General features: G+C 38.6%; 1 long non-coding RNA gene across 2 annotated transcripts; it reads right to left on the bottom strand.

Moving 5' to 3' along the window:
- Positions 1–12,583: 12,583 nt before the first annotated feature.
- LOC131400722 (uncharacterized) lies at positions 12,584–61,645 on the bottom strand. Of its 2 annotated transcripts, XR_009217427.1 has the most exons (4): positions 22,159–22,244; positions 20,537–20,633; positions 20,220–20,333; positions 12,584–14,799 (listed from the first exon to the last, which is right to left on the bottom strand). It is a non-coding gene; the product is annotated as an uncharacterized LOC131400722 (long non-coding RNA). The 2 variants fall into 2 exon arrangements; XR_009217426.1 differs by lacking the exons at positions 20,537–20,633; positions 22,159–22,244 and adding an exon at positions 61,382–61,645.
- Positions 61,646–71,937: the final 10,292 nt, after the last annotated feature.

Genomic DNA, 71,937 nt, shown 5'->3' with positions numbered 1-71,937 from the left:
TGCCACCACAGCATGGCCTGACAAGTGGTGCGTTGGTGCGCGCCCGGGATCTGAACCCGGGATCCGAACCCGGGCTGCCAGCAGCAGAGCTCGCGCTTAACTGCTACGCCAGGGGGCTGGCCCCTGGAGACTTTTTTGGTTGTCACACTGAGGGTAGGGATTGCTACTGGCATTGAGTGGATCGAGGACAGGGCTGCTGCTCAACATTCTACAATGCACAGGACAGCTCTCGAAACAAAGAATTATCTAGCCCAAATGTCAGTAGTGCCAAGGTTGAGAAACCCTGTTCTAGGCAAACCAAAGGCAAGAAACTTTCTGTCCTTGAAACCTGGCAGCTGGAGCATGGGCTCCTATCTCCTCAGCCTGGCCAGTATATAATATACATATGTGCGTACTTGTGTGTATACGTGTGTGTGTTTATGTGTACACTAAGTAACTACATTGGGACAATTTAACTTATTTCCCCTTCTTTCCACCCCAAACCAACACTCACAGTCATTCTGAAGCTGAAATGGGGTGGCGGGGAAGAAACTTTTGTTTAATAGTAAACTTATGATGATGATGATGATGATGTTATTGTGATTAAGTTATTAGGCTAGTTGTTGCCACAAGAGGGCCTTTATGAGTGACCAGATTTAACATGGTAGACTGATAAATGTGGGAGTATCACTGGTAACAATAGGTGAAATGCACGTTGCTCTGGAGAGGAGCTATGTAGAGCAACATTAGTTACCACCCACGCAGGCAGGAAACATCAGTATAATCTTGCCTAGAGGAGTGGGAGATTTCATCCTTCCTTCCCTGTGGAAATAATTCATAGTGGATCTGGTTTGCTAATAATTACCAAAGTTAAAGAGAAATGGAGCAAAAATAGGGTTATGTTAATGGCATTTCCAACAGGTATTGGATTTGCCTTTCACATTTTAAAGTATAAACTATAGTCAAGCACCTTCCAACATGATTTTTCTTTTGAAGGGGAGGAACATAGTAGACTATAGTTGTCTGAAATTACCATTGTACTGTATAAAGAGAAAACTAAGATGAAGAAGGTAAGAAGAGAGAGAGTAAAAGAAATGGCTGCTGTCTTTGAAAAATATATAGGTTTAGGGGCAAGATGAGTTCAGTGTTGGACACCCTGCATCTGTGATGACCATGGTTATCTAGGCAGTGAAATCCAAGAGGCAGTTCAGAACGTAGAGGTGAAACTCAGGAAAGTGAGAGCTGGTTGCAAATAAAGAAACACAAATGATCTGGTGTGGTTGGACATTAAAGCCACAAGTATGAATGGTGATATCCTTCAAGGATTTTGTTTTTCTTTGCCATCATTCCATATTTACCAAAGAATCTTCTGACTTTAACTGGGTTTCCCTACTAAGAAGGGAATGCTTGACTAGTCAACCTAAATATATTCCTGCCTCTTTGGCAGTTTTATTTCTTATTGTAAACATTGTGAATGAATAAATTGGAGAGAAGAGAAGTAAAAGTGGAAGGAAAATCAAGAAGGTGAGGTATCGTGGCTGTGGAGGAAGGAGGGAAGGGCTCTCTTGAGTGGTTTGGACTCACACTAAAGTGGGATTGAAGAATTAAAGCCACAAAAGACAAGTTGACAAACCATTCTCTACCACCACCACATCAAACACAGTTTTCCAAGAAATATGCTTTGGGGGCTATTAAAATTCATATTTTAACTTTTGAATCTTAGTAAGTACAGATGTTTGTGATATTATTTTATTACATGGTCTCCTTATGAAAAAAAAGACCCAAATATATACAGGCTCTAAATGTAGAGTTATTGGTATAAATATTTAAAAGATATAATCAGAATGTAGCAAAGGTTTGGATTTTTCTTCTCTCCTTCTCCCTCTCTTGCTCTCTCTCTCATTCTTTCTCTCTCATACACACACTACAGCACCAGCAAAATAAAGCTTTACATCCAAAGAAATACATTGTGAATTATAAAACATAAAAAAAATTGTTAATGTAAATGCTAAGATATGTTACTCTTGCCCCTCTGCTCTGGGGGCTCTCTACTAATTTGCTCAAGGGTCCTCTTTAGTTGCACCTACCTTGATGTCACTTTGGAAGCAGAGGCAGCCATATTAGTAGTAAGCCTAATGCACGAGGTTATCTGAGGAGTGCTCTTTCGTCCCCAAATCTCTATCTTATCACCTGTATCAGTCAGGGTTCTCCAATGAAACAGAACCAATAAGAGATCTATCTGTCTCTCTATGTATCTATTGAGAGGTTTATTTTAAGGAATTGGTTCACACAGTTGTGAGGACTACCAAGTCTGAAATTTGAAGGGCAGGCTGGCAGGCTGGAAACTCAGCAGAAGTTGACATTGCAGTCTTGAGTCTGAAATCTGTAGTGCAGGCTGTCAGGCAAACATTTCCTGAGCTCCTGCTATGTGCTGGATATGGAGCCAGTCCCAGAAGCCAGGAGATTGGTGGGATATGTTCCCTGCTGCCTCACCAATACTCTAGGTGGTGAGACACACACCTTCTGATAATTTCATTTATTGCAGTTAATTTATAAAGTTACTATGAGAGTATAAAGAAAATGTATTTAGCCATGGCCTTTACTCTGGAGGAGATGGCCTTTGAATTGACTTTTTTTTTTTTACCACTTTAACTATTTTTAAGTGCACAATGTAGTGGCATTAAGTACATTTACAATGTTATGCAATCATCACTGTGAATTGACTTTGAAGGGCTAAGTAGGGGTTATTCTAGTGTAGCAGACACTGTTAGATGCTATAGAACAGCTATTCTCTCCCTGCCTCCATTTTTTTTTTTTTTTGCACAAATGGTAGCATACTTCACATAGTGTTTTCACTCTTGTTTTTCTTCACTTAAAATATCTTGGAGGATTTCCATATCGATATATAAAGTGTTCTTTTTTGTTTTTATTTAACAGCTGTACACTGTTCCATTGCACAGATTAATATAATTTATGTAACTGGTCTCTTACTGATAAACTAAATTTAGATTCCTTCTAATACTTTCTTATCAAAAACAATACTACAATGAGTAATATTGTACTCACATCATTTCTCACATGTGTGAGCATATTTGTGGAATAACACCTAGAATCGAAGTAACTGGGTCAGGAGGAATTTGCTTTCATCTTTGATAGACATTTCCAAATTACCCTCAATAGGTGGTTGTACCAATTAACACTTCCCTCTAGAATGTTTGGGAGAGCCTGTTTCCCCACACCTGCATCAACACCGAGTATCGCTCTTTTGGTTATTGATTTTGTAGGAACTATTTACATAGTAAGGAAATTAACTCTTTTTTTTTAAAGTATGAGTGTGTTAGTCTGCTTGGGCTGCCATAACAGAATAACGTAGGCTGGGTGGCTTAAACAACAGAAATTTATTTTCTCACAGTTCTGGAGGCTGGAAGTCCAAGATCAAGTTGCCGTCAGGGTTGGTTTCTGATGAGGACTCTCTTCCTGCCTTGTAGACAGCTGCTTTCTTGCTGCGTCCTCACTTGGCCTCTTCTCTGTGCACATGCCGAGAGGGAGCTCTTTGGTGTCTCTTCCTGTAAGACACTAGTCCTATCAGATTAGGGCCCCACCCTTATGACCTCATTTAACCTTAATTACCTCCCTAAAGACCCCAACCCCAAATATGACTATATTTGGGGATAGGGCTTTGACATATGAATTGGGCAGGGGGGACACAATTCAGTCCGTAACTGAGTTAGAAATATTTTCTCAGTTTGTCATTTTCTTTTGTTGTTGCTTGTGGTGAGTTTTGCTTTGAGTAATTTTTATGCACCTTAATTTTACAGTCTTTTCTTTTATGGTTTCTGAAGCATTTTCTCTTAAGTCCTAAATGAATTCTTCCAAGTTTTTTCAAATTTTTAAAGGTTTTCACTTTTTACTTTACACCTTTCATATATTTGAAATTTACCCTGGTGTAAGAAATAAGGTACAGCTCCAATCCCCCCTCTATTTTTTTCAAACAGTTACTCAATTGTCTTAGGACTATTTATCCAATAAACCATCCCCCCACTCCCATTACACACAGACAGATTTGAGATGTCATCTCATTATTAAGACACTAAATTCCCATGTGTACTTGTATCTATTTTTGGACTTTTTACTCTGAGCCATTGTTGTATCCATGACACATCAATACCACATTAGTTTAAGTTTTAGGATCATCTGGCAAATCAGTCCCCTCTCATTACTCTTTTTTTTCAGAATTTTTCTTGATACTTTTGCTTGTTTGTATTTCTGAATGAAATTTGGAGTTGGCTGGTCAAGTTTTTTTTAAAAAAATCTGGATAGTAATTTATTGGGATTATGTTAAGTTTGTATATTAATTTAGAAAGACTAGAACTCTTTAGAAAAATGAGTCATCCTATACATGAATATGCAGTGCCCTCCCAAATGTTCAAGTTTTCTTTGGTGTCCCTCAATACTGTTTCAAAGTATTTCTTAAAATCTTGAATATTTCTTGAGTTTATTCCTTGGTACGTAAACTTCGTTGTTGCAATGTAAAAGAAATCTTTTCTTTCCTTATATCTTCAAACCATTGTTGGTATATTTATGAAAACTATTGACTACATTCACCTTATGTTCTGCAATGTTTTGAATTCTATTATCTTTAGTCATATTTTTTGTTTGTTTATCTTGGATTTTCCAGGGATTCTTTCATATAATGTCAATCAGTAATAATGTTACTTCTTCATTTCCAACTCTAATGCCTATAATTTTTTTTCCTGCTAATTGCATGAGCTAGAACTTTCCAGTAAAATATTAAATAATAGAAGTAGTAGTGGACATTCCTAATTTTTGTGGGAATGTGTCTAGTGTTATTTATCCATTAAGCATTGTGTTAACTTTTAGATTGGCATGGACATAGTTTTTTTTATCATGTTCATGAAGTATCTATCTATCTCTGTTTTATTATGAGTTTTAACAAAATCAACTGTGAGTGGACTTCCACAGAAGATGATAAAGAGGTTGAGTTTCCCATCTAGGTCAATGTGAACTGAGCCAGCACAGGCAGAAAGAGGAGTCCAGAGACAGAGGTGACCATGGGTACATAAGGCCCTGAGAAGTACCATGTAGCTTCGGGAAACTTGATCTTCCATGGACCTGGAGATTCAAGTGCATCAGATCTTGAGCTCCAGGGGTTAGGGAGGTCAGGCCTAGCTAACAAAGGCTTACATTTTGCTTAAGGGTGAATTTATTAAATAAATATTATACAAAATGTGGTGAGTTGATTATGAAGCATTCTTTGGTCATAGAGTTATATATGTGTGTCTGTGTATCTGTACAGTTGCTTTAGTTTTATAGTTTATTTTATTTTTATTTTTTTATTGTGGTAACATTGCTTTATAACATTATGTAAATTTCAGTTGTACATCATTGTATTCCAATTTCTGTACAGACCAATGCTTCTCACACTTCAGTTTGCACACAAATCCCTCAGGGATTCTGTTAAAATGCAGATGCTGATCGGTAAGTCTGGATGGGGCATGGGAGTCTGCATTTCTAGTTCTCACAAGCACCCAGGTAGTGCCAGTACTGCTAGTCCAAGGACCACACTTTGGATGGTCAGGCTTTAGAGTGCCCAATGTGTTGTCCAGAGAAAAAAATTACAGAGGTAGGGAGTAAGCATTTAGAAACTTTTGTACAGTTTAAAAGAGTGATTTTATATCTGATGAACCTGATACTAAAGAAATTTGGCTTGCATTTTGTATGTTTGCTTTTTATTTCATTTCATTAGTAATTTTTTTTCTTGTTTTACAAAAATATCAGTCTGTAATTGATTAGAAATTAAAAAATAACTAGTCCTTCTTTACACATAGTTGAAGAAGCACTACTTTAAAGTACCTCATAGTGAGAGAAAGTTGCTTATTTCTTTTCTCTCATGTGGAAGCAAGAGCATTTGTCTAAAGTTTTCAGTTACCCAAAATTAATTCAGCTTTATAATATATTTAGCGACTAGAAGAGATGAGTATGACTATTCTACTATCTACAATAATAATAATATAATTAGCCCCTAACTTTATTTAAATAATAATTTAAATAATAATTATCAATGACAATAATACACTTGATTTATTTTTTAAAATTCCTTTATAATTGCTCAAAGTGGCCTCATACTTTATTTCATTGCTTTTTGCAGTACTGTAGTACCTAGCACTGAGCCACCTGAGGTGAGAAAGGATTATGCTGCACCGATGTGGTTTGAGGATCACCTACTGGGCTCCCTTCCCCAAATATATTTATCCTCAGGTGAGTCTGCCATGGTGCTGGAAATTAACACTGAGAAGTGACTGCTAAAATGAAAATGCGCTGGCATTCATTGTGAAACGTTAAATATGTGTTTTATTGTGTCAGGTTAAATGGAAATGATTGATTGTATATTATATTAGTGGTTAAACATTTAAAAGAAATTCCATTTCTCAGAACTTTCTTTGATTTTTGTTGTTGTTGTGTGTTCATATGCTGTGTTCTCTATGAGCACTTGATACATATCAGAATTGTGTGATGGAAAAAGGGTTAAAATTAAAAACGTTCTATGTGTTAATTTAAAGATTTCCTGAAAATTATGTGTGTGTGGATCTATTATTTTATTTTAACAGGGAACAGCTCAGTCTGGCCCCCAAAGTACCACAGGAAAACACTCTGAAAGCCATCACTTTAAACCATCAACTCCAATAGATTACATTTGTTTAGTAAAAGTTATGTCACTGAAAACAAACTTCAGAAGCATGCTTAGGACATTTGTTAAAGATGACAAGTGAGTAATTGTTGGGTGGTGTTTATTAGAGAGAACGTACGGTCCTTGTAAAATCATTCTTTTGTCTACTTTTCCTTTTTTTCTTTCTTCTTCTTCTTCTTTTTTTTTTTTTTTTGCAGGGGAAGATTCGCCCTATGCTACCATCTGTGCCAATATTCCTCCTTTCTCCCCGCCCCCCGACCAAAGCCCCAGTACATAGTTGTGTATAGTTGTAGGTTCTTCTATGTGAGCCACCACCACAGCATGCCTACTGACAGACGAATGGTGTGGTTCCACACCCGGGAACGGAACCCAGGCGGCTGAAGTGGAATGTGCTGAACTTTAACCACTAGGCCATCAGGGCTGTCTCCTTTCTTTCTTTACTGTTCTCTCTTCTCCCTCGCTCCCTCACTTCCTTCTGTCCCTCCATCCTTCTCTCCCCACCAGTCCCCGTTCCTTTGCTTTTAACAAATTATTGAGTACCTACTATGTCCAAGATATTACGCTAGACACAAAAAGAGAGAGAAAAGATGTGCTTTGGCACTCATAATGAGGCCCCCAGACCATTAGGATTTAGGATTCTTGAACAAAGAAATTCGATGAAGTTTATCCTCCAAAGGCAAGAGGAGACGAGTGGCCAGAAGAGCAGAATGTGCTGGCTGGAAAGCAGACAAGATCTGAGTAAAGGAAGCTGAAGGACACACACTTCCACTCAGGATTTAACAGTGGCAGGAATGCTTGGTGTGTAGCAGGTTAGCACTGGGTTAGTATTATTTAAAGGACTACAAGCCTGGCCTCTAATTTAAAAGTGGTGTGGGAGTGGGGCACAGCAGGTGGTGAACCAAAGGAATTTAGCGTGAGCTGAAAAATAAGCTGAAGTACTAACTCCATTATGGGTTGGGAGGCAAGAACCTTCCCTTTTTTGAGTTGATGATAAGCTTCTTCAGTCTGGTTTGCTTTCCAAAATTCCACTTCTTCCTTTTCTAGAAAACGAGGTGAAATACTTTATGCCAGCCACCAAAAGCATTAACTGTATTTAATGTGAATTGGTGAGCTTATTATGCTATAAGAATGTCTCTTGGCTGTTTCTTATGCTCTCTCCCTCAAAATAGTTTGTATTTTTGGAATCCTACATAGCCCACATTTTGTTTTTCAGAGAAAACATTCAATGGCTGTGGTTGGATGAGTTCTCTTCTCTACTCTACGCAACCAAGGCCAGCTAGGTCTCTAGGCCATCTTGATGCCAATTGCTGAGAGTCTTTTCTGTGTTTAGTAATTTGGTACTGGTTATTTCCACCTTCTCTGAGAACAGAGCCTCAGAATAGAGACCAGATTGAAAAAAATCTAAAAAGTCTCTTTTGCTCTGAGAATCCTGAAAGCAGATACTACATCTTATCCATCTTCTCTCCTTGGTACCGCGTACAATGTCTGGCACACACCTACTGTATAGATGGATGGATGGAGGTAAACAGGAAGAAAAATAAAGCCCACAGCACACCACCAAGTGACTGCAAAATTATTCCTGCAGTGAAGACACAGTTTTTTTTTCTCCTTTGCTTTCCGTTGAATACCTTTCTAAACTTGTCTAAATGGATGGGTGGGAGGATAGACTGATGGATGGTGGGCTAACGGATGACAGGATGGGACAATAGGTGGGTGGATGGGTGGCGGATGAATTAAATGTTGTACATCAGTCCCTACTGACCATTGAGACTATTCAGTGTCATTAAACTATCAATATCTGATGACTTAGGGCAACTCTATCACCTATTTCTGAGTTTCATCTGGTTGAAGTTTGAAATCACTGACCCTTTTATTCATTTGATTCTGCCACTTCATGTATAATCTGCTGAAAGTTTTGACAATAACAGTGACGTTTCTACTTACTTTATGTGGGTTCAATGTTGGCTTTTGAAAAGTAATACATATATAGTTTATAAACCTTATATTTTTTGGCTTTAAATGTTTTCTCACCTCCTTGGACAATGTTACAAAACATTTTATGTTAGAAAAGTTTACAAAAGGATAACATGAGTTTAAAAAATCATAGTTCAGGACAGTGATTTAACTGGACCAGAAAAATGGAAACCTAGATTCTCTAAATTAAAAAAAAAAAACTTATTTGGGGTAATCACTTTAATATTGGACTTTACCATCTATGATAGGTGGGAATTTTTTACAAGGGGAACCTCAATTGGTGAGATCTGTCAATTGCATGAATCTATGACCCTGTGACCCAGCAGCTATTAACTCGACATTACTAACCTGCCTCCACACAAACATTTCATAATCTTCAGTGTGAGAATTTATGTTTAAATTTTTAAACAACTTTGACGGGAATAATCATAACCTAAATCTTTTGGAGTAGGAAAATCCCTAACAAAAAGACTTAAGAAATTGCCACTGGGGGGCGATGGAAGTTCAGAAACTGCCCCGCTAGTCCCTGAGGCAACAGAGCACTTCAGCTGGTTTATTTATTCAAAGCTGGAATTTGGACGTGCGAACCACCAAGCTCAGGGAAATTCCTGGATGAGGAACACAGTCCTGGGAAAAACCTACCAAAGATGGAATTAGCACCTTGGCAGACCGCCTTTAACACAAAGAGCTTTCCTTACTTGTGTGTCTTAAGAATTGACTTCAGTTCCCATCAGTCTGAAACAGAGCAAGCCAAGTTAAACTGCAAAGAAAGGAGACAACAAAGAAGGGTGCTTTTTTATCATTACCTGCAAACACATGTAAGTGCACAGTTTCAACAGCATTAAGTCATCTCCCAGCCACTTGGATCAGAATTTTGGCTGGTGTGGGTGGGCCTCAGTTAGGAACTTTCCTCGGGGGAGGAGGGAGGTTGTAGAGTTTATCTTAGGAAACTCTGAGTCATAGCTAACACTTCAGGTGACAGTTAAAGAATCTAGTGAGGCAGAGTTTACACAGGTTTAGAAAGGTATCTTGGAAAACAAAGGAGAGAAAAAAATGTGTCTTCACTGAAGGGGTAATTTTGTGGCCACTTGCTGGTATACCGTGGGCTTTATTTCTCCTTGCTGATTACCTCTGTGGTGATTGGGACCACTGGAGTATTGGGGTCCAACTCTAGCACCAGACTTTGGCCAGCCCACTCCGTCAAGCACTATCAATGTTGGGGGTCCAGTTACGAATCCTACTTGGTCTTCTTTTCTTTCCCCAGATTGATACCATCAAAGTGTCATCAGCAGGAGGATTTTGTTCTGCCTCCACTCCAAGAAGAGCCAAAGCACAGGGAGATGTGGAACTTAAGAAAGGAAGTCCAGAATGCACTTTTGTGCATAAGAGAAGGCATAAACATATCCAAGAAATTATGTTGCATCCCATGTCACATAGGCTTTCCATTTCTAAAGCCTTCCAATCTGGCAGAGGGATAGCTTGGGAGTTCTGAGATTGCAGCTAGGATGAGGACACATGGATCCCAATGCTCAGTGCCCTGTGCCCTCTGGAAGTTGCTGATGCATGTTTCTAAGGACACTCAGAAAATCTGGAAGTATGTTATACCAGTGAGGACATTTCGGGTTTCCAGTGAGAAGCCCAACTTGAATTAGTTAAGCAGAAAAAGGAATTTATTGGTTCACATCACTAGCAAGTCCGGGTGGGTAAGGCCGCAGGAAGGGCTGGATCTGGGAGCTCTGCCTCCCTCTCTCAGCCCAGTGTCCCTCTGTGTGATGACTTCTCTCCCAACTTCTTGAACATTCTGACGAATTAGCTCCTATCGAGTCACATACTTTCCCTTGGATCAATTACTGCGTCTAGGGGCAGCATGGGGCAATATGATTTGCGGGGGCCTGGAGTCTTGTAATTGACAGCCCACCTAGGACCACATGAAATAGGAGAGAGGATGGTCCTCAGAGGAACTGATGCTGGACAGACTAAAGCAGCATGAATCTACATGCAAATAATTTGTCTGTATGGACAGGAAGATCAAGAAGCCAAGTAATAGTAAGAGACCCGTTAGCCAATAGTAAAATTAATCCTAATTGCAGTTTTGCTTACTTAAATTCTACCATAGGCGTAATGAAAATGCTCTGGATTCTTGTGTAAATCATTTGGGGAATGTCTCTACTAATTCAAAGAGGATCTAAGAACTGTTTTCTATTGACAAATGCCTCTATAAAAAGGAACCCCAGTTGTATTCAATACAATAAGGAAAGCCCATGAATTCATTGTTGGATGCTGAAAAGAAAAGGGAACGTACTGTCTAATAATGAAAAGGACCAACAATCGCATTTGAGACTAGCAGTTCCAAAGTGATCCCTGGAAACCCCTTAAGGTCTACATGATTATTTGCAAGGCTCCATTAATGTGAGTGATCTGCTTTCTTTGTAAATCCTAATCATACAAAACACATGCCCCGTAAAGCTCTAGGCCCATGCTCTCTCGCTGCTGGCTATGAATGTGTAAGTCACTTCTCCTCTCAGAGCCTCTACTGCCTCATCAGTGAAGTGGCAAGAATACCAACCTATGGAGTTATCTTGTGATAAAATGAATAATCACATATGGGTCAAACCCAGGAGTCAGCACGCATTTTCTGTAAAGGGCCAGGGAGTAAACATTTTGGGCTTTGTGAACCATAGTCTCTGTTGCAACTACTCAACTCTGCCATGGCAGCAAGAAAGCAGCCACGTGCGATATGTGGATGAATGAATGTGGCTGGGCTCCAGTAAAAATGTGTTTAGGAAATAAAGGTGACCTTCAAATTTGGCCCATAGGCCATAGTTTGTTGACCTCTGGTCTAACTAATTGTTAGTTCCTCCCTGTTCAATAAGTGTTAGCTCCTCCCTGCTCATCTTGTTCACCCTCTTGCCCTTTGTCAGAGAACATCCTTTCATGGACTGAATTGTGTGCCCTCAAATTCATATGTTGAAGCTCTAACCTCAGATGTGACTGTATTTGGAGATGGAGCCTTTAAGGAGGTAAAGGTTAAATGAGGTCATAAGGGTGGGGCCCTAATCCCATAGTACTGGTGTTCTTGTAAGAAGAGGAAGAGACACCAGAGCTCTCTCTCTCTCTCCACCATGTATGGACAGGGCAAGGTGGCCACTGCAAGCCAGGAGGAAAGCTCTTACCGGAAACCAACCCTGATGGCACCTTGATCTGGGACTTCCAGCCTCCAGGACTGTGAGAAAATAAATGTCTGTTGTTTAAACCCCCCAGTCTGTGGTGTCTTGTTATAGCAGCCCAGTAGACTAAAACAATGACTCATTAATTAACTGTGTGAATGCTGTTGCCACCTTAAATTTCTTCCCTTCCTTCCTTCCTTCCTCCCTCCCTCCCTCCCTCTCCTCCTTTCTCCTTTCCTTTAAAAAAATTTTACATCTCTCAACTGGAGGTTAAAACATCTGCCCCGCTTATCCAACAAAATTTTTGTGAGGCTTAAACTAAATAGAAAACGTGAGGCACAATATAGTACAAGCGATCACTGAAGTATTTTTATTTAATCTCTATCACCTATATTTGCAAATGTCAACTACCATGTTGGACAGCAAATCTTGACCCAACTGTTGAGGCCCTTTTTCCCCTCTGAGTGAGGTTACTTGGTCAATGGAGTGGTGTTTGTTTTTATTTCCTTGCGTGCTTTCATTTTTTGAGAGGTAGAGGAGCTACAAGGAGGCAAGGAGGAGAAAACGTGTGTGAAAAGGATTCTAGTTCTAGCCCAAAGTGTTTTGCCTGCCTCCTTTGATGATCAATGGTATCATCTCCTTCTTTCAGTAAATACAAAGTTTCTACTCTAAGTCTGGTGCTGTGCTGGGTGCAGTAGATACAGAAGTGGTGAGGACAGACGAGGTCTCTGCCTTCAAGCTTACTTCTAGTGGGGCGTGTGTGTGTGTGCGCGTGTGTGTGTGTGTGTGTCTGTGCAGGCGGAGGGGGAGGGGAGGTTGGGCTCAGAACAGAGAACCACTGAATCAATAAAATAATTACAGACTCTGAACAACATCAGGAAGAAAACCAACAAGATCGTGTGACAGAAGTTACAGGCGTGGGACTGGCCCTAGAGAAAATAAGCAGTCTTTATGCCCTCTGCATCTTCCCTTTCATCTTCTTTTCCCTCAACCATAATCTCCAAGGCTTTCAAGCTCCTAGTTTCTCCTGAAAATATTGAATCAAGATGATGTTCTTCTTTGCTGGTATCATCCCTAATATACAGTTCACAATAATAGTAACAACTGTTATTAACTGTATACTTCTGGCCTGGGCACTACTATGCTAGGCATTTTTTTTGGTAATAAACTTAATTTTAGAATAGTTGTAGATTTACAGAAAAGTTGCAAAGACATACAGAGTTCTCATATACCCCACACTCAGTTTGACCTATTATTAGCATCTCACATTAGTACAGTACATTTGTCACAAGTCATAAACCAATTCTGATACATTAATATTAACTAACATCCATTCTTTAATTGAATTTTGTTAGTTTTTACCTATTGCCCTTGTTCCGTTCCTGGATCCCTTCCAGGATGTCACATTACAGTTTATCATCATATCTCTTTGGGCTCCTCTTGGCTATAACAGTTTCTCAGACTTTCCTTGTTTTTGACAACTTCACAGTTTTGAGGGGGACTGGTCAGGTATATTGTAGAATGTCCCTCAATTGGGGTTTGTCTGATACAATGCATTATTTCTTATTGTCGTGGCTAACTTTCAGTATAGGTATAAATTATTCATTCCATCATTACAGATGAAAACACTGAGGCACAGGGAGGTTAAGGAACTTGCCCAAATTCCCACAGCTAGCAAATGACAGAAGCAGTGATTCAGACTCAAGGTTGACATGACTTCATGCCACACACTTACTTTGCCTCCCTGGCCCCTCTTTGCTGAATTCCTGACAATGAAAGAGTTCCTTTCAAGGCTACCAGGGTGATCCCCTTTGTAGTTGTTCTTGCATATGGTCTTAAACAATTTACTGATATGTTTAATTAGATTAGAAAAATTTCCCCAGTCAGTTATTTGCTGAACTGATGAATTGGGTACCTTCAGTGGCTGTTTTCTTAGGGCGGTTGGTTAATCCAGAAAGAACATCACCTAAAAAGTATTCAAGAACCTGTGTTTCTAGGAGTGGTTCTCAAACTGTGCTCACCTTAAGTCCATGAGTGTCACCTGGACTGCTTGTTCCTCGGTCTCGCTAATAACATTTCAATTGCTGAACAGACACATGTAGTTAATAGCTTTGGTAATGGTTAGCATGGATCTAGGGCAGCATTCTCAAACTTGAATTTGGACACACAAATCACTGGGCAATCTGGCTAAAATCTGGGTTCTGATTTGGGAGAGCTGAGGTTGGGCCTGGGATTCTGCATTTCTAACAATCTCCCAGGTGATGCTGATGCTGCTGGTCCAGGGACCACACTTTGAGTAGCAAGGGACTACAGTAATCTTGAATGAGGACTACCTCAACTCTGGTTTCGCCACTTGCTCAGTGGTATTCTCTCATTTCAAAGGCAAGGATATGTGTGCATTTGTGTGAATATATATAAAATATATATGTATATAAATACATACACATACGTATGTGTATGTATCTGAATATGTATATATATCTGAATGTGTCTAGACACATAAGTAAGCTCTGCAAATATAAAGAACACTTCAGGACTACGTATGTTATTTGTCTTCACTGTATTTTAAATTCACCTTACTCTTCCTTGGTTCACTGTAACTGAACAACAGCTGACTGTTTAATCTTGATGTAAGTCCCTATATTCATTTGTTTGCTTTTTAAATGAGTGCTGTAGTTTCCTGCATTGTGCTTCAATGTTTGAAGGCAGTTAAAAAGTACTTGGTGACCCAGGCTCTCTGTGCTTTTCTGTACAGTGCAGAGTAAATCCCAGTTCTGTTTGGCTCCCTTGTACTTGTATGTGGAAATGTTGTGCCCCAGTATTTGTTTCTCTCTGTAGATGCTTTTTCATTCTTCTTTAGACATCAACATGGAAAGGTTATGAGTTACTTCTGAAGCGTTGTTTCAACATTTATTCAATTATTCATTTGATTCTTCTGAGCCAAAGCTGATTTAACTCCTATGCCAGGTTCTAAAAGACAAACATCCAAAAAACAAAAACTAAAATTGACTGAGTTCTCTTTTTGAGGATTTATAATCAGAGAAAGTTATTTGAGTATAAATAGCAACCAAAATCATGGTGAAATTGGAGAAATTGGTCTTGCTTCTCCCTTTATCATCCTTTAGTTTCTTTTAAGGGACAAGTTTTTTTGTGGGAAAACTCCATTATTTTTAGCAGTTATTGAAATAAGACAAAGAAAGATATGAAGAACATAGCTATTAAAAAATTTGGAAAAAATCCCCAGGGAATAACCCACTAAAATTGTAGGAAATAATATGAGGGATAGCATTTGGGTATATCAAAGCAGGATAGAGAGGAAAAATATTAATTTTTACTTTAATCTCAATTTAAATTTTATTATCTATTATTCACCATGTGAGGTGGGAACATTGTATTTTTTTCTTTATGGGACAGAATACTTATTCTGTGTACAGTTAATAGATCCCAATAATTATAAGATCTGGCATCATCCATGAAAATGGCTACTAATTCAAAAGCTTAATTCACTGGGCTGGATTCTAGAGGAATGAAAAGTCCCGAGGGAAATCAAGCTGGAGTTCACCGTTAAATGAATAGTCTCTTTGTTTTATTTCTTTTGTTTTAACAGCCTGGGTGTCTGCATGAACTATGGAGTATGCTACATTTTTTATTTTCTGTGAATCAAACTGCATTTAATAATAGCTAACATTCATTAACTGCTTAGTATATGTCAGGACCTTATTAATTACTTTATTTGTATTATTTTACTTAATTCTTATAACAACTTCATGACATAGGTACTGTCAAAGTATAATTTTTAAAAAGCTATAAACACAAATATCATACCAATACAGAATGAACACATGCCAATAATTTATTCAATTCATTAACGATGAGAACCATAAGAGTAGGTAAAGCTGATTCCAAGAGCATTTTGAGGAACTTGGTATTTCTAGGCATTTTGAGAAAAAAAGTACTGAATAAGATTTTTAAGATAGATTCAAAACTGGTTAATGTCCTACAGGACAATAAAACCACAATTTTTGGGGTTATCTTTTGTCTTGGACAGAAATCTAAGAATTAGCATGTAACTTCAGAGCATCTGAATTCTAATCAAATAAAAAACAGAAAGTCAAACACAAGTACATTCCCCAGATAAGTAAATAACTCTTAGGTAGGCCAGTCAGTGCCCCAGTAAGATTTTGAAAGGTCATGCCACAGCCCATTTCACCTCATTCAAAGTTTGGGATAATTTTCTTAACAAAATTATAATTATCCACATTTTACCGATGAGGAAATTGCTGCTTAGAGATGTGATAAGGGAATGTGATAAGGGAATCATAATAAGGACAGAGCAAAACTGGAACCCAGGTCCTTCTGACACTCAAACCCATTCTCTTATACTAGTTGAAATCCATTTTGACCTGTCCTGTAAAATTCTTTGGTGTGTGTATGCATATGTGGGGAGAGAGAGAGAGAAGATTTGGAAACTGGTATTATAACCTGGATATTTTGGGGGCTTTTATTGACAAAGCTTATTCAGAAGATATTAACATTTTGACCATTTTTTTTCCTTTGTTTTTCCAAAAAAAATCTCGTTATCCCTCGCCCATTAGAATATCTATGATTAAGGGAGAAGTCTTCTCTATTGGTTTCTTAGGAATTGGGGGTAGGGCTTGCACTGAACCATCACACATATTATCCTTGCCCTTGACCACCAGCACACATTTGAGAACTGACTGGCTAGGGGAGGTACACTTTGAAGTCCTGAAATTGGCTTTTCCTTGGTACAAAGCAAAATGTGTTCGTGCAGAATGTAAATCCATGAACCCCAGTGTGTAATCAACTCAGCTATCCAGCTTAGATCAAAGAGAGTTAATATATGCCTTTTAGGTGTAATTTGAATGAAGATATTCTCTCTAAAATCTATTGGATTTCAGAGAAAGAGCGGGAAGAGAGAGAGAAGGAGAAAGATCAGAGAGAGTGAGAGAGAGAGAAAGAGAGAGAGAGAGGTAGATAGATATTACATTAATTGAAGGCAAAGTTAAATTTTGTACCCAGCAAGAGGACCAGGGATCAGATTTAAAGATTCAAACGTGGGCATGGGAGGTGGGAGGGGTGTGTGGATATGGGAAGATGGCAGCATGTGTGGTCTCTGCTCCCTTCCTTGGCACTCCCAACTCTAATCTGTTTGCCTCCCTTGAGCCAGGCAGCTGCCATGAAATGGGTGACTAGAGCAGGTGAGGCCTTGGGGTCTGTTGGGGGTCCCCACAGTTGGAGAGACCTGGGCTGGACTACTGCACAGAGGGGGTTACCTGACGATGACTAGAGGGTAGCAGATCCCAGCTTGGTGTTCAGGATGGATGATGACCCCACTTGAGTGTGGTGGGTATCTGTGATCCTCATGAGTAATAGAAGAAGAAAGTTATAAAAACTAACAATGGTCATGTGACCAGTTATAGAAATGAGGATTGTAATAGGCATATTTTCTTCCTTATTTTGATGTGGATATATCTGTACATATTTATAAAATTTGTCCTTCTTCCCTCTGCCTATTATGGAGTGAGTTAAAACATATATTTCAATATTTAAATTGCAGGACAGTAAACAGCTATTGTGACTTACCTAGAAGACAAATAACCATCAACCATTTATGGATAAAATAAATAGGACTTTGTGGCTTTACTTTGGGGGAAAGCACAAGTGAGTTTCAGATGTATGGGGAATAGTGGCATCAAGTAGGACAGGAGCATTATGTTGTTTACTGTATTTGGAAGTTAAAAATGGGTACAAAGGGAGTATATGGATGCTACATTGACAAAGTGATGATTTATCCATTGCCAAGTAAGCATCACTACCACCCCTTCTAAGATCTCTTCTGCATTGCAGAGAAGTTGGGTACTACATCTCTTAGAATCCCTTTCCCTGTATGGTCCTGAGTTAGAGTTTGTTGGAGTAACATAAGCTTTTTTTTTCAGGTGTAAGAGAAGTAGAAGCTCTTATGCTCAGGGTTGGTTGCAGCTGTTTGTTGGGCGGGCAGGAGGCTCACAGTGGCTTTTCAGGGAGTGATTGAGAACCAGATGTTTGCTGGAACACTGGAACAGACTGAGACAGTTGGTGAGAGGTTTCTCAGCGATTCTTGCAAATTGGGGCATATTTCTGTAGCGCTTTTGATAGCCACCCACTTTGCTATGTCAGGATGAGATATTCAGTGTCTGCCTCCCTGGTCTTTGGTAGTGACTTTCTTTTTCTTTTTCTTTTTTTTTTTTTTTTTTTTTGGAAGATCAGCCTTGAGCTAACATCCATGCCAATCCTCCTCTTTTTGCTGAGGAAGACCGGCCCTGAGCTAACATCTATTGCCAATCCTCCTCCTTTTTTTTCCCTTTTTCTCCCCAAGGCCCCAGTAGATAGTTGTATGTCATAGTTGCACATTCTGCTAGTTGCTGTATGTGGGACACAGCCTCAGCATGGCCGGACAAGCGGTACGTTGGTGCATGCTGGATATCCGAACCCAGGCCACCAGTAGTGGAGCGCGAGCACTTAACTGCTAAGCCACGGGGCTGGCCCCCTGGTAGTGACTTTCTTGACCCCACTTTCTCAGATATCCCAACATTGGTATAAGCTCTAATTATCACATTAAATCCTTTGTTCCTGGAATATTTAGAATGACTTTATTTTCTCGACTGAATCTAAGCTTATGCAGATAGTTTTATGAAAAGATGTGCATCTCAGTGATGCATTTAAGGAAAATGCTATTGGAAGGCAAATACCATAAGATCCACACAAGAAGTGGAGGTACTGCTAAGCACATTTTAGAATACTATGAATTAAAAAATACTATAATTTGCAATTTGACCTTGAAATCTGCATCTTTCCTCAGGATTCAGTCTATTTTGGAGAGCCATCTACATATTATCCTAGGGGTCAGCAAACTATGGCCTGTGAGCCAAATCCAGCCTGTCACCTGCTTTTATAAATAAAGTTTTATTGGAACATAGCTATGCTCATTTGTTTACATATTGTTTGTGACTGCTTTCACCATAATAGCATAGTTGAGTATTTGCAGCAGAGACCACATGGTGCACAAAGCCTAAAATATTTGCTATTTGGCTTTTTACAGAAAAAGTTTGCTGACCTCTATATTATCCTAATTCCTACTTCCTTCAAAAATTGAAGATTTGGGGGCTGATCCGGTGGCATAGTGGTTAAGTTTACGCACTCCACATCTGCAGTCTGCGGTTCATGGGTTCGGATCCTGGGCATGGACCTACACACTGCTCGTCAAGCCATGCTGTGGCGGCGTCCCACATACAAAATAGAGGAAGATGGGCATGGATGTTAGCTCAGGGCCAATCTTCCTCACCAAAAAGAGAAAAAAAAAGATTAAAAAATTGAAGATTTCTTTCTCTGTCATCATCAACTTGGCTTACTTGACGGGATTAGACTAAAAATATTAATTTTTTTGGCAAAGAGATTTAGGATGCCTGAAAGAACCTTTTAGTTGGCTCGAAGTACCCACTCACCAACACTTCTAACTTGGCATAGCAACATGTCATTTTTAATTAACTGAATTCCTCCTTAGTCATTTTGGCTACCTTTGTGGTGTTTCCCTCCTTACATTGCTTAAGGTAGACAAATATGCTGTTGTTGCCTTGCATAGTTCCCAGAAGTCCAATCAACACGAGGACTTTTCTGAAGAATAGTTTTGCTCTCTAATTGGACTTGTAAGTGTCGCAAATGCAAGGAGGAGTGCTCACTTCTGTCATAATCTTCACATAATAAAAAGAAAGATTTAGATGTAAAAGTGGAGCATTTTACATCTTAAGTTCAACATTTTAGAAGCAATTGAAGAACAATTTGATACGTTACTGGAAATATAGAGGAATATTGATTAAAATGCTTTAGAAGCAAAACCCCTCAGTGAGTCTGTCTGAATTATTATTTCTTTATCAAGTTGTCATGCTGATCTTTTCTCTTTATTAAGTAACAAAATGAAACTTGCCCTTTCCTCTAAAAAGTGTTGCTATCAAACAGAAACTCTGAAAAAGTATAGTTTAGGACACGTAATGGCCACATTATGACATTCAGAGAGGATTCTTTAACTTTTGGTTGTGATATTGCTCTGCTATAATTCACTGAGCCTGCAAATATGTAAGATAATGAATCCATTCATAAATATTATCCATCCATATGCACATGTCATTCGTTAAGTCCAGCCCACATTCACTTAATTCATTAAAAAAATCTGTGTGTATATATGTGTATATGTATTTATTTAGTTCCTACTATATGCCAGGCCGTGCTTTAGTTCCTGGGCGTGAAGACAGGAGGGAAATAATGAGAGAAAGGAAAGTTTTGGAAACCTCTCTTTCACTCGTCGTATTTTGGAGATATAGTTCGCTTATACAAACCCTGTATCCGTGGCTATCAAACTAACAGCTCTAGTGTGGCTCATTCAGGCAGCCTCTTCCACATGTACTCCTGGCTTGTATTCTCTTGCTGTGTTAGCTCTGCTCACAGAGTAACTGAAAAAAAACATAGGAGGATCATTTTAAATGGACTTTTTTGTGAAGAATCAACTATAAAGTTTGTATTGGACCAGAGTTAATATGGAGCAGCAGGGAGCCTCTTGCACATCTCCTTCCAACTCCACTTCTGATATTTATTCTTCTTGACAGGAAGATAGACTGCCAACTTTGTTTTTAATTATTTGAATAAAATTACATACATCATTCTCCTTTTCTTGTGCCTCCCTCTGAAATCCCATCTTCTGTGTAGCTGATGCTGAGGAAATTGCTGGTTTTGGCATTAGTGCTTCTGTCAGCCTAGTGAGATGAACTCAGTTAATATCCACACCCTGAAATGCAGCCAGAAACATTTACCCCCAGCTTCTCCCTCTCTCCCCTAACTCTCTACCTCCCCTCAACTCTTTACCTGCCACCCTGCAGACATACCACACGTCTCCATTGCATCTAACCTGGCACCTGAATAAACATTTTCAAGTATTTTCTAATTCCCTACCTTCCCACATCCCCCTTTCATTCTTTTCTTTCTTTATTTTCTTTTTTTTTTACCAAATAGTTGAATCCTCTTTTTTTGTATGCTAGTGTAAACATGGAACAAATGTGTAACTCATCATAATGGACATCTGTTACATGAATAGTGGCGAGCTCATATCTCCCAGATTAATCACTGTTTCTATTCATTTGGAATTAGCAACCTGTGACTTCAAGTAACTCCCTGATGAAACAGAACACACATTCTTTTCACAGATGTATAGAAATAGGAATAAATCTACAATTTGGCAAATGTTCCAGATGCAGAACACAGTGCATGCTTATAATAAGAAAATATAATAACTGTCTTAGACTAATACATGATAACTCTGACAAAGAGGAATTTATATAGTTGAAACTTCTTGAAAAAAGCCTCACCTGCATAAGTGTTTTCTAAATTCTGGCCCTGGGGGCCTGTAGTTTCCTGACAAAGTTTTCTCATGTTATTTGTCCTCCTTGGAGACTTGAAATTCCTCATCACTTAGAAGCAAGATAGAAATTTGTAGGCTATGAAGCATAACGGAATTATCGTCTGTAGAAGCCAGGGTCTTACTGGCTCCCCTTCTTTGTGAAGGTATGTTTTCAGAGAGAGTGCATTTCTGTGTGCTAGGACTGTGTATCCAAGACATCTATCATATACGGACCATTGAGTAATTGAGTCCGCATAAGCTAATGACTCACAGTTGTATCCCGTTGCACATGTAGACAGAATATTGCACTCAAACCAGAATAAGGAGTGTACAGCATAAAGTATTTGCTGAATTCATTTATGCTGTGAAATAACACCAGCTTTCATAACGAGGTCATTCGTTCATTCAACAATCGTTTATTGATCCTGTTCTATCAGAACCTACTGGTCTGATCCTGGCACTGTTGTAATTTGGGATATAAAGACATGAACTTTTTTCTTAAAAAGATCAGTGGTCTAATGAAGGAGCCAGATATGTCTACACATGAGGCCAATACTGTGATAGATCCTTTGATAGGCATCTGCACAATGGAATGGTCAAGCTCTCTTCAGTGGACTGTAGTTAGTGAGAAGAAATTCAGAAAAGACTAGAGGGAGAAGGTGGTGTCTTAGCAGAGTCTTGAAAGAGGGGTGTTTATCTGGGGCCTTGGGGAGAGTATTGGACATTGAGTGGGGACAGAGTAGGAATGACTGTCTTCCTTAGGTTCCATCCTGTTTCTATTCTGCTTCCAGAAGCAAACAGAGTATAGAAGATATAAGTCAGAAAATTATACAGCAGGGTCAAGGTTTGAAAGGAAGAGATAAGCGACAGCTTAGGCCACTTACAGTTATTGTAATCTAACGGTGGGAGAAACATCAAGTAGGTCACCTCTTGTTTCCTACAATTGACTATGCTGAGGATAGACGAGATAATAAGAAAATTGTAGATCAAAAATGGTCCAATATTGATAATTCCATAAGGTTCAATCTAATAGGTATAACATGCATGTATATGGTACAAAATCCCAAAAAACAAAGAGAGTGACAAGTTATGTCTCAATCATATCCTTCTCCCCTGCCCACCCATGTCCCTTCTTAGAGAAGACCACCGCTGGAGTTCTTCCAAAAGATATTCTTGCCATATTCAAGCATTTCCATAATGTAACATGTTGTTAAAATGGGGCTCTTCCAGAGTCATATTTGGTCAAGAATGAAGACAATAAATACCACATTCCAAGAGACCACCAGGACAATAATTCTAAGTAGACCATGGAAAATCTGAATAGAGGACCCACTGACATGGAAGAGAAGAGTCAAGGTTAAGAGGAGTTTGTGAGGAGGTTTCCTTGGAAAAAGTGGCACTGAGAGTCCCACCATTTATTACCCCCAAGAATGAAGGCAAGGGCTCCTACCCTTAACCTCTGTCCTAGTGAAGGGAGCATGTGGGATCCATGCTGAGAAATATCAAGTCTGTTGTTATTATCTAAGGAGCCCACAGGGCTGGTGCCTGACTCGTTTGAGGAAGCCTGGATGGCCTATGGCAGAGGGAGGGGGCTCCATCTGGAAGGAAACCACCCTCCCTCCCTGTTACATGGATTCCAGAGACCGTATGTGGAGTTTGTGATGGGAATATTGGCCCAAGGTTGCTTTAACAGGGATCTTGTAGCAGACTATTGCAAGTTGGTTTCTCCAGGAAGCACACCATGGGAAGGAGTTTAGTGTGCACATGTCCAATAGGGATGCCCTTGGAGTCAACTCCTGGGAAAGGGAGAGGAAGGAAGCAGGATTGGGTAGAGGGAGAAGTTGAGCTGCAATGCAGGCCATCAGCCTTGGCCGTGTTCATGGAGAGTTTTAGTGTAAAATTGGCCCATCGTAATTGTCCTGCTTTGGGCCAAATGGCATGGACTTTATATCATTGTTTTGACCAACCATCCTTGAGTATAGGCCACTCTGGGAAGGACATAACCTTGGCTTTGACAGCCCTCTGCTGCTAAGTTGCCAGCTGAAGGCTGTCTGCCTGCAGCACTCCCAGCAGCTGGGACAACAAGCCTTTCCTTGAAGGAGGATCCGGATAGCACATCTCAATACCCATTGCACAAGATAAGGGTATCTCAGCATTAGGAGGCAAGTGTATGTACTGCTGGGGGCAGAAGCTAAGAGGGTACTGGAGACAGTGAGTCAGAGGAAAGGCCAGGTCATGTCACAGGGATTGTAGTCAGAGGGATCTCCCAAGAACATAGGTACACGCCTCAAGAAGGTAACCATCCCAGAGAGCATAAATCCATCTCACAATGGTATGAGTTAGGTTAGAACTTTCCTAACCACTTGGATGAGTCAGGGTATGAGCAGGCAACTGATGGCACATTCATGTTGAGTAATTTGTAACGACTTTCATAAAGGGTCTAGTTTCAAAGGTGTGGAAGCCTCAAGAGAGGGTACAGTACCCTGGAGCTAGTAAGAGTGGATGCTGTTAACATCCCCAGCCTGAAGAGTGGAGGGGAGAGATCCGTTTCCAGGACCCAAAGACAAGGTGAGCTCAGTCAAGAGGGCCAGTGGACTAGGCCGTGACCTTCGGCCAACAAAAAAGCCTGGCTGAGATGACCCTGCAGCTAGGGCACTGGGAGAATTCCTACTGCAAACTCACTCTTCTCACTTTCTCTGATAGTATACTCGGACTTCCCACTGGGGAGCTGATTCATGCAGTACATACAGGTCAGCCCCCAGGGGCACAGAGCCAGGCTACAAGAGTGGAGTGTGCAAATCCTCTCTTCCTCCATTGGGTCCTGGATGGAGTTCAAAGCTGCAGTTATCAGTAGGCGGATTAGAACATGGAGAAAGAGGAAGAGAGAGAGAGAGAGAGAGGAAGAGAGACTCACTGCCTGTCCTTCCCAAACGGCAGGCAGCTGGACTGCACCCTGTGATGGCTAGAGAGAGAGGTGGGGAGAAGATTTTCAGCTGAGAGCTGAGACCACCTTGCATGTCTATACTCTATACCACCCTGAGATCACAATACATTAGTGCAACTTCTTAGTCTTCAAGATGAGATACAGGATAAAGTGAAACTCTTGGGTCTAGCTGAATCATAAAAAGGCCGGGAGAACGAACGTTAGGGAGTAATCTGTCCCTTGGTGTTTGCTCTGGCAAGGGAAGGGGTATCGTGTTTGGTTCCTCCCCTTCCCCACCTCCTTGCCCCCATATCAAGGCTGATCTTTTTGTCCTAGGCCACATGCTTGGGGGCAGCTTTGCTTTCACTGAGACTTCTGAATCTGGATGAAAGAAAGTCCCAGAATTTTAACCCTGGGCCTTAATTGGAGAAATTGTTCCTGGCATATTTGAGCCTTGGGAGAAAAAGACACTCTAGTGTTGATGTTTCTGTGGTTTATTTTGTTGTTAGAGATAGATGCTTGATTTTCCTTTGAGGATGATTGCTCTTCAGTTGTGGGGAAGAAAAATGACCACAGTAAAACTTTTGGTTATGCCAAAGGGAAGCTTTGGCATAGTAATTCTTCATTGTAAGCCAGAGATGTACCCTCACAGGAGGGGAACCTGCGGGTGGTAAATAAGCATAAACTACTATTGTTTCCTCTCTCTAGGTTCCAGGAGAGTTTGGGTATGGGGGAGACAATGGTCAAAAACTCTCCCAGGATGAGTGGGTAGTGAGAGGAGGGCTCTACTCTGAAACACGGTGGGTACCGAGAACTACATTATCTCATATCTAGTTTTAAATTTTCTCTTCTGCATTACAATTCTCTCCTTTTAGCCTCATGTGGTCAGTAAAATTTTATTAAATTATATAGCCTGATCTTAGCAGTGCTTTGTGAAATTAAAGGAGGGGCCAGGATCCCTGTTGAGGGCAAAGCTGTGAGAAGAGTTAATGCAGCCTGCTGGGAAAGGTTATGAGACAGTAAGGCACTGAATTCCAGGACTGGCTATAGCCACAAGGGCACCAGGGTGAACCGAAGGAACAAATCTTTAGGAATCTCCATATCAGAGATACCTGGGCTGGAGAACATACTGTGGCATGAGGTGGGGATTTGACCACTATTACTGGGACATTAAAGTGAAGTGCTACCATGAGGCAGGAGCACTTGGCACATCTGGACATTAGTACTGGAGAGACTTGAGTGGTTTCTCTAATACACCATCTTATCTAGCCACGGCTTAGATATCTGTAGTCATCCTTTTGTATTGTTGGATGGGCCTACTTGCTATAAAATCCTTTCCAATGGAAATTAAATTCAGGTTTCCTTACCTGTCTCTTCCTAACTATCTCTTTTTATTCTCCCTTCTGCATTTTTCTCTTCAGTTAAACATTGCTTTGATCAAAAAGGATGGTGTATGGTAGAAGCACTGCTTTGGAGTTATGGAAACTCATATTCAACATTGACTCTACGTTTTACTGGCTGGACATCCTTGGAAAAATTACTTAACTTCACCCAGCCTGAGTTTCTACAGTTATTACTTATAAATGGGGGATACTCAACTGCAGTTACTCTGTTTGACGCTCAGATTGTCATAGATTTGACTAATAGGAGCCTCTTTAAGCTGGTTCCAGTATCCCTTTGCAATGACTATTTGTCTTTGAAATCTTTCTTGAGTTCTGGCACTGCAAAATGTCGCAGGCTCATCTTGTATCTTCCCTGCCATTGAACCAGATCTTGAATTGGCCACTTCTCCAAGAAACTCTGATACATTTTCAGTGGGGAATGGAATTAGAAGCCAAAATCTTGGGGCTTGGGCATTTATTTCTACTGGTCATTTTAGTTGACAGAGCCAGAAAGTACACATTTTTAAAACTTATGAGTTCATATTAATATTTCCAACTCAAATTAACAATACTTGTTTTTCACTTGTTTAATTTTATAGTCGTAACTTTGTTCTCTTATATGGAAAAATCTTTTTTGTAGCACTGTTAGCATAATTACTTCTTTGCTTTATACTGCAAAATAAAGAAAATATTTCAAAATAACAATACAAATATTATTACAAAAATAAAACAACGGGATGAATGGTAATAAGAAGAGCAAACTACTAATTGAAAAATACCGAACTCATAGAGTTGTGATGAGGATTAAACGATCTACGTCAATTTCTGGGAATAACACCTCAGGTACAGTCAGTATTCAATAAATGTTAGTCTTCTACCCCTGCCCCCTACTCCAACTCCTTGTCTCAATCAAATCTTTTCTTAGCAGTCCTTTCACTATTGGATAAAGCCTAAACACAACCTGGCATTTTGGCCTTCTCCAAACATACTCCTATCTGCTTTCCCTAATCCCCAACTGCTCGCCTGTATTCCTGCTTGCAGGGTTCCATTCCTCTCCTTCCTTCTCTCCCTTCCAAATGCATCATCTATTCTTTCAATTTTGAATTGAAATACTTGCTTTAACAGACATTAAATTTTTATATATATATTTGGATCTCTTTGTCTTTTCCCATGTTAATACCATAACCTTTTTTTTTTCTGTGAGGAAGATCAGCCCTGAGCTAACATCAGTGCTAATCCTCTTTTTTTTTTTTTTTTTGCTGAGGAAGACCAGCTCTGAGCTGATGTCTATTGCCAATCCTCCTCCTTTTTTTCCCCAAAGCCCCAGTAGATATTTGTATGTCATAGTTGCACGTCCTTCTAGTTGCTGTATATGGGACGTGGCCTCAGCATGGCTGGAGAAGCTGTGCGTTGGTGTGCGCCCGGGATCCGAACCCAGGCCGCCAGCAGCGGAGTGCCCGCACTTAACCGCTAAGCCACGGGGCTGGCCCACCATAACCTTTTATTATACTAACTTTACTATATGTTTTAAAACATCATTGAGCAAATCTTTATTCATTATTATATGCCAAAATTTTCTTGCAATTTTCACAAAGCTTTATAATCATTTTCATCTGATTCAACCTCCTCACCTCCCTGCCAAAAAAAAAAAGTCCCCATAATTTGAATAAACCATGCTTGGATTCTTATGGAAATAGCATTTTTTTTTAATGGAAATCGAATTTATTTTTTTTTTAATTTTTTGTTTATTGCAGTAACATTGGTTTATAACATTGTATAAATTTCAGGTGTACATCATTATACTTAGTATTAAACCCATAGATTGGCCTTTTTATGACCTTAAGTCTTCCAGAAAAGGAACCTGGTGTTCTCTCCACTTAGAGGATCTTGTTTTAATTCTTTAACATAATTTTGTTGTTTTCTTCATATAGGTTCTGTACCTTCTTTTAAAAATCTATTTTGGGCCGGCCCCGTGGCTTAGCGGTTAAGTACGCGCGCTCCGCCTCTGGCGGCCTGGGTTCGGATCCCAGGTGCGCACTGACACACCGCTTCTCCGGCCATACTGAGGCCGCATCCCACATACAGAAACTAGAAGGATGTGCAGCTATGACATACAACTATCTACTGGGGCTTTGGGGGAAAAAAAAGGAGGAGGATTGGCATGGATGTTAGCTCAGGGCTGATCTTCCTCACAAAGAAAAAACATCTATTTTGAAGTATTTTTCTTGCTATTATGATTTCTTTCAATTTCTATTTTGTTATTTTAAAAGCTATTGTTTTTTTAAAATAATAAAACTATTATCTTAGAATACTTTTACGTTTACAGAAAAGTTACAAAGATAGTACAGAGAGTTTCCATATACCCTACACCCAGTTTCCTCTATTATTAACATCTTATATTAGTATGATACATTGCCAAAACTAACAAACCAATGTGAAACATTATTAACTAAAGTCCATTGTTTATTCAGATTTCTTTAGTTTTTACCTAATGTCTTTTTTCTGTCTCAAGATCTCATCCAGAAAACTATATTACATTTAGTCGTCATGTCTCTTTAACATTCTCTTAGCTATAACAGTTTCTCAGACTTTCCTTGTTTTTGATGACCTTGACAATTTTGAGGAGTACCAGTTAGGTATCTTGTAGGATGCCCCATTATTGAAATTCGTCTGATGTTTTTCTTATAATTAGACTGGAGTTATGGATTACTGGGAGGAAGACCATGGAGGTAAATCCCATTCTCATCACATTATCAACAGTACATGCTATCAACATGGCATCACTGTTGCTGTTGACCTTGATCACCTGGCTGAGGTAGTGTTTGTCAAGTTTCTCCACTGTAAAGCTACTGTTTTTTGCCCCTTTCCACACTACATTCTTTGGAAAAAAGTCACTACACCCAGCTGATATTTAAGGAATGGGGAATTATCCTCCACCTCTTTGAGGGCAGACTATCTCCATGAATTCTTTGGAATTCTTCTGCATAGCAGATAAGTCTGGTCTCCCCTGTTTATTTATTTATTCAATTATTTATTTATGCCAATATGGAATCATATAAAATTATTTTAAATTTAGGGTTATAATACAAAACTGTTTTATTTATTTTGTTGCTCAAATTGTTCCAGACTTATTTTGTATATTTCCTGCCCCACCCCTAGACTTAGTCGTTTCTCCAAGGCTCCCTGGTTCCTTTTATTGGAGAATGGTATTAGAAACCAAGATCTGGGTGCTAAGTGAGATTGTTGTTACTAGGCCCTCTCAGTTGACAGAGCAAGGATATATATGTTTATAAATCAAGCTATGTGTATGCACATATCTATAAATATTCTATATATGAACATCTGTACCTAAATTAAGCTAAACATGAAAAGCTACTGAATTTTGGCCGTATCTATTCAATTTTAAAATGGACACCTATTTTTACCCAGTACTCCCAATTTGGAGAGTTGATTCTACAGAAATAAAACCAAAAATAGATAAACATATATGTAGAGGGGTATTTATTGGAGCATTACTTATAGAAGCAAATTACTAAAAATAGTTAAGATGCCTTTAAAAATGGGAACAGTGAATAAATTATTATATATTTATACTACGAAGCATTATGCAACTATTAAAATAGAATGAGTGTTTTCATGTATCAGAAGAACATTAATGATTTATTGGTAAATGATAAAAGCAAATTGTGGAGTAATATAACCCTATTTTTGAGAAAAATTTAAAAAGAAATAGGCATATATTACAATGAGCCTAAGAAAGATGTAGAAAGATATATATACCAAACTGCTAATAAAATTTTGGGATTTTGGAAGAGTTAGAATATGATTATTTTTACATATATAGCTTAGTATTATATGATTTCCTACAATTATCATGAATTACCTTATTTTATATCCTAAGATTTATTAAAATAATTTAAATCACATACACAAAAGTACGGAGGGATGGATTTGGATCTACATTTAAAAAGTGCTTGGACTTGATTCCATTTTATTTTATCTACAGTAAGCTCTGTATATTGCTACAAATTATACTTGGGACTATTTTGAGGGGGAACGCACATGATGGAACCCATAACAGACCTTCATTCTTAGCATTATGTAAGTCACAATAGCATATTGTTTCAAATATGTGTTGTTATCTGGTAAAAAAATACTACATTGTGTTCCAATGACAGTTAATGTTTCAATTACATAAGAAAATGTTATTTATACATATTTTCATATCTCTCTATACAATAAAAATAAATAGATTTTGTCAGATTCTTAAGTTGGTATACAAATCCTCCCTTCTTCTCCCAGGTCTGGTCCAAGGACATCTCATTTTTACTTTTCGCCTCTGTGCAATACCAGGAAGAGGGGTCAAGCAGCTAATTTAGCATTTATGAGCTGGTAATGCAATGTAGCCACTTAGGCGGCTCAACTAAAATATTCCTTGCAACTCCCCCCAAATCTCAATAGGGCTGCTAGACAGTGGTGGCAGGAGTGTGATGATTTACTCTCAGATTGAACATTACTCCTTTGCCTCCTCTTTTTCTTAATTTTGTCCTGTGGTAAATTGCAGTCTTCTTAGCAGTACAGAATAAAACAGGCGCAAGGATGATGAGGAGAATGTGGCCAATTTCTCGTAGGAAATAGTCTTCAAATCCAATATAAGTATTTTATTGAGAAATTAAAGTTTGTATATACCTTGAATTTTTATTACAAGTAGTAAATGCTATATTTATGAAAATGCTAACAAGCACTTAATTAGGATCTAAAAAAATAAACATTCAATCTCCAATAATTTAAATATAAATAATTAAGTACTATTAATGATTTAGGATTAAGGGGATATAGTTCCAGAACTTTTTAAAGCTCTTGTAACTAATATTTTGGAAAAGGTATTTTCTCTGATATAGTTTGTTCTATTCATCATCAATGAACATTTAGTTGGTATTTCAATATAGTCCCCTTTATGATGGTATTGGCAACTTCTTTCAGTTGGAGATAGCATAGCTTAGTGAAAACTGCAGAGGCTGTGGTATTAGCTCTGGGTTTAAATGCAGCCTTGGTCAAGTTACTCAACACCTCAGGGGCTTGCTTTCTTGAAATGGTGATGAAAACATTGTCTTAAGGATTAAATTAGGTAATATATAAAGCAGCTAGAGTGCCTGTTTAATAAATGATAGTTATTAATTTATATATGCAATAATTTTATAGCTCTGTTTCTAAAGAGTGAGCTGATGAATGGATGCAGTGAAATATCTGCATAAATGAGGAAAAGGTGAGAAACGGTGCAAAGGAAATTAAGACTTTGGCCTTGAATTAAAATGGATGTTTAAGAAAGAATCTAGGGCCGGCCCAGTGGTGTAGTGGTTAAGTTCACGTGCTCTGCTTCTGTGGCACAGGGTTTGTGGGTTAAGATCCCTGGCGTGGACCTACGCACCGCTCATCAAGCCATGCTGTGGCAGCGTCCTACATACAAAATAGAGGAAGATTGGCACACATGTTAGCTCAGGGACAATCTTCCTCAAGCAAACAGAGGAAGATTGGCAAGAGATGTTAGCTCAGGGCCAATTTTCTTCACCAAAAAAAAAAAAAGAATTTAACTCTCTGTAATACCTTTAATTATTATAGCCTAATATTACAAAAAAAAGTCAGTATTTAAGTAAGCCCTCAAATTGATCATATAACTGCATTGTATAGTGAATTATTTATAACTATGGTTCATACTTTTACTGAAACAGAATAGATTTTCCTCCAGAAGATTCAGAGCAAATATATCCTTCTCAACATTAATCGTATTTTCTTCAATCCAATTAAACTAATTATTGCCAATTCACAGGAAATTCAGTTTAAAGAAAACATTTATAGTTTTGGGATATCACTCATTGGAATGCCACAAAAGTAGAACACAGATTAGAGAAACAGTTTCCAAACCAATGTCTAGGATTTTGTTTGGAATTATCCTCAAAACCCTGATTCTGGAGCTTAACTGGTAATATCAAATGACTTTCCATGTCAATTGTTCCTCCTATCCCCTCCTTGTCTCTACTTGCTGCCAAATAATTTTTCCCTCTAACTATGGCATTATTCATTCAACTGAACCCCCATGAACGTGAAGCAGACTGAAAACTCACACCGTGTCAGAAGTGAAAATATCAGCTCATATTTTTGATTGCGGTATAATGAGATATGGACCATACATTGTAGTCATTCATGTTGCTTCCTTTTGGAAGATCTTACATACCACTGACACATGAAGCCAGCTGTGCCTTCCCCGAGTTGGAAATGTTACATATTTCAAGAAGTGGTTCTTTGTGCTAATATTTGAAACGAAAGCTCCTTTGTGTGGTGTCCCACCCCACCCCATTACTGGTATGAAGCTACATATTTCAAAAATGTCTTGCTTATGAATACCAGGCAGGAAAAGCACCCATGGAAGCGTTTAGAGGGGGGAAGAAACAGACTAAACTAGATGAAGAGAAGCAGAAAAGAATTTTGGAAACCCTGTTTGTTTTTCCAAAGGAGAGTCCCTGATTCCTTTGCTTTCCCCTCCTTCCAGTCCTGATGGAGCTATTTCAGAGCCAAAAAAAAAAAAAAAGAAAGAAACATGGGAGAACAATGATGTTTCAACTTGCATAATGTTGCAGTGTTCCTTTCCTATCTTCTCTTTGTGTTTTTCTTTTCATGTTGAACAAATAATTCATTTTTGTTATATTTTTTCTAATTTCCTTTTGAATTTGCATTTTTAGCACTTGGCCACTGTGAAAACACTTATAAAAGAAACCTAACTATTATTGATATTCGGATTTTGCCTACAGCAATCACTAGTATCTGCCAATTTACTGTTGCACGTGCCTTCCCTTCTCCTACTCCACACAAGCAAATCCCTTCTCTTTTTCTTGCCTGTCTGGAAGACTATTGCATTTCTAGGACTTTTATCACACTTATTAGTTATTTTGGGACCTTTCACAATTTTGTTGTCCACCACTCATATTTAAGTCCTTAAGGAAATTCTACAATAAATAATTGTTTTAATCCTGTAGCTTGTCTCGTTGTAAATGGATTTATTTTATTGAATTTTCTTTTTTGCTTCATTCTAAATCATACTACGAGCAAGAGTACGGGCAAGTTAACCAGGTTTGCCAGATGTGTAATTTCTGAGAAAGGAGAAACTGTTGGATTCAAAGTATAATTGTTCTCATGAATTTACTAACGGCTAAATCTTCAATTTTCATCTAGCTATGTTTATGTTGTCTGTTGCTAAATTTATGTGAAGATAGAAACATCAAATTAAACGAGGAGAAAAATCAAGGGGAAGGAGTCATCTTTCTCCTCTCCCTCATTCTTTGCCACCGAGGCTTTGTCAATTGCTTACCAAGGACAGGTGAAATCAAGGCAAGAATCATTAGTCGCCTTTGTGAAAAAGGAGGGGACTCCTGGTTCCTCCAAGAAAGGATGGTGACTCTCTTAAAGGGAGCATCCACTCTCCAGGTCAATATAAATGCTTAAAATGTCAGAATTATTTTTGCCTTAGGATTTTTGGTCATTTCTTTTTCAGTTTGGTAGTAGAGTAAAAGAATCACTTTTAATGTCCATCTTCTCATTGTTGTGGACTCTTTTTCCTTTCTGTCCTCTTCAGCATGTCACTCCATTCTTCTTAGCACAGTAAGCAGAGGAGAAATGTATGTGGAAAAAATTTGGTTAGGATAGACCTTGTATCAAGCAGCAAAATGAAATTAAGGAATTATCATGTTTATTCAAGCTATTACCAGTTGCTAATAACACACACACAAACTCAATGAGAATAAGATTTGATCGATTTCCTGCAAGCAGCAGAGGTTTAAATAAAATGTTTAGAACCTAAGTGGATGTTAAGATCATATTTTTGTCTCCTTCCTGACTGTATACCATTATGCCTGATCTAGGATTATTTCAGTCCCTAGTGACAGGAAGCCAATTTGAATTATATAAAGAGAAAAACAGAATATATTGATTTATGTAACTAAGAAATAAAAGAATTAGTTCTGACTTCAAGCACTGTAGGATCCAGAGAGTCAAATGATGTCATTAGGAGATACATATGTGTGTCTATCTGTCTGCCTATCTATCTAATCTTTTTTTTCTTTTTTCGTTCTCAATAGTCTTGTGGTTTAGAAAGTTTTTTATTGTGATAAAATATATGTAACATAAAATATGCCATTTTAACCAATTTTAAGTGTATAATTCAATGGCATTAATTACATTAACAATGTTGTGCGACTAGCACCACTATATTTTCCATCACCCTAAACAGAATCGCTGTAATCGTTAAGCAGTAACTGGTAACTTCTAATCTACTTTCTGAAGAATTTGCCTAATTTGCATAAATACTTTCTGAAGTATTTATGAATTTGCCTATTCTAGATATTTCATATAGGTGGAACAATGCAATATCTATCCTTTTGTGTCTGGCTTATTTCACTTATCGTAGTGTTCTCAAGGTTCATCCATGTCATAGCAGATATCAGTGCTTTATTTCTTTTTATGGCTGAATAATATTCTATCATATGCATATACCACAGTTTGTTTATCCATTCATCTGTTGATGGACATTTGGATTGTTTCCATCTTTTGCTATTGTGAATAATGCTGCAATAAACATTGGTGTACAAATATCTGTTCGAGTCCTTTTTTCAATTCCTTTGGGTTATATACCCAGGAGTAGAATGTCTATGTATCTAATCTTGATTCCTCTTTCCTCTCTGTGGCTTCTTCCTCTGGCAGGCAAAGAGAGCTTGTTCCTTACTCCTCAAGTTCTTTAAAGAAAGGAGAGATTTTCTCTCCCATTGGCCATATTAACCCCTGAAGAGAAATTCTGATTGCCCATATTCTGAGCTCCACCCCCAGATTGATCACTATACATAGAGAGAAGCTCCTTCATGACTATGTGACTAACAACCCACTGGCTGGAAGGGCAGTTCTTTATAGAAAAGAGAGGTTCTGTCTCTAGAAATAGGGGATACTGGTGGGCAGAGGTAAGAGATGTCCAGGGCAGTATCATTCCAGGTGAAGGCAGAAAACTCATCTTGGTCGTTTACCAGGGACCCATGGATGAGTGGAATAACTAAAAATGACACAGTTGGCTTTTTGGCAAGAATGAGGGAAAGCAAACTGTTAACGCTGCTGATTGGAATACTAACTGCTATCGCCTCTCAGAAGAGCATTTTGATGATATCTACTACCATTGAAAATGTGTAGATGCTACGACCCAGCGGCTCTGTCCTCAATATCATCCCAAGAAAAACTCTTCCACTATAGACTCAGGAAACACGGGCAAGACTATTCTTTGCAGCATTGTTTGTAATCGTGAAAAATGGAAAACACTTAAAGGTTTCAGCAGCTGGCTAAAAGATAAATTGTAGTGTATTCATAGAATGGAATGTTATGGTGCCATTAAAAATGACCTAGATCTATATGTATCAAAATAGATAGGTTCAAAAGTATAACACAATGAAAGAAATCAAGTGGCAGTATCATAAGTACTGTATTGATAGCATTTTTGTAGACATTAAAAAACATAGAAGACTGTATTCAGCTTTGTTTTGGAATATATGTATACAAAATAAAAGTATAAAACCCTGTATTAGAAGGGTTCCCAACAAATTAAATAGTGAGAGGCAAATGAGACAAGGAAAAAAAATCAAGATTTTAATTTTTTCTATACTGCTCCTTTTTTTTCATTTTCAAATTAGCTCAGCTAAATTAACTAAATGTGAACAATAGTTGATTTAAGCTGGTTGGTACTGTATTGTTTTCTTTTCTTCACTGTTCTATATATTTTTTCAAGCTTTTCACAATTAAAAAAAGTAGCACATTATTAGAGTTCAAATGGAAATCAATTTTTTTTCTTTAATCTTAACATTTTGGGACATGTATACAGACAGATAAAAAAGATAGATTTTTTTACTTGGTGTTTTTTCAAGTAACCATAAGAACGGGCTCTTGCCAAAATCTCCCTGTTATGCTATCCTACTTCATGCCATTTTATGTCATTTATGTGTTAGAATGCATTTTGTCCTTAATCTTCCCTGTGCCCCAGGATTCCTCTAAAAAGCAAAATGCCCCTTGTGTTTTCCATTAACCTCAAAATTCCTACCAGGACTCAGTCTTACAGCCCTGAAATGCCTCCAACCATTTTAGCAAACAATCAGATTACTCCCCGAACGTTAAAAGCTGGCAAAAATAAACTATCTAAATCAGTATTCCTATGAGAAAAAAGTCATGGGAGGCGAAGATAGATTTCAGAAATCCTATTCATACCATGAGGGAAAAGTCATTAAATAGTTGTGCGTGAGGCAGTTGGCAACAGTCTTGTCTCTTTCGGTTTTGCAAAAACATTAACAGAAAGATTTGCAACGTCTTGCTTGATTGTGAAGTGGTTAAAATTTTATAATAGGAATCTTAATCGCAAGAAAAAGAATCCCAGAAAGAGAATTGCTCGCTGAGCACTGACATCACCGCGTGGGAATGAGTATTGTCTTACACAATGGAATGTGCTCTATTCCTCCTTCGAGAGGGAATTTGGCTTGGTATGCAAATTAAAATATTGTTTTGAAAAATCTGTTGCATCAAATGACAGAAAATTTTTTTTTCTAATTCAGTTCTTTGGTCCATTGTTGGCAAAGCAGTTGACAGCAGGCTCATCTAGCCAGTTCGTCTGGGCCACACTCTTGGATTTTGTGATGGAGCTCAATCAAGGAGAGTTGTGCTTTGGCAAAGATGCAAAAGAGCCCTAAATTCTTGGGGTCTCTGTTTAAATGATTTTATTGGGCATAAAAAAAAGGAAGGATAATTTACTTGAAATACTTGCAAACCCTTAAAATCATTTAGAATCTGAGTGTTTATTATTTTGTTCTCCCTTTGTTGGGAAGTTAGCAGGTAAGACGGTGGGACGCTAGCTTGTTTTGATAGGTGGTCTTCCTCTTCTTTTCAAGTTTACTTGAAGGGGTCTATCCCCAAATGAAGTCTTCCGGTCTCAAGTTCTGAAGCCTGGAAGTAACTTGAAACTATTTAGAAAAGTTATAAATTTCACAGCTCTGCTCTGCAGTGTCATTTGACTGGGTGTGAGCCTGAGTTCACAGGAGGGGATTCAGGGAGCAACTGATGCCATCAGTAATGCTCATGGCTCCTGCATCACTCCAGGGCAGTGGTTCTCCAAGAGTGGTCCCGAACAGCATCATCAGCATCACCTGGGAGCTTGTTAGACCTGTAGATTCTTAGAGTCCATCCTAGACCAGCTGAGGGCAGGACCCAGGAATCTGTGATTTAACAAGCCCTCTAGATGACTGGGGTGCACACTCAAGTTTGAGGACCGCTGCTCCAGGGAAATCTGCCTACTTGGATGTAGAAAAGCGCAGCTCTGAGCCTCTTTACTCTTCCTCCTCCTACTGTGGTTGAAATCAAAATGCCAAATTTGTCATCAAATAGTTTGTGGTGGAATAATTTTAAATTGATTGCCATCATGTGCGAAGGACTTTTGGTGTTATTATTTTGGAATATGCAGGGAAATGTTTTTCCATGAGAAAGTAAATGTGGTCATCCTTAGTTGTGAAGAGAGGAATGGGAGTCTGGGATTAGTGCCCTTATAAAAAAGGCCCTAGATAGCTCCCTCTTCCCTTCTGCCACCTGAGATAATAGTGTCCAATTAGCACCCATTTGGATCCCTTTTTTCTTCAAGAGATAAACTTGAAATTAATATTGAAGAAGTCTTTTCCTGAGATTATATCTCCTCTAATGACTTCTATCAGTTAGTTGTATTGCTTTGTACAGGACTCTTTTCAGAAACTAATTTGGCACTTTAGGTAATGATCCTCATACAGATAGTGGCACTTCTGGTTGCAGAATGTAAACATATTATGTATATAGGAATATCTAAATACAAGGAATGGAAAACTATACCTAGACACTTCACCTTCTAGTTTTCTCAGTGTCTGTATTTTTAAAAGCTCCTAATGGTAATAATGCTATAATTATTAATAGAGGAGGTTGAGGAAGAAAACTGGCATTTATTGAACAGCTAGTATAAGCCAAGTGCTTACCATATGCTATCTCATTTAGTGTTCTAAACAATTATGACAATAGGTCGCTTGGCCCAACTTATAGATAAACAAACCGAATCTTTAATTACTTATTGTAACTGTTGATTGGCTGTTCAACAGCGATTTCTCTTTTATTCTTTTGTTAACAGAGGAACCCAGAATTACTGTGGGTATCAGGTAGTTATGTGCTCAGGGAAGGAGAGCTCAGTCTTAGGATATGCAATATGATTGGGCTTAAGTCAAACGTGATTATTCTACCTCTTTCCAGTGATTGATTTGAGGGTGGCCATGTGACCTGGTTCTGGCCAGTCAAAGGTAAGGGGAAATTTGTGGAGACTGCTGTGAAAACCCACCCTCCCTGATAAAGTAGAGACCTGCATAAATAAAAGACCTCCTTCCTTTTTACATTGGACTGCTGTCTTATAAGGATGTGGTGCTTCGTTGGAGCTGCAACAGTCATCTTGCAACCATGAGGAAAAAGCCCAGGGAGAGCTGTTGGGGTTGTCCTGCCTGGCCCTGCTCTGCTTCTAGATTTCTTGTTGTGTGAGTTAACAAATCCCTACTGTTTAAGCCACTTTTTGTTAGACATCGTGTTACTTGTTATTGAAAGTATACATTCTGAGAACATACATGTTTTTCAGGCACCAGAATAGGGATTATAATCCAAGTTTGACTGATGGTAAACACCATCCTGGTTTATTCTCTCTCTCTCCCACCTGTCTGTTCTTCTAACAAAAATAAACTTTATCTACCACCAGCCTACAGAATTTGAAGTCCTAGAAAAATGACCACCAAAGGTGGGAATGTATTTGAAAACATTCTATTAAGTACAGTTTATTCTAGATGAGATTGTGACAATGAATGCTTCATCAGTATTTTTCAGGTAGCCTGATATATTTTAGGTATGCATGTGATAAACACATTCTTCTTTGTAAAAATCCAAATATTACACAAAGCCAAAATTGTCCATGACTTAATCCAACTTTCCTCTCCCAAAGTAGCCATCCATCCCATTAGTAACATATATTCCTAGATTATTTTCTATGTATTTATATACTTATATGCTCAGATGAAGATGGTTTTTAGAAAACAAATAGTATTACACTGCGTATATTGTACTGTAATTATTTTAACTCACAATATGTCTTGTAGATTTTTCCACATGAGTTTACTGAGTGTATTTTGTTCTTAGTATATGCAGCTTAGTGTTCTCTAGTAGGAGCATACTAAGGTTTTATTTAGTCATCCCTTTGGCTAAAGCAATACCTGGCACATAATAGGCACTTGATCAACATTTATTAAATCAATCCATCTTTAAAGTTACTTAAGGGTGTCTGTAATTTTTCCTTGTTTCAAATGATGTTTCTATGTAAATTTTAGATGTGGTTTGTCAGTTTGCCCAAAATTAATCCCGTTGGGACTTTGATTGGAATTTTATTAGCAAGAATTGACATTTTTATAATATTAAGCTTTGCCATGCATTTTTTGTATATGTATTTCTGTTGGACAGTTATCTTTGAGAGCAATTGATGACTCAAATGAGATATGAATTTTTAAGATTTAATAGTTACTTCCAAAATTATTTTCAATAAGGCTTCTACAATTTTTTGTATTATCAATAGAATATGATGGTGGCGATACTGGTGATGATGATGGTAATGATGGTGATGGGGTGGTGGTGGTGGTGATGATGGTGATGATGTAGTGATGAGGGTGACGGTGGTGATTGTAGTGAGTGTGGTGGTGGTGGTGATTATACTATATTGCAAAAGAACCTAGAGCTTTTCTGTAATAATTCAATTTGGCTCTGATTATCCTCAGATATCTAATCACCTTCAGATTTTATTGCTCTTTGTTTTGAGTGTGGAGAGAAATCCTGATTCTTCACTAAACCCATGTTAGGAAAATTAGGCTTGCCTGAGAGTATACATTTTACAATTCCTACCAAAATATTGGGCTAGTCTTAGGAGAATGTTAATGTTGCAATGTTGAGAAGTGCTGAATTACTTTTTAGGAATAGGGACTTCCACAACCTTGAACCACTGTCATAAAATGTCCTATGATGGCAGAGGAAGACTTCTAGAAGGGAAAGCAAGCAGTGAAAATAAAATAGTTGACTATTGGTTCATGCTTATATAGCTGTCTTGCTGAGTACCAGGAATCCCAGCTGAACTCCTCAATGTTCCTATTTCTAATAAATCCCAAGATTTCTGTGTATAGGTAGATCCCTGAACGTTACGGGCAGCACTTAACTGACCACCTCCATTTAGAGTTTATTTTCACATTTTAAGCTAGTTATGCAAAATCTGAGAACTCCTAACCTTCATCACACTATGCCTGGCTCATCTTCTTAAACTAGCAGAACCACGGGCAGATCGAAGATTCCTCCTTTTGCTGCCATGTTGTGTGTGCATATGTGCTTTAGTGTTTGTGTTTCTTTGACGAAGTATTTGTGTGCCCAAAGATTAATGCCACTAATCCAATTAGCGATAAACCTAATCAATTGTAGTAACTCTTGTATATCATACTACATTAAGCATCAGTATTTCTTATTTTACATTTAAAGTTTTATTCTGAATGATAAATCAAATGCTTAAATAAAATGGTTAGGGAATTTAGGAATATTCTCAATTATTTAGATTCAATGATTCGGGAATTTAGGAATATTCTGAATTATTTAGATTCAATGATTCAAGTGTATTTTTCTAAGAAATAAGAAGGTCTGGAACTCTTGCATAGAAATAATATTTTACCTTAAACACTTTTTTAGAGATTTAAGGCTTTGAAAATATGTCCCCATGGGATGCCAAGTATCATACTGTCATTATAATCTTATCTCCTGTAATGCTACTGCCCAAAGATCACTTTGGGGTAAAACCTATTTTCCCTTGTACCTGCCTGTGGAGCAATATTGTACCCAGCGGAGTTACTGGGGAAAGAAGCCGTTTTCTCCGCCTGATTAGGGAGGCAGGCTCTGGCCATTCCAGAGGGGGACTCACTGACCTGCATTTTTCCTTTCCTCCCTGGCTGTCAGGCAGAGTGCTCCTGTTAACCGATGTAAGCTGAAATGTTGGTGGGGCTCTTGCATGTGGCCCATTGCTCTGGTCCCAGATGATTCTGGGTCTGCTGCCTGCCCTGTGGGAGCTGCTGGTCAATGGGAATCCTACAGATTAATGATGGGAATACATATTGATTTTGAGTTAATACATGAAAATTAGAATTCCTTTCCAGAATCCTTATTTTGAATTCCAAAAGCAATCCTTTGTCCACCGTTGGGACCCTAGCTTGCATGTTTTCAACATGAAGCAGTCGAATGTTGAAGCCCGGACTGAGAATTCACACATGGAGAGAGGCACCTTCTAGAAACAGAGAACATAAGCATAGAGAAACGAATACTTGGTTCTTATACTTCAAAGTGTGGTCCATGGACCAGCAACACCCCATCACCTGGAAATTGTTAGAAATGCAGAACCTGGGGCTTCACTCCAGACCTACTGAATCAAAATCTTTGTCTTAACAATATTCCTTGGTGATTCCTCTGTACATTAAATTATGAGAAGTGCTATTTTAGGCAGTACTAAAACTAGAGGATGTGCTTTTTCTCACCTATAGTCACCCTACTGCATAATACCACTTTCCATAACTACAACAGTAGTCATTTCTGAGCATTTAAAAGGAGCCTCACAGGAGAGTATTTGCACAGACTTCTATAGAGAAGTTAAGATCAGAAATGCTAATAATGAAACAATCAAGCAGTTAATAGTAGAGCTCCAGCAAGCCATACAATTGATAAGCTCTGTGTGGTTAGAGTGTGAATCCCGGGTGGTTTAAAGGCTGACCTTGAGCAATTAGAGGCTGACACTGAGAGATTATGGAAGTGACACATCAGCAGATTTGGGGTGAATCAGCATGAGATAACACTGGCTAGAGAGAGATGAAAGGATAGGATCACTCATTAGGTGTGGGGTTGTGCCTTTTTTATAGCAAGTCCTGTCGTGTCTGCACCTGACTGTTAAACACTTTGGATAAGAGAAATGCTGTGATTATTTTATATTGACCTTGGGTGGCCTACAGGACCTGGCTTTTAACTCTTGTATCATGAACTCAGTTTGGAGCTGACTCATTCTCAATATTCTGAAATAATGATATTTGGTCTTCTACATTTTTAAATTGAGATATAATTAAGCTACAATAAATTGTACAAGTCTTCATTTCAATTAAGTTTTGACAACTGCATGTATTAACCACCCAAAACAAAATATAGAATATTTCTATCATCCCAGAAAGCTCCCTTGTGCCCCTTTCTGATTAATTCAACTACTGTTTTGGTTTTCATTACCATACATTATTTTGCCTGTTCTAGAACCTCATATAAATGGATTCATACATATGTACTCTTGTGCTTGGCTTCTTTCACTCAGCATGATGTTTTTGAAAATCATCTATGTTTTTGATTGTATCAGTAATTCATATTGTTTATTGCTGAGTAGTATTCTATTAATGTTTTATCCACTTACATGTTGATGAACATATAGGTAGTCTCCAGCTTTGAGCTTATCATTAAGACTGCTTTGATCATTTGTAAGCAAGTCTTTTTGTGGACATGCATTTTCATTCATCTTAGATAATTACCTAGGAGTGGAATTGCTGGTTCTTAGGACAGATGTATGTTTAACTATTAGAAACTGCCAAACAGTTCTCCAAAGTACTATTTTACACTTTGACTAGAAATGTATGAGAATTCTACTTGCTCCATATCCTCACCGATATTTGATGTCAGTCTCTTAAATTTTGGTTTAATTTGCATTTCCTTGGTAACTAATAATGTGGTGCACTATTTCCTGTACTTAATGCCTTTCATATAATCTTCTTTTGTGAAGGTCTGTTCAAGCAACTCTTTTCCCATTTTTATTTTGTTTTTTATTGTTGGCATGTGGGACCGTCACAGATGGATTTCTCTCAATTTACCTGACAAACCTATGCTTGTACCTCAGAGCCCAGAGTGCCAAAAGCAGTTCTGCTTTTGGAGATGGCTGCCTTGCACTTGGAAAAGGTCCTGTTCATCTCAGGGGGAATTCCCTCTTTTGTCCTGTCCTAGCCTTTGGTATAATACCCCTGAGCACTTGGTGACACCCTGTGGGAATGATTTGATGGGTCGGTGCAGACTTACTCTGGGGCTGAGCCCCTTGGCATTCTCCTCTGTCATGCCAGACCACATGAGACCGTTGAACTTGCACTGCAATCTGGGCTAATTTCTCCTTATCCCTTTCCATGTGGATTTCTTCTCCACCCATCATTCTGCTCTGAATGAGAACAACTACAGCTCTCTTCTCACCCATGAAGGGCTCATTGCTTTCTGGAAATTTGTTCATCTAGGTTTCTTTGCATCCCCCCCTCTCAGATGGATTTTATAAAACTTTGATTTTGTAGCTTATCAGGCTTGCTTTGGTGGTTAGGGTGAGAATGATGCTCTCTTGTGACTTTCCACATTCGAGCCAGAAGCAGAAGTTCTACACATTTCTCCCCACTCCATTCCTTCCTGTGATGTCCCAGAAATGCTCTCTAGACTAAAGCCTAGAGAGAGACATTGCTTTAGACATAACAAGCCAAATGGTTCACAATAACCCAGTGTGGAAACCCTGGAGTTAGCAGAAGAACCAAACTATATTACAATTTTCTGTTAAACTAGCACCCAGTAAACCATGATAGCTGTTGACCCTGAGCACATTAGTAAACAGCACTGTGACTCCGTTTCCTTGTCTATAAAATGGGAATAAAAAGAGTACTTGGATAATGGGATTGTTGAAGGATTAAACAAATTGATATATGTAAAGAGCTTAGAGGCATACTTGGCACACAGCAAATGTCTTATAAATGAAACACTAGCTGTTATTAATAATAGTATATTACTACTAATAATATTTAGCAGTTATAGCATAAGAGGTTTCTTTATCAAGGACTTATTTCTTCTCAGCCAATCTCTTTTGTGTTTTAATGAAACCTTAAGTTAAAGTTTTTTCTAAGGATTAATAAGAGTTAACAGATATAGCCAACCAACACTGCAGTCAATATTCCAGTTCCATGAACAAATAGATCAGAAAATTGTGGCTTAAAAATTAGTGCTTGTGGTAACAGTTAACATTATTCAGCAATATCTTTGGTTCTCCTGCCTTTGGGTGGGATTGTACCTTTGTGCCCCCTTGACATGAGGCAGGGCTATATGACTTGCATTGGTCAATGAAACGTGACTGGAAATGTATCACTTCTGGGCAAGTCTTTAAGAGCTCGTTTGCAATGCAGCATGCTTTCTTCACTCAGCCATGAGGACCAGGGGTGTTCCAAGTAGAGGAGCCTCTGAGTGAGGGTGATTTGGAGCAGAGTCATAGCTGGCCCATGATGGGAAAGTAAAATAAGCCCCCAAAAAACACCTTTGCTTTAGAGCACAGAGAATTTAGAGCTGTTCGTTACGTAAGCATCACTAAGCTTATCTTGATTGATTGATACAGTACCTTCAGGATATCGTTCAGACTGTTTGCTTTGCTCTGGCTGGGCAGGATTGAGTCTAGTGGATGCACTGGCCAAGAAGAGAACTCCTGAAGACCAGAGTTTGGAGCGGTAGCCAGAGGCATGGGTGCTGGAGAGTGAGTTCAAATCATATCTAAGACAAGTGTCCAAATCTGTCCAAAGTACAGGTGTGGGACTGGCAGCAGGATACAGGAAGTGAAGCCAAAAAGTCTGGAGCTGAGTAAAGGCAGGGATGGAGCAGGAACCGAGGAACAAACCCTGGAACCAGATAAGAGGGTCTGTCCATGATGTTTCATTGTGTAGGAAATGGAGAGCCAAGGCATGGTCTTATTGGGTGCAGCTGTTTGGTGTGTAGTGGACTGCCTGGCTGAAAGTCTCAGGGTCACGTCAACAACACCTTGGGGCGATTTCGCTATGGATGTACCAGTCTTCACACCAGCAAGATTTCTTGGTACCACAAGGTTTGAAGAACAATATAGAAATTTACTCTGTTCTGGACAACTTTTGTGCTCATTCTCTTTCTTATGCTGAGGGTCTCCCAATCTAGACTTAAAAGGAGATCACTCTCTGGTTAGCTGGAGAATCACACTCAATCTGCCAGAGAGAATCACTTCTGAAACATCAAAACATGTATTTTTGCTCCCTTTTAAGGTACGTTGTCTTTTAAATCATACAAAATGTTACAAATACAGAACCGTCCATGTATGTTTTTAATTGGGTCAGCAATGTTAATGCAGCAGCAGTGTAAGCAGAGCATTTAAAAAAATTCTTCCAGTCCTTTTGGAATTCAGCTCATGGGCTTAACAGACATGTATTGACATAACTAACTTGTTCAACATGTCTTTCTGTAAGTTATAAGTGAGGAGAAAGTAAAGCTTTGCATTAAACTAACAGACGAGATTTTTGTATTAGGGATAATATACTAATATGATACACACTAATAGGATACATATCCCGAAGTGCAGTTTCATCATTTAATGCAAAGTTACCTCCTACTGGGAACTAAAGATTATTTTACAGAAAATATAAATAATGTGAAGAATTTCTGGGCACTCAGTAATGACCTGGGTTGTGAAATAACTTGACATGTACCATTGGCCATGTGCAATATCTTTTTGTTGAAAATGATAATCAGAATTCTACGGAGAATGGATTATCAGGGCTAGAGAATGAACAATTCCTGTTATGATACACCCAGGAACAAGCTTTATAAAAGCTTGTTTTTGTTCTCAGTTGTCCCCTTAATAAACTAGAAAGGTAGAAAATGGTTGCATGAGTCTGTTTCTATTTGCAGCTGTGAAGTTGTTTAACATTCTTACTTATTAGTTAAGTCGTCTGATTTTTTGAAATCTATGTTGTCAGAAAGGTGAGAAGAGCCCTTCTGTAAGAAAAAAAATCCAAAGCAATAATAAACATTCATACAAACATACAAACTATAGTTTGTAATATATGTGTGTATGATATGTATTATATACATTATATATATATAAATATATAAAAACTTTATAGGAGATATCTCTGAAGAAATACTATCAAATAATCTTCAGGTGTTTAGAGGAAGATTTGTACAAGAAAGGTAGATTCGAAGAGAAAAGCTGCCTTAACATATTTTATTGCTTCTTTGCTAAAGGTATTTACTCAGGACATCAGAAGTAAAGCTTTCAAGTCAAATGCCTGGAGAAATTTAAATATATGTGAATGTGTGTGTTTAAATTGAAGAAGAATGTTGACAGAAATAAATCACTTTTAGAGAAAATTCCCAGGACCTAGTCCCTTTTAGGAAAGCTCTGCTGGTCCTTGTGCAAATACATGGTCCTTTAAAGTACTAGCCCACATAATTTATGGGTTTATGTCTATATGCCTCTGTTTATTTTTGGTATAAAAATCCTTGCTTATAAAAAGAGTAGTTAAGTATGGTACTACATAACTGTGATCCCTTTTGCCTGACTTAAGAGTTTGTACTTAAGGAACATAAACTAAAGTCGGAGGTAATTCAATTAACATTCTGAACGCACAAAGGTATGCTCGCTTATCAGCTTGAAGCACAAAGCAGCCCCATTACAGTATAGCAGTAATTACATCACATGCACACGTTCTTAAAAATTTCATGAATAGCAAGGCCAAGCTCTAATGGGAGATGTTTGTCTGTCTCTGGAGAATCAACTGAAATAGAAATCTTGAAGCCAAATAGTTCAACTCCTTGTCCAACTTCACAAAACAAAAATCATCACCTTCCACTCTCAGACACATACTTGATTCTTTCTGCTTTCTTACCACTCAGACTAATTGATCCCCAAACTCCATGGATACTGGCTCTGAAATAGCTCTTGAATCTGTTTGCTTCTGCCCATTTTCCTCGCCACTGCCCTGGTTCAGGATGCCATCTTCTCTTGCCCATATCAATGCCAATGGTCTTCTACCTGTTCTCCCTGCCCCCATATTGTCTCCTGAACTTCTCCTCCACTCTACATAGAACCATACTTTTAATAAAATAATGTCGCACCGAGAAGGATGCTGCGAATCTCAGCTTAAACCTCACTGCCCCCATGTCATCCCTGGTTTCAATTCCCTTACTCTGCCCTCCTGAAGCCCCTGTAATTCCTCTGTTGTAACAAGTGTGATACTTGATTGTGACCCCTTGCGTAGTTGTCTTTTTCAAGAGATCATAAGCTCTGTGAGGGTAGAGACTATACTTGTCTTGTTTATCCCAGAATCCTTGGATTCCAGCCCAGGGTGGACTCTCAAATTATGAAAGAATTTATCACAACTCTAATATTAGAGCAGTTCTTAAGCCAAGGCATGTACCAACATTCTCTAACATACTAATATACTATTTTTCTCATGCTAGAAGATTTATGGCTCTAAAGGAAAATTCCCAAGGTGGTGTGCCCCAACAGGCTTTATTTTAACTAATGAGAATAATAAAATCTTATAAATTTCTCCTTGAACTAAAGGCACCAACTTAAATCCCTTCTCTTCACTTTGACTAAAATGCTAGTAATGAGATTTTAAAATGTTTTTGTTTTAGGCATGCTTTATGATATATTAATATGAAATTACTTATAACTATGGTATAAAATGTGATATGAAAATCTGCACATGTGTGGAATGGCTGTGGCATTGGTTCCCTTAACTGTTAACATGTTAGATGACTTTTCATGTATTTTTCTTATTTCTTCAACACCTTATTTACAGGTTTTTTCCCCATGACCAAAAAATCTGGTTTGGTTTAGGCTAGAAGAATGTGATATAGGAAGAAAAATTACATGTGTCTTTCCATGTGTATTTGTATGTGTATATGTATGATGATTGATTAATGACTATTATAGTGATAAGAAAAATGGAACATGTGGGAGTTTGTGGAGCAGAAGTTCATTCACAGCTCTATTGTAAAGGAAAGGTCATTGTCAGTTCAAATGAAATCTTTTTTTCCGGCTTTATTGACATATAATTGACATATAACGTATAAGTTTAAGGTCAAATGAAATCTCGTCTTGATTGTAAATGTTAAAAATGAGTAGTGTTGAACAGACTTGGTCCCCGTTATGAAAACAGTAGAAATAAATGTAATTATTCTTTTAGAGGTCAAAACAAATATTCATTTAATTACTGCCACTGATAAATTCGGTATAAAATCTCACACAGGAAATATAAACTTAGACATATATGTATGTACAGAAATAACTATAGGTGAAATGGTAATAATCTGGGGTGGGGAGGGGAGGGAAAAGTGGGTGAGGTTATGGAGGAAATAAGAAAGGCCCTGAGTTGATAGTTGCTGAAACTGACTGATGGGTACATGGTGAGATACTGTATATTCTCCTGACTTCTGTATATGTTTGAATGTTTCCATAATAAAAAGTTTTTACAAAGAAAAAAAGAAATCCTGTATGTAGAAGTAGAAACATCCTGAAGTTGATAAAGCTTAAGCTTGAGGACCCACCGCTGGATGGGTCCCTTCCAGAATGCTGGTGGTGTTTTCAAATGTTCATATATTTTTGTAAAATTTGCAAAAATGAGGTAATTTAACCACAACGGGCTAAGACTGCTGTCTCTTCCCATTTCAAAATCCTCTCCATCATGCTTTCCTTGATGGTAAGAGGTGTTTGAGAGGCTGTGGGCTTTTGGGGGATCTAGCTAATGGAAAGCTGAGTTGGGGACACAAATAGCTAACTTTCCATATCTTTACTCATAGATAAAAGATACATATTTAAAATTCCCAGCAGGGACATGCACCTTGACGTCTCCATAATTATTGGTGGAATATCTTTATTTATTATCAATCTCTTCTGTGTATATTACTACTAGTTGTGCTAGTGTAGGAATGGCTTCCAGTAAGACTCCTTCTCTCTACTCTGCTGACTCACTCTGTGTTGTGACTTGAGACACAGGACCACAGATTGTATCAGGGTATGAGTATGCACCGCGGTACCTGCCACCAAAGTATGTGGGTAGTAGAGGAAAAACAAGGTTTGAAATATATGAATCCAGAAACCACTCTATGGACAATTTTTCTAATGAAAAAATGTGTAAAATTATATGCATCGGATTTGATGCTCACTGATACCTAGTTAAACTAGAAATCTTCTCCAGTCAGAAATATACTCAGTAATGCTACAAATACAATTATAAATGCATCATACTTTTTTTGCATTTTTGATAGAAATTGAGAGAAACATAATTTATCAAAATGTTGTATTGATAGTGCACAGACTTCTACTACCAGAACCATAAACTTGAGTTTGACTATGTGTAGTTGCTATATCCATTCATTGCATCTTAGCTTATCTAATGCATTTTTTTCCCTGAAGCAGTGTGCGATTCCAAATTTAAAGAAACGTAAAACTGCCTCTGATGCAACAAAATGACCTGAAGCATACACACACACACACATACAGACAGTGGATTGAACCAGCAATGAGTGTTAGAGGCATTCAGACATTAGTAAGTGGATGAAAATGTTGCAGTCTAGTGAATAGTCCTATGAACTGAAAGATTTTTGGAAGCCCCCTTCCAGAGTGACTTAAACTACATAATGTGCTCCTTGAGGATAACATTTAAAATAAAATGAAATCAGATGCGTTTCTAGGTTTTAAATCAATGTTTCTTACTACTTCAAATTTGAGCCCTTTGTAAAGATGGTTTCAAAGATAACAATCTAAGTTTTTTTAAAAATACAATCCCTCCAGAGGACTGAAGCATAGCCAACATAGAACTGAAGCATCCCTCAACACAGAAAAGAAGAGTCACTAAAAAGAGAAAAGCCAATCATCCTGTTTCACTTGGTTATTTTCTCTTCCAAATATGGAACATAGGAATCTAGAAAGCAGGGTAACATTGAGTTAATATTCATCACTTTGTTTATCTTGGCTTTTAAAACACACATTTTTAAAATTTCTTCTTTTGTATGTATTTCTATATTAACCCAACCAGCCTTATATCTTTCCCAAGTTTTCACTTTAAAGTGAAAATCTGGGTCCATTTTCTTCAAGTTTTCCTTCTCTCTTCCCAGACATTGTTCATCATTTTTTCTGAGAGTCTGTTTACCCGGAGCATGCTGGCAGGGTATTTTGGTTTTGAAACAAAATTTAAACACGTTAACACACAATCAATGATCTGTATAATATGTATGGGTGAATGCAATTACATGATCCATTTATATCTTCCATAGCTAAATACAGGATGCCATTTGTTTGTTGGTTTGTAAGTGGTTATGCCTTTGATTAAATTATGTCCACTAGCTATGCCTATAATGGCATAGAAGTCTTTTCTTTTTCCTGAATTTTCTAAGATATCGTTGTGTGTAGGGCTTCTCTGAGACAAGGTTCCTCAAATATTGAGGAACCTTCTTACAAACCTAGCTCTTATGGCTGCATTCAAATATAGCTGGAGTCAATGTGTTAAGGCAAGCAACACTATCTGCAGTGACAACGGACCCGCAGATCTCCATGGCATAACCCAAGCATGATTGATATGGTGTGGGGAAGGTTCTACTGCCTTCAGCCATTTCTGGGCCCAAGTTCCATAAATTTTATGGCTCTACTCTCCCCTGAGGCCTCAGAATTTGACTGGATCATCTACAACCAAATGGTAGAAAAAGGGAGCAAGAATGTATGGAGAACTGTGCAGGGAGGTTTTAGGGACCTGGCCTAGTAGTGGCAGACAGCACTTCTACTCACATTATTGGGCCAGGATTCAGTCATAGGGCCAGCAGCATTACAGAGGAGGCTGGTAAATCTATAACATTGAGCCTACATGGACAAGAAAATGGAGTTTAGTGAGTTCATAGCATTGTCTCTGCCCCTGTACAGGTCGACCTACTACGATTTCAGTGGCATCAGGAAGGTCCCTGATGTTCTCCAAATATCCTCCTATGGCAAGCTGATTCCTTGATTCAGCTTGAATCAAAGTTGAATGGCAACATTGATTCCTGTTAGGTGAAATTTTAAAATATTATCAGTCATTTAAGCACCCATGTGATGAAGGCTTTGAAAGCAGTTCTTGGTAGAGGGTGGGTAGGAAAAATTCCCAGGGATATTAGGTACCAGCTGGGTAGTGGAAATGAAATACTGCAGGGTGAGCAAGATGGTTGACTAGTTATTCCTTACCTACTTACAGTGGCCTAAGTGCTGACTACCCAAACAGGCGAGTTTTAAAAGGTGCTAGACCCCATCCTATCTCATTGCCACCACCATTGTTTTTTTTTTCCCACCTCCTGTAGTCTTAGTTGGGTTCTCAAGGAAACAGACCATGAGATGGGGATTTGCATGCAAATAATTTACTGTGGCGTGCTCTCAACACCTTTGGGGCAGGGAAAGAAGTAGGACAGATAGAGGGAGGAGTTGAAACTGTCATGAGTCAGGAAGCTTTAGAGCTTAGATGGATCTTCAAAGTTGTCCTGCCTTGAAACAAAGGGGCAGGACTTTATATCCTTCTACATTTGACAGTCATTGGATGTGAGCTGCTCTCAGAGAGGGAGTGTGAGCTAGGGTGAGGTGGCTCTCTTCAGCGATGGGTAATTCCTAGAGAGGTACTCAGCTGTGAGTCATCGCCATCCAATACTCCTGGCAGTTGGGAGTCTGGGCAGCATACTACAGCATCTACTACACTAGTGAAATCTACCTCTAAGAGATAGACTGAGACTCCAAGTTTTATTTCAGAGATGAAAACCCCTAGGCCTCTACCACTGCTTTTCTGCAATGCCCCCCACCTCCTCAGAATACTGTATGATAAGGAGTACAAAAGAGGACCCAATGAATGTGCTTTCAAAGGTCACAGTTCTATCTGGCAAAATGCTTCTGCACAGACCAGCTTTGCTCAAGCTCTACTTTTCACAACCCCCTCCTACCAGCCTGGAATGGCCTCCTCACTTTTCCTAGCTTATAAAAAATGTCTTCATCCTTTCAGATATATTTCAGTGTTCACTTTTGTGAGGCACTCTCTGCTTACTTGCATTCTGAGGAAATTCACACTCATTAGAAATCTTTTAAGGTAATTATTATCTAAGTTTTACATCTGCTACTCATTAAGTACTATGTTTTACATTGCTAGCTATCTTTTCCTATCTTCACCCCAAAATGGAAGTACTTGAGGGCAAAGGTTATGTTTTATAGTCTGTGAATCATCATCACTGTTAGTACAATGCAAGTCTAAAGTTATTTCATTACTTTGACAAATATTTATTGTGCACCTATTGTGTTCAAGGCACTATGTCAGATGCTGGGGAGACTTAGGTAAGAATTTTCACACTCAAGAAGATGATTCTTGTGAGCGAGAGGGACAGACCTTTAATTCCAATGCAAATAGTAGTAATAGAAATTTAAGGTAATATGGAAGGATCTAAACTGTCTGATGGACAGAGTTGGGTCAGGGGCCAGGGGTAAGGGCATAGGTCAAGGAAGGTGTCAAAGAGATCAATAACCATTAATATGATGGTGTAAAAAACTCTGAAACCCGGGTGCTTGCTTCAAAGGATGGTTATTATAGTGGAAGGTTGGGAAGCAGGAACAGACAGAGCCTAGGACTTGATGTAAGTAGGCATTAATTTATGGAACTATGGGTTTAGCCCAGGGTTTCTCAACTTTGGTGCTATTGACATTTTGGGCTTTACAATTCTTTGTTGTAGGGGACTGTCCTGTGCTTTGTAGATGTTTAGCAGTATCCCTGGCTTCTACCCACTAGATGCCAGTAGTTCTCCCAGATCTGACAACCAAAAAGATCTTTAGATATTGCCAAATGTCCACTGGGGGTACAAATCATTCCTAGTTGAGGACAACGTGTCTAGAAACTTTAGCAATAGGCAACACTTGCCATGATAGAGGCTTCTCTATGAGCAAAGAACCTTTCTTTTGTGAGGTGGAAAAGTTAGGAGTGTGGTTAATGCTGATGGAAGCCCAGATGCTGATACTCTCTTTTGGGAATAACACACTTGTGGTGGGTGTTATACTATCTACTCTTGATGATCTGTCCACCTCACAAAATATCTCTGCAATTGAGATCTGGTGTATAGACCTTATTTTCCCCAAAGTTAATAGCTCAGCTTTTTCAAGTGTTTCTTATGGAATACATGGTCATGGAATAAAAAGATCATAGTTAATAATCATTTGTTTATTATTTTTTGGAAACTTTGACCAGCAGGGAAGCATGAGGATTTTTAGAAATCACCAGGGTACAGTGAAAGTTGCCAATAAAAATGTAAAATAATACAGATGTTGTTATGAAGCAGAAACATGTTATGTTTTAAATAAATCAGTATCCTTAACTATTAGCAAGAGAACTTGAGTTTTTAAAAAAGAACAATGGCATTATAATTTTATTATCTTTTTCCTACACATCTGGAATTTTGAGAACTTTTTGAATAAAAAATATCCCATTAGATTTTTTAAGTCACTCTTGAGTTTAATTGTAGTTTTGAGAATATATGGAAAAGTTCTGCCTCAAATCTCTTCCCCTTTTATAGAATCTTCTTAATATTTTGAAAGAATTTATCTGTGCGTTATTGCCTGATATATGTAGGCCAAATTCAGAGATAGTCTACAAATTTTGTTTTAAAATCAACTTATTACTTATTTTATATAACTATAAAATTTGAAAAATAGAGACAAGTATAAAAAAGAAAATAAATGTAATTTATAATATTTTAATGTAATTTTATAGCCTTTTTTTCTTTGTTTATATTTTAGTGGCTCCACAACTTTAATGTACATAAGAATCATAAGTAGAACTTGTTTAAAAGGCATGTTCTACATACACTACAAAAGAAGGGTACAGTATGGGGCCTGGGAAATAGCATTTTAACAGATACTCCAGAAGATTCTAATTCAGATGGTGTATAAAAAGCAGTTGGAAAGCTTGATATACCTCCTTATGTTGCCATCATATCAGTACCATACATCGACTGGATAGAAGAGGGAAGAAACTATGGATTTTTACTTATGCTTTGTCTAATTTAAAAAGAGCCCTGCCCTTCATAAATATCAATTCTTCCTACAACAGTTAGCTTCTATGTTAAGATAACAATATTCATTTTAGTCTTTCAGTAGCCTTTTGGGTTATCTTCCATGGATTGTTATTCATTCAGTGTTTTTTGCCTTGTGTTATTTGGAACAGATACATGAATAATCCAGTTAAGAATTATTAATCTCCCTTGACCAACTAGAACGCTTGACTTGTATTTCTCTTGAGATATGTTAACTCTAGGCAGGAGGTAATGTGGGGCGAGGGTGAAACACACAGTGTCAGTGTGGAAAGAGAGGAGTGGCATAGACCTAGATGAATTTGGGGGGCAAAATCTGTAGTAATTAGCACCTGTTAAGGTGCGAGGGCTAATGAGAAGGGGATGTCCTAGGTGACCTCAAGTTTGTGAGCCCAGGGAGTTTGAGAAGAAAGCAGCAAAGAGAAGCCGTGTTGGGGAATTTGGGGGTTGGGGTGGATGCAGGAAATGTAAGAAAGGAAGCATGATGCAAAGTTTTAGGAGTTAGTGGGTCATTTGTTAGACATGAGTACAAGCAGTTTAGAAATTTTGAACCATGCTTGAGAAGTTGATTAAGGTTTGAAATAGAAAAGTAGGAGCCAAAGGAGTGAATGGACTAACCAAAAGAGAGTAAATATTAAAAGAGGGCCAAAAAGTAAGCAATGAGGTATGCATTCATTTAGAAGCCTGGGGAGAAAAAAAGGAATAAAACAGATAAGAAATGGATAGATAGGAAGTAGGAACACCAGAAAAAACCCTGTCCTGGAATCAAGGGAACACTTCAGGAAGGAAGATGTGTCCAGCAGCGGCAAACCCAATAGAACTGAAAGAAGCAAAAGATTGAAACAAAGTTGCTGAGCTTGGTGGCCAGGATTTCATTGGTGACCTTTGATAAAAGATCAGTTCCTTAAGGAGACAAATGAAGTGAAAAGCCAGCAGCTTAGGAGATAACTTAAAACTCAAAATCACAGCAAGAACTTGATTCTTCGGAGTCTATTCACCATAGGGTTCCTTGTCTTTGTTATTGATATCTGCCTGCAGGATAAGTATTAGCTCAGTCTTCCCTTGGTGACCCCTTACATGTAATCAGTTTAGTATTCCTGGTGCCCCTCCATGACCCTCCTTCGAAGCTCTCTGAATTAGGTGGAATGCTTCAGTGGAGTTAACTGGTTCAAATGGCAATTCACATCCTACACAGCTTGTCATCTTCTCACCGACCTCTTCATGGAGTACGCCAGGAAATGACCAGGAAATGAGAGGGGAGTCAAACTAATCTTCTATAAGCCTTTCATTTAATGTCCACAGTACACTCTCCCTTCTGCTTATCTAACACTACCTCAAATATTAAAACTACCCAATTCAACTTATTAGATCCCTGAAACAATTTAATAAAATGATATAATTCAGACATTTGGGAAAGACACATGATGGGGGTGTTGATGTACACCTGCTTCATTCCTTTCTAAGATTCAAAGCACATTTTTAAGAAACCATTTAATTTTCTTCAGTCAGTCCTATTTCATTGTCAGCTTCTCTACTGGGAATTATTTCTAGCATGGCAATAAGGCCATGAACTTTTACTTAGCTTTGAAAGGCTAAATGACCTGGAAGTTGCAGAGTTGAATTTGAGCACTGATTGCTTTGACTCCATTGCCAATAATATTTCCACCATACCATGCTACCTTGACAGGTCATCTTTCTCTTCAAATTGTGCTTAGTAAGAATGGATAGTTGACATATTTTCTTTCTGCTGCCTCCTAGGGTACATAAATACAATTAAGAAATAAAGCCAAGAAAACACACAGTATCAAATTGATTATGTATGACCCAAATGCTTAGGAATGAAAAATTTAGCCTTATACCTATTTGTACAGCATGTGCAGCTAAGATCGAGTCCTAGTTTCGTAATGTACCTCTCGACGAACTAAAAAAAGGAACATAATGAGCTTGTCTTCTATAACATATCTCTAATGTTGATAAATATTTTATATAAAGTAAATTCATGGAGTTAAACTTCTACAACCAGATTATGGGACCTGACAGATCCCACCTTTGTAAGGCAAAAGTTGAAAGTGTCTAATTCAAAGGCATCATAAATTATTTGTATGTAAGTTAAAAATTTTAAAGACAAGTTTTTGGCTTGTCTTCATTTTCAGAGAAGGAACGGGTTGTTTTAGATAGGATAACAAACTGTAAGTACAGTTGTATGAGATATCAACTTATTTCCAAATATTGGAATGTGGAATACCCCATAAAGCATGTTGGGGGAGCTGCATATCTTATTTCTGGATTTGAACGCTCTAAGGCATGGGCTAATGTGAGGTTGAGGACACCAAGTTTAGGAAAAATGTGAGTTTGGTTCTGGATGGTGGATGTGTCCAAGGTAATGTGATCTGGCTGCTGGATCAGAGTGGTAGTCACTGGAAGGATAGACTTTGTGGTCATAGATGATAAGTCACTCAGAGAAGGACCCCAGGCAGGAGCTGTGGGTCTATGGGAAACGGCACCCATCACTCAAGGGACAAAATTGATAACAGTAAGAATGGGTAGGGATCACAAGAGAGCTCCAGGCCGTCCCAGTGGAGAACCCAGAGGATAAAGACAATTGCCACAATGGAAATATGGGAATTATGATGGCCAACAATTGGATAGCACTGTCTCCTCCTGGTGGTAGGACTTGGTACTTCGTGGCCACATTATCTCAGAAACTGGTGGCATTGAGCTTACAATGATAACCCCAGTTACAGATTGCTGAGAAAGAGGAAAGCTGGAAACTTCCAATCTATTGGTCTTTGATCCTATAAATACTTTATTTTTAGGTGTGTGCGATTAAGTCTATCAAATGTCAGCAAAGCGTAGTGGATATGAGTACAGACTCGAGATCCAGACTGCCTGGGTTCAGCTGTGGGCCCTTGGACAAATTACTTGACCTCTCTGTGGTTCAGTTTCCTTATCGGTAGGTTGATAATAGTCCCTACATCATTAGTTTGTTATGAGGATTAAATGAGTTAATATTTGTAAAGCATTTGGAACCATGACTGGCATAGAGTAAGAGTTCTCTAACTATGACATTGTCAAAACTAAAAATAAAACTTCGTCTAGGTTAGCAGGTCCATTGATATCAGTCTCCAATAGGGGCACTGTTTAAAATACAGATTCTGGGATTTCACCTCAAACTTACTCAAATTCTTAAGGGCGACCCTAAGAATCTATATTCTTAACAAGTCTCCCAAGAAATTCCATTGATCAAGGTTAGATTTGGGAATTAAATAGGCCATGTCCCTGGTTTGCAATAGATTTGAGGTCATTAGCAAATTATTCTCTAACTCATTTATTAAGAAACGCCCTCAATACGTGGGACAAAGCTTGCTTACTTAGTTCAAATCTTATTTGGAATAAGAAAGGATATAAGCAAATCAAACTTTCTTTCTCTTCCAACTCTAGGTGCAAATATATCACCCATGAATTTTAGGAGCTACTCTCAGACAACTTTTTGGCATGTCATTTACTAAGACTAACCTGGAGTTTGGCATGGATTATCAAGTGTTTACAATACAATATAAAGGAAATCCAGTGGTTCTAAATGGATTTCCATCCATGGATGGATGGATTTATATGTTAGAAATCTCTGAGCAGATTGCCCAATTCCTAAGGGAAAAAAAAATACTGTAATAGGCAATTGCTAATTGCTCATGGATATGTTTTTTAAAAGCATAGTCATGATAGAAAACCAAACAATAGAGCCTCTACAAAGATTTAGCCAAACGGAGCTGCCAAGACAGTAATGTTGCATTTTAGCAATAAAATGGCTTGTTCTTAGTTAAAACAAAAACGTGATCTGGTCTTCTATAAATGAGTTCAAAAGAGCAGTAATATACAAATGATTTATTTGAAAAGAAAACAGAAAATAATTTCCTAGTCTTGTCACTATAAGTATTTATGGGCTACCTTATTTAGGCATAGAAGATGTCCTGATGTATCTTTAGTAGATCATGTGCTAGTGAAAACAGATTTACAGTGAGCCATTCTTTTTGTTGTTGTTGTTCTGATTGTCCTTGTTAGCAGTATCATTTATTTTCAAAGTAATTGGATTGAGTTAAGGACCTATTCCATGACCTTGAAGCAAAGCAAAGTTAATTGATGTAGCAAAGGATTCGTTAGCACTTGTATCTCAACCATGAAAACAGATGGGCAGGGTAACCTAACTGACAAATTAACTGTATCTTTTCTTGCCTGTGGGCTTTTCACACACACAAATAAAAGAAACATTTTTTTCCCTCTTCTTTTTAATGCTGGAAGCCTGGTGTGGCAGATTATATTTTCTAAAAATTGCCACAGCAGTATATCCAGTCTCACATGTTCGTTTAGAACCATGCCACACTCCTATCAAGAAGTGGAATCTATTTCTCCTCCTTTGAACTTGAGTAGAACTTTGGGACTGGCTCAACAAATAGAATGCAGTGGAAGTGACGCTGCATGACTTCTGAGGCCAGCTCAAAAAATAGTGTTATGGCTGTAGCTGGCTCTATCTCTTTGGGACACTCACCCTTGAGATCCAGCCACCATGCTATGAGGAAGCCTCAGCCACATGAGATGACCATGTGTTCAATCCTGACTGACAGCACTAGCTGAGACCTCCTATTGGCAGCCAGCATCAGCTGCTAGAAATGTTAGTGTGCTAGTATCCAGATAACTCTATATTCCAGTCCTCAGCTTTGAGCAGCCTCAAATTGCAGGATTTTGAGCAAAATAAGAGTTTTTCTTTGCTTAAGGTGCAAAGTTTGGGGATGATTTGTTATTCAAGATTAGAGAACTATAACCCAGGACTTCCTGTTCTGGAGGTATGTATAGTTTTTTGCTTCAGAGGACAGATAAGAAACCCTTGTTTTCAAAAGTCAGGGAGAACAAGATCAGTACTCAAAGAGCTCATGAAGTGAGGCAGCAGTCCAGCCCCTAAGGAGTAAAATTCCCAAGCCCCATAGATAAGAGAACAGCAGAGATTGTGTCCCACTCCCAGCTGGGCCTTGAGAAAGGGGCAGGACCACTAATAGGGCTGGCAATGTGGGGGCCTGTGGACCAAATACTAAGCTCAGAGATCTTGAGAGTGGTGGTAAAGGCTGTCATGACTCCTTAGGGTGTGTGTGAGTGTGAGGGAGGAGGTGTCAGAAAAGCCAGCTGCCTTCAGATGGGCCATAAGAGCCAGAGCAAAGAGAAATGGCAGTTACAACCATATATTGAAAGACATCCCTGGAATCTTTGTCAGCCCCTGGGACCCTTGTCTGATCCTGGAAAGGGGAAGGGACTCTCAGAATTTATTCTGATGAAGGCTTTATATATATGTGTGTGAAAATTGTTAGCCATTTGTTATAATATCATTTATCAACTGGTTAATTCACTAGCTAGTCCTTCTTGCCAATTTGAAATATTACATCATCACATACCAAATATTTTTATGTATTTGGTTTTGCTGTGTTTTGTTCCATTAATCTGTCTGTCTATAACCACCGAAATGATTCCATTTTAATAATTATATATTTATAATATATTTGAATATCTTATAGAGAAATGTCTCATCATTATTTTTTCCCAGAAGTTTCTTGGCTTTCTCACAGGAGGAATACACTTGTGAGGAATACACTTGTATTTTTCAGTACTCCATCCTAGGTGCTTCTAATTCCACATGTCCAAAACCAAACGTGATTTCTTTTCCACGCTCTATTCTTCACTCTTCACTTCCTTCACCAAAATCATTTGCTAAGATTACCCCCCCGCCAAAACTCACTCTGGCTTTGATTGTGATTGTCTTGCATATACAGTTAAGAATGGCAGATTGAACACAAAAGCACTTTTAACTCCTCTTCCTCCCAGAATCCTGCTAAATGAGAGTAAAGGAGTGTTTAAAGAAGATATAGATACACAAGGACAAAAAATGAGATAGGAAACAGCCGTGACAAAATTTTGTAAGTTAGTAGGCAGATAGATGGGAGCTAAATGACCTAACAGACATGAGAAAGCTGAATCCTAAACTGGAAGTTGGAAAAGGGGAGAAATAACCTAATGTACATAGCAGAATCCTCCAAAGGAGCAGGGTTTGGCAGGTGGAAGAACTGGTCGAAAGTCTGTTTAAGAATTTAGTGCCTCATATCTCCATTCCAGATTTAGGCAGCTGAGCAAACATCTCTACCCCATTCTGGCAGGAGACTTGAGGTTTATTCTGTAAAGAGGATAAATAGATGATCTTTGAACTAGACGATGCCAGGAACAGCTAAAACAGAGAGACCAAGGAGAAAACATGGGGATTAAGATAAACCTTATATATGGGACTTGAGATCTCCAGCCTTCTCTCCTCACATGGCTCAAGAATCTTGGCAGCCAGACATGTACCTTCTATGCAAGAGGTCAGAAGTATCTTCTCTGGAAACCTAACTTCCAAGAGAAATGAGCACAAGATACTCAAATCAGAGGTCTTCCAAATATCATCCTAGAGAAAAAAGCACCATTGATAAGCATCCCCCCCAAGAGCTCCCAGTCATCTTTTTAGTGCCTCACTCTTAAATATGACCAGACAGCCAAAGACTGCCAGACATTTATTCTTTAAAAAAACAAAGTTGAAATATCAATACAAGTGGAAAGAAAAAATCCATAGTAACTATTATTAATATCTTCAGAGAAGATATGAATCTGTGAAGCAAAAAGTGGATACTACAAAGAAGAAATATTCAGTGAACACAAAACCTTAGAAATTAAAAATATGATAGCACAAACTGTTGGAAGATAAACTCAAGGAAACCCTTCAGAAAGTATAACAGAAAACAGAGAAGAAAATAAGAAACATAAGATTTTTAAAAAAAGAGACCCATCTAGAATGTTCTAGAATAATTGAAGTTCTATGAATAAAGGACAGAGATAACAGAAGGAAGGAAGTCATTGATAAAATAATTCAAAAAAGATTTCCCGGAATTGAAGAATATGAATGTCCTGATTAAAAGGGATTACTAAGTGTCCAGAACAATGGATGAAGTAGACCAACTCCGAGGCACATTATCAAGGAATTTCAGAAAGCTAGTGACAGAAAATAAATTCTACAAGCTCTCAGGGAGGAAAAAAACAAGTTTTATACAAAGTATCAAGTATTATAGATGACATCAGACTTGGCAATAGCAATAGTGGAAACTAGAAAGCAATGGAGCAGCAACACACTCAAAATTCTGAGTAAAAACAACTTCAGGATAGAGAGTCAAGATGGCGGCGTAGGCAGAGTCTGAACTCACCTCCTCCTGCGGACACAGCCAATTTACAACTACTCTTGGAAAAACTACCCCTGAGACAGAACTGAAAACTGGATAAGAGGAACTCCTGCAACAACGGACAATCCTAACTGAGGTGGAAGAGGCAGAAACTCCCTTCTGGAGACGAAAAACGCCACCTTCACAAGCCGCAGCACCTCACCGCTGCCCGGGAGCATCGAAGAGGTCCGCAGCCTCCCTGGAGGCTCGGGGCCCTGAGCCGGGGAGCGCCCCCGCTGGGGGCATTTTGTGGACCCAAAACAATCGAGACCAGCGGCATAATATCTGACTGTGCCTGCTACTAAAACATCAGGGAGTACCCCCAGAAAACCCGGTTCACAAAGAAATTAAAACTGGCTCTTAAAGGGCCCACGCGCAAACTCACCCGTTTCAGAAAGCATCCTAAAATCACCAGAAAGAAAGGTGCACAGTGCTGTGGTGAAAAGAGACTCACCTAATAGGCCCTGAGTGCATCTCGGTGAGGGGTGAGACCTCTCCAGGGACTGGGACATTGGCGGCGGCCATTGTTGTGGTCTGGTGTGGGCGTGCTGACACAGACACCATTGGAGTTCTCCCTGAGGCCTGCTAGCCCAGGGTCTGCCCCACCCGCTAGAGCACTGATTTAATCCAGCTCAGCCAGGGCAGGCAGCCCACCCTAGAGACTGGCCCCACCCAACAACAAGCCCTGGGGCAACTTGTGGGCCTGCATAGATTGGTGACTGGATTCTCTGCAGCCTGGCAACTTAGCCGACTTCAGTGGTGCAGGATGTGCAGAAGGAGCGGGTGGAGAGTGTGGGGCGGTGGTGGAGTGTGTGGGGCTCCCGCTGCAGAGAGACTGAGTCCGCTTCAGGAGGTTGGGGCACGCACACGGGGCAGGACTGTGTTGACTATGTGTGTGGACCTGTGGGCAGCAGGGCTTGTCAGCTGCTGAAGACTTGTGCTTCTCAAAGACACACATAGGGGGTTTGCCCCACCTTCCAAAGCCTGAAACAATTGGGTACTCCTGTGCCTGAGGCCAGCCCCACCCAGCTGCAATCCTCAGAGACCTGACAAGAGACCTAAAGGCTGGAGGGTTATAGCAATTGTAAGGCCCTGAGCCTAACAACCTGCCACACTGGGGGCCTACTCACTTAAAAGAAATACTGCAACACAAATGTGGTATTAGAACTTGCAGCCAACTGTGCTGGGGCTCCCCACACCTGATAAAGAGACTGAAGGGCCCACAACAACTACAAGCAGCTGAGCATTACAACAGCTGGCCAGGAGCATAACTCGGACTCCCTGGGCGCCTACAGGGAGAGCAAACAGGCCACAAAAGAAGGACACACGTAGCCCACATAGGGGTCACCCCTGGAACATTGAGAACTGAGGGAAGCACACTGCAGGCCTCCTAAGCCATCACTTACATAAGGTCACCTATCCAAGAGCAAGAGACGTAGCTGACCTACCTAATACGTAGTCACAAGCACAGGGAAAGAGGCAAAATGAGGAGGCAAAAGAATACATTCCAAGTAAGGGAACAGGACAAAACCCCATAAAAGGAACTAAGTGAAACAGAAATGAGCAACCTACCCGACAGAGAGTTCAAACAAAGAGTGTTAAGGATGCTCACTGATCTGGGGAGAAGAATAGATGAACTCAGTGAGAACGACAACAAAGAAATGGAAGATATAAAAAAGAACTAATCAGAAATGAAGAATACAATACTGGAAATGAAAAATTCACTAGAGGGACTCAAAAGCAGAGTAGAGGATACAGAAGAACGGATCTGTGAGCTGAAAGAAAGACTAGAAGAAATTACCCAAGCTGAACAGGTAAAAGAGAAAAGAATTAAAAAGACTGAGGACAGCCTAAGGGACCTCTGGGACAACATCAAGTGCACTAACATCCATGTTATAGGTATCCCAGAAGGAGAAGAGCGAGACAAAGGGGCAGAGAATCTATTTCAAGAAATAATAGATGAAAACTTCCCTAACCTAAGGAAGGAAACAGACATCCAGGTACAGGATGCACAGAGAGCCCCAAACAAGATAAACCCAAAGAGGCCCACACCAAGACACATCATAATCAAAATGTCCAGAATTAAAGATAAAGAGAGAATCCTAAAAGCCGCAAGAGAAAGTCAAGTTACATACAAAGGAAACCCCATAAGGCTATCAGCTGACTTCTCAGCAGAAACCTTACAGGCTAGAAGAGAGTGGCATGATATGTTTAAAGTGCTAAAAGGAAAAATCTTACAGCCAAGAATACTCTACCCGGCAAGGTTATCATTCAAAATGGAAGGAGAGATCAAAAGCTTCCCAGACAAGCAAAAATTGAAGGAGTTTGTCACCAAGAAACCAGTGCTACAAGAAATGTTAAAGGGACTGATTTAAGGGGAAAAGAGAAGACCACAAATAGGAAAAATTATCTATTTCCATGAATAGAACGTAATGGATACAAATGCACAAAAAAGAGGTTAGATGTGATATCAAAAACATAAAAGGAGGGAGGAGGGGAGTTAAAGAGTAGAGCTTTCAGACAGAGGTCAAACTAAAGAGACCATCAATTCCGTATAGAAGAAGAAAGGAACAGAGAAGGACTACTAAAACACTGAGAAAAAAAAAGTTAAAAAATGGCAGTAAGTACATACTTATCAATAGCTACTTTAAATGTCAATGGACTAAATGCTCCAATTAAAAGGCATAGGGTGGCTGAATGGATAAAAAAACAAGACCCATATATATGCTGCATACAAGAGACACACTTCAGACCTAAAGCCACTCACAAACGGAAAGTGAAGGGATGGAAAAAGATCCTCCACGCAAATGGCAATGAAAAGAAACCTGGGGTAGCAGTACTCATATCAGACAAAATAGATTTTAAGACAAAAACTGTAAAAAGAGACAAAGAAGGGCATTACATAATGATCAAGGGAACAATCCAACAAGAGGATGTAACACTTGTAAATATCTACGCACCCAATGTAGGTGCACCTAAATATATAAAGCAATTATTAACAGACATAAAAACAGAAATAGACAGTAACACAATAATAGTAGGAGACTTTAACACTCCACTTACACCAACGGATAGATCATCCAAACAGAAGATTAATAAGGAAACATTGGCCTTAAATGACACTAGAACAGATGGACCTATTAGATATATACAGAGCATTCCATACAAAAACCGAAGAATACACGTTCTTTTCAAATGCACGTGGAACATTCTCCAGGATTGATCACATATTAGGCCACAAAACAAGTCTCCATAAATTTAAGAAGATTGAAATAATACCAAGTATCTTTTCTGACCACAATGGTATGAAACGAGAAATCAACTATAGGAAGAAAATCAGAAAAGCCACAAATACGTGGAGATTAAACAAAATGCTACTGAACAATGACTGGGTCAACGAAGAAATCAAAGAAGAAATCAAAAAATACCTGGAGACAAATGAAAATGAAAATACGACATGCCAGAATTTATGGGATACAGCAAAAGCGGTTCTAAGAGGGAAGTTTATAGCAATACAGGCCTATCTCAATAAACAAGAAAAATCTGGAATAAACAATCTAACAATGCACCTAAAGGAACTGGAAAAAGAAGAACAAACAAAGCCCAAAATCAGTAGAAGAAGGGAAATCATAAAAATCAGAGCAGAAATAAATGAAATAAAGAGACCAAAAAAACAATAGAAAATAATTAATAAAACCAAGAGCTGGTTCTTTGAAAAGATCAACAAAATTGACCAACCTTTAGCTAGACTCACCAAGAAAAAAAGAGAGAAGGCACAAATAAGTAAAATCAGAAATGAAAGAGGAGAAATTACAACAGACACGTCAGAAATACAAAAGATTATAAGAGAATACTATGAAAAGCTATATGCCAACCAATTCGACAATCTGGAAGAAATGGATAAATTCTGAGAATCATACAACTTTCCAAAACTGGATCAAGAAGAAGTAGAGAATTTGAATAGACCAATCACCAGTAAGGAGATCGAAACAGTAATCAAAACCCTCCCCAAAAATAAAAGTCCAGGACCAGACGGCTTCCCTGGTGAATTCTACCAAACATTCAAAGAAGACATAATACCTATCCTTCTCAAACTCTTCCAAAAAATTGAGGAGGGGGGGAAGCTCCCTAACTCATTCTACGAAGCCGACATTACCCTGATACCAAAACCAGACAAGGACAACACAAAAAAAAAAGCAAACTACAGGCCAATATCACTGCTGAACATCGATGCAAAAATCCTCAACAAAATACTAGCAAATTGCGTACAACAATACGTTAAAAAGATTATACACCATGATCAAGTGGGATTTATTCCAGATATGCAGGGATAGTTTAACATTCGCAAATCAATCAACGTAATACACCACATTAATAAAATGAAGAACAAAAATCACATGATCATCTCAATAGATGCAGAGAAAGCATTTGACAAGATACAGCATCCATTTATGACAAAAACTCTGAATAAAATGGGTATAGAAGGAAAGTACCTCAACATATTAAAGACCATATATGAGAAACCCACAGCTAATATCATCCTCAATGGTGAAAAACTGAAAGCTATCCCTCTAAGAACAGGAACCAGACAAGGATGCCCACTCTCACCACTCCTATTTAACATAGTACTGGAAGTCCTAGCCAGAGCAATCAGGCAAGAGAAAGAAATAAAAGGGATCCAAATTGGAAAGGAAGAAGTGAAACTGTCACTATTTGCAGATCACATGATTTTATATATAGAAAACCCTAAAGAATCCACCAGAAAACTTTTAGAAGTAATAAACGAATATGGTCAAGTTGCAGGATACAAAATCAACATACAAAAATCAGTTGCATTTCTGTACACTAACAATGAAGTAGCAGAAAGAGAAATTAAGAATACCATCCCATTTACAATCGCAACAAAAAGAATAAAATACCTAGGAATAAACTTAACCAAAGAGGTGAAAGATCTGTACACCGAGAACTATAAAACATTGCTGAAAGAAATTGAAGAAGATACAAAGAAATGGAAAGATATTCCGTGCTCTTGGATTGGAAGAATTAACATAGTTAAGATGTCCATACTTCCTAATCTATGGATTCAATGCAATCCCTATCAAAGTTCCAACAACAGTTTTCACAGAAATAGAACAAAGAATCCTAAAATTTATATGGAACAACAAAAGATCCCGAATAGCTAAAGGAATCCTGAGAAAAAAGAACAAAGCTGGAGGTATCACACTCCCTGATTTCAAAATATACTACAAAGCTATAGTAACCAAAACAGCATGGTACTGGCACAAAAACAGACACACAGATCAATGGAATAGAATCGAAAGCCCAGAAATAAACTCACACATCTATGGACAGCTAATCTTTGACAAAGGAGCCAAGAACATACAATGGGGAAAAGAAAGTCTCTTCAACAAATGGTGTTGGGAAAACTGGATAGCCACATTCAAAAAAATGAAAGTAGACCCTTACCTTACACCATACACAAAAATTAACTCAAAATGGATTAAAGACTTGAATGTAAGACCTGAAACTATGAAACTTCTAGAAGAAAACATAGGCAGTATGCTCTTCGACATAGGTCTTAGCAACATATTTTCAAGCACCATGTCTGACCGGGCAAGAGAAACAATAGAAAAAATAAACAAATGGGGCTACATCAAACTAAAAAGCTTCTGCACAGCAAAGGAAACCATCAACAAAACGAAAAGACCACCTAACCATTGGGAGAAGATATTTGCAAACCATACATCTGATAAAGGGTTAATCTCCAAAATATATAAAGAACTCATGCATCTCAATGACAAAAAAACTACCAACCCAATTAAAAAACGGGCAAAAGACCTGAACAGACATTTCTCCAAAGAAGATATACAGATGGCCAACAGACACATGAAAAGATGTTCAAAATCACTAACTATCAGGGAAATGCAAATCAAAACTACAGTGAGGTATCACCTCACGCCCGTCAGAATCGCTATAATTAACAAGACAGGAAACAACATGTGTTGGAGAGGATGTGGAGAGAAGGGAACTCTCATATACTGCTGGTGGGAGTGCAAACTGGTGCAGCCACTATGGAAAACAGTATGGAGATTCCTCAAAAAATCAAGGATAGAACCATCATATGATCCAGCTATTCCACTGCTGGGTATTTATCCAAAGAACTTGAAAACACCAATGCGTCAAGATACATGCACCCCTGTGTTCATTGCAGCGTTATTCACAATAGCCAAGACTTGGAAGCAACCTAAGTGCCCATCAAGGGACGAATGGATAAAGAAGCTGTGGTATATATACACAATGCAATACTACTCAGCCATAAGAAACGATGAAATCCAGCCATTTGTGACAACATCGATGGGCATTTCGGCTATTATGCAAAGCAAAATAAGTCAGAGGGAGAAGGTCAAATACCGCATGATTTCCTTCATTAAGTAGTAGATAATAACAACAATAAACCAACACATAGAGACAGAGATTGGATTGGTGGTTACCAGAGGAGAAGGGGGGAGGTGGGAGGGCGAAAGGGATAATTCGGCACATGTGTGTGGTGATGGGTTGTAATTAGTATTTGGGTGGTGAACATGAGGTAATCTATGCAGAAATAGAAGTTTAATGATGTACACATTGGACTAGAGTGTTGTCAAGTACCCTTGGTGCTTATGAAGCATTTATTTTTTCCTAATATATCCTTTGCACTGGGACTTAGTAGTGAGTCCATGCAGGAAAAATGATTTTAGCAATTTCTTACATGAAGCTGTCAGAGTTTTTTGTTTGTTTGTTTTTGCCTCTGATGTCAGTAAAACAAGTTGGAAATAAAAAAAAAAAAAAAAAACTTCAAACCAAGAATACCATATTCAGTGTCTAAAAAACAAAACTTACTTCCCATGCAGCCCTTTTCAGAAAGCTTTTTGAGATGTGCTTCTGCAAAATTATGGAGTTAATCAAGAAAGAAGGCATAGGGGGCCGGCCCCATGGCTTAGCGGTTAAGTGCACGCGCTCCGCTGCTGGCGGCCTGGGTTCGGATCCTGGGCGCACACCGACACACTGCTTCTCCGGCCATGCTGAGGCCGCGTCCCACATACAGCAACTAGAAGGATGTGCAGCTATGACATACAACTATCTACTGGGGCTTTGGGGGAAGAAAATAAGATAAATAAAATTAAAAAAAAAAAAAGAAGGCATAGGGTCTGGGAAACAGGGACTCCAACCCAAGAGAAAGGCTAAGGGAATCCCCATGATGGTGATAAAGAGAGATTCCTGGATGGCTTCCAGATATTAGACACAGTAGTAGGCAGAATTCTAAGATGGCCTCCCAGATTTCCACCCTCTGATATACATATCCTGAATAATTCCCTTTCCTGAGTCTGGGCAGGATGTGTAAACATGATGGATATCACTTCCATGATGAAGTTATGTTATATGGTGAAGGTGAAGAGATTTTGTACATGTAATTAAGGTCCCTAACTGGTTGATTTTAAGTTAATCAAAAGGGAGATTATTCTGGGTGGGCCTGACATAATCAGGTGAGCCCTTTAAAAGAGGGTCTAGAGATCATAAAGTGAAGAAGTCAGAGAGATTTGAAGCAGCAGAGATTCTCTCTTGTTGGCCTTAAAGAAGCAGACAGCCATTTTGTGGAGAGTATCATATGGCAGGGAATGGTGGGTGGTCTATAGAAGCTGAGGGCCTCAGTTCTATAACCACAAGGAACTGAATCATGTGGCCAAGAGCCACATGAGCTTGGAAGCAGACTCTGTGCCTCAGATGAGAACGCAGCCCTGGCCATCACCTTGATTTCAGTCCAGTGAGACCCTGACTAGAGAACTAGTTATGCCAAGCCTGGACCCCTGACCCAGGGAAACAGTGAGAAAATAAATGTGTTATTTTAAGCCACTAACTTTGTGCCAGTAGATAGCTAATGCAAGTATAGATGGTAATTCAATCAGATTGGAGCAGCTCAGGAGACTCTAGAGGGATTTATCCAGAGATGTAAAATTGTCTTAACGTCTTAAAAGATGTACACAACTTGAGGATAATTGAAAAATGTATTGGTAGTAAGTACACATAAAACCAAGCAATCAAACACAAGACCATTGGTAACTAAGAAAAACAAAAGGTTGCATGGGAAAATAGTAATAGTATGTAACATGACTCAGTTACAAATAGGATTTACAGAATTATAATAATGTAAAAACCAAATGACAGTCTAAGCAAAATTACATGATAAATACCGTAGAGGAGGAAAAATTTTCCCTCGACCCTCGTTAGGTCCCTGGCTAGGTCTGAAAATTAGACTGACAAAGACAGATAAACAGGAGAAACGCATACAAATTTATTTAATATAAGATTTACGTGACACGGGAGCCTCCATAAGGAAATGAAGACCCAAAGAAACAATTGAAAGTGAGTGTTTTAATGTTGGTTTGATGAAGAGTGGAAAGTCATGGAAAGATATGATAGGACAAAGGGTATGAGGAAAGTGTAGTAAAGTGAGGGAAACTTAGCAAGGCCTATTCATTCAGATTCCTCCCTTTGTCTCTTCAACTTGCGAGAGAAGGATGCTCCTTTCTTCTTGGTATAGGAAGGGAACCTCTCACATGAGGATTTTCTGACATGCTTCAGAGGAAGGTCAGAAAGTCCTTCCTGCACCTGTCATTTCTCAAATTCCTTCAGCTGGAAATATTCAATATGCCAAGGTGTCATATTCGGGGTAGTGTGTCCTGAAATATGTAAATAGATTGGAGGATTGGAGATGGGAAATATATGTGGGAGTAGGGGTGGAGGTGAGGAGGATTAAGAACAAAATCTTCATCTTCCATAGTAGAATAGATAATCATAGAAAAATTCAGAAATGGCAATGTATGCCTATCATAGTGCCTGTGGGAAGGGAAAAATAGGAGTGCGGAAGGCAGGTAACTTTTGTAATCAACTCCTTAGGGACCTCGTTAAAACCTTGTAGAGGTACTTGACTCTTTAATATATGTGAATGTACAGATTGGAAAAAAGTGAAAATTGGAAAGGTGAAAATTCTAAAGCAAAGAATTGAAAGTTCAATAGATTAATTTAAACATACCTAAGATTGGTCCTTGAGATGACATTTTCATTTAATTGCATTTTCAAATCCCTCCCCTTTATGGGCTGTTTATAAATGAACAAGATTATAAACGGTGAAATTCAATTAGCTTATTCCATGTGTGAACAAATGCCACGAAAGAACAGAAGAATTTCCTTTTCCCAATCACATACATTTCCCTTGAAAAATGACCTTCAGGAAGCTAAGCTGATCAAATAAACAAGAGCTGCCATTTCTCAACTTTGAGCACATCATAGGGTGAGGGGATTGTTTCTGTGTATCCTTTTGTCCCTGAGAGTAATTAAAATATTTGTGATATATTAATACCCTCTGGGGAAAGAGCGAACATTTCAGTGTTTGTTTCTTCAGCAATCAACTTCTCATTTGGAATAGTGGGAATCTAAATTCATTTGTCTCACATTTCCCACTCTCCAGAAGCTGTGATTCAACTAGATCATGAAGGAGATATGTTGTGGTTGTTTCTGTATTTTCTGTTGAACACTATTCACTAGTAATAAACCACAATTCAGTGTGCACCAGCAGTGTGCATCTTTTGCCATTACATGCACTTGCCATGCAAGTTCCTTAACCTTATTAAGCAGCTATTTCTGTTTTTATATAAAGGAGATAGTAATAGCATCTCCAATACAGGATTTTTTAATGGCCTAAATATGATAACTAGGCAAAAGGCTTAGCACAATAACTAGCACAAAGTGAGAAATCAATAATGGTTAGCTATTGTTATCATTGTTATTCAGGAGAATAGAATTGTCGTTAATAATAAGCATTTATATTCGTGTTTAATAAATTTAAGAATGAAATTCTAACTTTAACCCAATAGGAGCCTTTAAATTCTCTAGATGGAATTTTATCACCCACTCAAGAGATAAATGGTAAATTGATCCATTTCTACCCTCTTTCCAAAACTAAATTAAACTTATAAAGCATGATAATTCATATACTCTTTTTTCATCCATTTGAATCTATGCAATTCAAAAGAGCTTTGATGCCAGGGGTAGGTACATCCATGAAAAATGTGACTATTCAGACTTAGAATTTAATAACAAATTTTGTTTTAAATCCTCAACCTCCCCAGGAGGTTGGTAGGGAAATTGTGCTTTAGATAGCCACTGATTCTAATTCTCAGCAGCTACAAAAGAATTGATCTGACTTTATCTGGAAAACTACACTACTACACGTGGTTATTATTTGCATATACGGAGCAAGAAGAAGTGCTAAAGATTTATCCTTGTGAAAACTTGACTCTTTAATCATTAAGGGTTTGATGAGGGAAAAAAATGAGAGAATGATAGTTTCCAAGTTCAGACTTTTTCAATCACTTTTACCCATTTATGTCTTGCTCAAAACAAATTTTAAAGCACAAATATCTGTGCTTTCAAATTTCTGAATGATAAATTATTAAAAATTCACTTTAGGGGCCGGCCCGGTGGTGCAAGTGGTTAAGTGCACGCGCTCCCCTGCGGCCGCCCGGGGTTCGCCGGTTCGGATCCCGGGCGCGCACTGACGCACTGCTTGGCGGGCCATGCTGTGGCGGTGTCCCATATAAAGTGAAGGAAGATGGGCATGGATGTTAGCCCAGGGCCAGTCTTCCTCAGCAGAAAAAAGAGGAGGATTGGCAGATGTTAGCTCAGGGCCGATCTTCCTCACACAAAAAAAAATTCACTTTAGCAGAATGGTCATCATTTCTCAGGAAAAATTCTCAATACAAATGTAAGGAATAAAAGACATACAGACATATTAATCTTTTGTTCTGACTTTTTTTTGTTCCATTGCAATCCCATAAAGACACTTGAATTAGGATCTTTTGGGTTAGGGACAGCTAAATTGAATATTTCTCTAGAATGCTCTCTTCCTTTAATAAGCCCATGGAAACTAAATGCAAATACTGTTACCACAATATCTATGTACAAAGTCCAAAT

Source organism: Diceros bicornis, chromosome X, assembly GCF_020826845.1.
Source record: "Diceros bicornis minor isolate mBicDic1 chromosome X, mDicBic1.mat.cur, whole genome shotgun sequence".
Taxonomy (NCBI): domain Eukaryota; kingdom Metazoa; phylum Chordata; class Mammalia; order Perissodactyla; family Rhinocerotidae; genus Diceros; species Diceros bicornis.
This window is presented reverse-complemented; position numbering and strand designations above follow the sequence as displayed.